General features: G+C 40.7%; 2 protein-coding genes and 1 non-coding gene across 3 annotated transcripts; 1 reads left to right on the top strand and 2 right to left on the bottom strand.

Moving 5' to 3' along the window:
* The first annotated feature begins 59,943 nt into the window (after positions 1 to 59,943).
* Positions 59,944 to 60,051, top strand: LOC127098897 (small nucleolar RNA R71). Its single transcript, XR_007793581.1, has one exon. It is a non-coding gene; the product is annotated as a small nucleolar RNA R71 (small nucleolar RNA).
* A 1,389-nt stretch (positions 60,052 to 61,440) lies between these two features.
* On the bottom strand, positions 61,441 to 63,911 carry LOC127094990 (probable galactinol--sucrose galactosyltransferase 2). Its single transcript, XM_051033744.1, has 9 exons — positions 63,868 to 63,911; positions 63,632 to 63,790; positions 63,414 to 63,524; positions 62,721 to 63,273; positions 62,574 to 62,641; positions 62,343 to 62,477; positions 61,964 to 62,181; positions 61,777 to 61,865; positions 61,441 to 61,677 (listed from the first exon to the last, which is right to left on the bottom strand). The coding sequence occupies exons 1-9, from the start codon at positions 63,909 to 63,911 to the stop codon at positions 61,441 to 61,443; spliced, it is 1,614 nt and encodes a 537-aa protein (XP_050889701.1).
* On the bottom strand, positions 63,843 to 64,870 carry LOC127097765 (sm-like protein LSM8). The gene is made up of 5 exons (XM_051036253.1): positions 64,834 to 64,870; positions 64,558 to 64,598; positions 64,378 to 64,452; positions 64,157 to 64,209; positions 63,843 to 64,059 (listed from the first exon to the last, which is right to left on the bottom strand). Exons 1-5 carry the CDS (start codon positions 64,868 to 64,870, stop codon positions 63,969 to 63,971), a joined length of 297 nt encoding a protein of 98 aa, XP_050892210.1. The 3' UTR covers positions 63,843 to 63,968.
* Positions 64,871 to 72,089: the final 7,219 nt, after the last annotated feature.

The following is a 72,089-nucleotide window of genomic DNA, read 5'->3' as shown; positions in this document are numbered from 1 at the left end:
GCATCAATTGCAATCCGGTTCTTTCTCTTCGCCAGTTAGGGTTTGTGATGAATGGAAGATCACTTGATGCTGAGATAGCCGAGAGTGTGTATTTTGAGAAGCGGAGTGACCCTGTTAGATTGGAGAAGGTAGGAAGAGCTTGGAAGACCATTGGTGTCAAGGATGGAGCTGTTCTAGGGAAGAAGTTTGTTGTTGCTATGCCTGACTACATTGAGTGGGTCAAGAAGAGAGTTGAGACTTTGCTGTTGCCCTATGATAGGCTGGAGCCTTTGCAAGAGCAACCACCTTTGATCCTTGCTGAGAATGTTCCTGCTGAGCAGTACAAGCAAGCCTTGATGGAGAATCGTCGGTTGAAAGAGAAGTAAGACCCCAATTTTGTCCCTAAGATCCCTCATGGCATCATATCATATCATATCATGGCCTCAAGGATCATTGTGCACCTTGCCTCCTTCCCAGTGGGTGGGTTATCTTTTTTTAGAGTGGTTCTTGATCACCAAGCATGTTTTGCATTTGTATATCATTTCTTTTTCTTTTATCACTAACCAAAAGTACAAAAATATGTCATCTAATCCTTGTCTTGCAGATGAAGCAATCAACAGTCAAAGCAGTCAAAAGGCATTCATTGAGCAATAGATGGTGGCCATTCTTGAGAATTTGGACACCACAGTCATTCACAAGAGCTTACATGAGCTATGATATCATTCTTAATCAAAATCCCAAGTGGTAGAGGCTTGAACTTCATCAGAACATTGCCAGATCAATTGGAGGCCTAGAAAGTCAACAGCCAAGTCAACTGTGGATTTGGAGATGGGAAGTGATTGGAAATACTTCATTCATGTTCAAACAAGTCTCATTTGACATTTCAAACATCAACATTGAAGAAAATAAAGTCAGGTCAAAACTTTCCAAAAATAGAAAGTGACCTATAATTCAAAATTGCCAAAAATGGAAAGGTTTTAACCTAACTTCAACTTCAAATTACATCACCAAAAAAGCTTCAAATGAAATTTAGTTGAACATGAAAGTTGTAGATCTTTCTCTCCCATTTCCAAAAAGTCCAAGATCATCAATTTCTCATGTGTGGTCAAGGAGATATGACCAAAACATGGCAAGGTGTACATGAAGATTCAAATGGCTCCAATTCAAGTGGCTCTTTTTTCTACATTCTTCTCTTGACCTATACTTACCAAATCATGCATTGCATTTCATGAATTATGATCACATGAACATTTGGTATTTCACTTGATTTTTGGAGGGAAATCTTGAAATTTAAAATTGGTGAATTATTTGAGCATTTTGCCATTTCCAATGATTTTAAAAATTCATTTTAAGTGAAATTAACTTGAACTCGTGTACTGTTCACATGCCATTTCCATGCATAAGGGTGAAAACCAAAATTTGTCAAAGCACCTCCAAACTTAATCCATTTTCATTAGCATTGGTTAATATTGATTAGAGCATGATTAGGAGGGAGTATATAACATAAAACCCTAACAGAATTTCATAACAACATTCATAATTTTCAGATCTAGAAATTTCTCAAACTTTTTCTCTCACTTTTTTCTTTCAAATTCTTCAAACACATTGCACTTTTCTGGACCAATTCATCATCTGGAAGCATATTTGAGCAAGGTTGAAGAAAGATCCATAGCAATTCGTGCAAGGTTGAGGCATTCTTGAAGTTTCGAATCATCCGTGGCAGATCCAAATTCTGGAGGATTCGTGCACAATTAAACTTCCAGCTCTCATCCAATCAACTTCATAAGCACTGTGGAAGATCTGTTGAGCATTGCAAAGCCTTGGATCCACAAAATTCCAGTTCTGCACTTCAGTAAGGTTCCAAATCGACCTCTTTAATTCTTGAAATTATTATGTTGATGTTATAGATCTGGCTACACTGAGTATTATGAGCTTTGAATCAATGAATTTCGTGCAAAATTGAGTGAGAACTGGTTGTTTAAAGTTTTGATAATGAATCTTCCTTGCTTCGATCCATGCGTGTTGTGATGTTTTTTGATGAAATGCGTGTTGATTCTTGTTGTATGATGTAAGATCTTTACAATGATGTGCTTGATTTGCAATTCTGGAATGTTGAAATTTTCGGGAAATTCGAGGATGAAGATCTTCAAGATCTTCATCATGTTCATAGTCACCTGCACTTTTCCTACGAATTTTGCTATGACCTTCATATGCTTACCTGCGAAATTAGTTTCCAGTCATATGATTTCCTGCGGATTTCAAATCCCAGCGCCTTGCATGTATTATCCTAGGGTTTGAATGCTGTTGGTCCACGTTGTTGCTTGCTCATCACATTCATTGGCTCTGAAGCGCTTGGCTAGGCCACGCCAGCATTGACCATGCCAGGTCAATTAATGAAACGAGGCGTTTCATCAGTTGGCGCGCTTCAGTTTGAAAATCGCCTGGCTTCGATTCCGGCTTGTGACATTATTTCAAAAATGCTCCATGATTATTTGTTTTCCCTCCATTCATTCATATGCTATGCTTTATCATTTTTTTTTATTTTTTCTCCATCTTCCAAAATTCATAAATAATTGAGTAATGATCCAAAAAATATGAGGTTTTTTGCATGATGTCACATTTTGTATCTACTATTTTATGGTTATTTTTCCGTAATTTGTGCTTGGTTGGAAAATCTTTTGCCCTAGGGTTTGTGAACATGTATGCTATTTGTACCTTGCTTTGTTTCTCCATTTGTGAAATGCTGAGTTTTTATCCAATGGATCTGAAAATTTGCATGATGAAACTAGACTCTTGGCTTGACATTTTGGTGTTGATTTGGTATTTTTACCATTTGTGGTTGCTGTTTTATGATCATGTGAATGTAGGTGTGACAATTTGTGTCACACCTTTGCTTGTTCATCTTATGTGATATGATTACCCTATCAAATGATCTCCAATTGTTCTGGATTTCTGTGTGATGCTTGATATGAATGTTGTGAATAAACGTGAATTTTCTTGGAATTATTTGAATCATTTCTGATTTAATTGAGATTTTTTCATTCTGGTTGGTCACATTTGAGCTTTAAAAGAGTCTTGAACTTCAATTGATCATGAAATGGATTTGGTTAATGATATTGATGTGAGACCTTTTGGATTGTTTCAAGATTTGTTTGAAGTTGATTCATGTTAAATTTCAGCTTCTGTTTTGAATTTTTTCTCCATCTTTGACCCTAGGATTTGACCTAGTGGTTTGCCTCTCATGTTTGAGCTTTGATTTCAGGTTGAACATCCAAGTTGTATGGTTCATGATGCTCCATCATTTGAGCATTTGATGTTTGCCTTTGACTACTAACATTGTGTGTTTTGTAGGGTTGTTAATTCATTTGAGCTTGACTTGTGGCTTATGCCTTTGCTTATTGGGTTTGACTGTTGATATTAACTGTTGGTTGTTTGTCTGTATAGTTGTACTGATTTGTTTGATGTTTCCACAGGTACATTAGTTGCTTAAGTTCACTTTGAACTTGCTTCTGCTTGGTTGCTTAACCACTTAGGTATAACCTCTCTTATTCATGTAGTTTGGAAGACCTGTCCTGTTATGGGGGCAGGCATCTGTCTGAAGTCCTCCTTAAGAGGCAATGCTTGTGATTGTTTACTCTTTGTGCCAAGCAGGAAAAGTCCTCTTATGAGGCAATTGGTAGATAAAAGAGATGTGTAGTCCATCTCCTACTATTCAGTGCGTCATCCCTTTGCTCACATAACATATTGATGCATTGTGGATATTAACCCAAGATCTTATAGAGTCAAATCACTTGTGGAGAAGAGTTCCAACTTTCTGAACTCCCACACTTTCTATTATTCAAAGCTCTCCTTGACCAAGGATAAGAGCCATGAGGCACACCCCTCATCTCCTTTTCATCTGCTTCACCTTAACTCTCAATGTTAAGGTTAAGAGCACAACATACCCTATTCCAGTTGACTTTAAAGTCTAACCCTGTTTGAGCCTAATTGTTTGTATATAGTGTGTGCTAATTGACTTGATTGTCTGCTTACTTGATTCATCTGTGCATATCTGCTTGAGTGTGCCTTAGTGCATTTATCATCATCATTTGTATATCATTTCATAAACTTTGCTTTATAGTATTTTGCTTTGTCCATGGAGGAGACAAGCATAAGTCCATTACTTGGCAGTTGTTCCAATGATATGGTGTGAGACTAGTATAAGTCCATTGATTGGCAGCTGGTATCCTTGTTTTGTTTTAGGAGATTGGTGTAAATCCATTGATTGGTATCCGGTATCCATCTTTGTTTGTGAGACTAGTATAAGTCCATTGATTGGCATCCGGTATCCATGTTTGTTTTGTGAGACTAGTATAAGTCCATTGATTGGCAGCTGGTATCCTTGTTTTGTTTTAGGAGATTGGTGTAAGTCCATTGATTGGCATCCGGTATCCATTTGCTTTGTTTATTTGTTATTGCTCATTGCCTATTCCAAAGGAATCGCTTGAATCATCTACATATGATCTCAAGAGGTGAACATCTAAGAAGTTTTACACTCCCTCACCCTCCCACCTTTTGTTTCTTTAAACCTCCATTTGCATGTTAATCCAAACAAGAAAACTATTGTGCCAACATTTTCATTTGTTTTCAAATTAGAAACCTAGGCTTTAGGCCTTTGATTTTCCAAACTCCATTTCATAATACTTCTTTGAATTGAATTCTAATCATACTTTGACTATCTTTTGTGAATAAATCCTAATTGGTTAATCCAACTCATTCAATTGTTTTGTGGCTTAGTCCATTCTTGATAAGTTTTCATACATTAGCCATAGGTTTGATTTATCCTAGTTGGTTGATGTTAACCTCACCTTGGTCCTTAGTGATCGAATTGTAAGACTTCCTTGCTTATTATAGGGTTAACCCCTCACTAGCAAGTTGAAGCTTTTCTCATATGGTGGACTTGTTGTTTGTATAAGGTTGAGTTTTCTCCCGTGGATAATGAAAGACCTTAGGGCTTTTGTTTTAAATGAACCCACTCATATTTTGGAAACCTTTTAGCCGAACTACGGCGTTTTGATCCTTACCTTTCATGGAAGGTACGTAGGCAACGGGTTCATCCGTTCAAACACAAAAGTAATAACCTGTACATTCTTTTCTCATCCCTTCAATCCATGTTTGCACAATAAATATTTCATAAACAAATAACATTTCGTACAACAAGTGTGAAAAGGGCTCCCTAGGAGTACCTAGGACGTTTTGGGTGCCTAACACCTTCCCATTGCGTAATTTACCCCTTACCCCGATCTCTGATCTTTTCATTAGTTTTCTATGTGTAAAACTTCTTAGGCTTTTGTTCGCTTTTTAGACATTCCTTAGGATAAATAAAAGTGCGGTGGCGACTCGATTCTTTGTATGCTTTGGTTTTGGTTTAATCAATAAATCATAAAGTGACGAATACACCGCTACAGAAAAGTGGCGACTCTGCTGGGGACAATGTCCTTGGTGGTATTGCCTACTTTTCACCCTTGTTGTATGATATTGTTATGTGTTATATGACATATTTTTATACAATTTGGGATAACTGTATTGATTGTAATGTTTGAATGCTTGATATACAATTGCTGTTTGCTTGGTGATCTCTGTGAGATGAGTTCTATACCCGAACTCGAGTGCACCTTAGGATAGGAGAATGGCGTAGTCTTGTCGACTTGTGTGGAGTATTCCTTAACAAGTTGACTTGCGAGTCCATTCACTTGGTGGAGGTCATGTTGGATTAATAATGTCACACAAGTTATTTGTGGTTAGGCATTATTCTTTCAATCATGGGCCTTAGAAGCCAAGGACCTTAGTTTACCAAGCCCATCTTGGCCTATTTTTAGGATGTAGTGCGGAGGTCGCTCAGATGTCAGATCTGATGCGATTGTTACACGATACTACACTCATAAGAGTCTCTCTTGAGAATATTTTTGGAATACGAGTATTCGTTCCTCCGATAATATTCGAAAGATGGGATGATGACTATGGGAACCTCTCGTAGAACATGCTCGGCAGGTTTAAACCCTAGTACACTCCCTTTGGGTAGTTCTTAACCGAGACTCCATGCTCGTGACTCTCAACAACCCGTGATTCATGGTTGAGTCGTTCAGACATCCCTAATATCAATGGAACCTGGGTGTTGATAAGGTGAAAACCATAATCCACCAAAATGGATGATTGATATTAAGGATGATTGAGCCGGTTCATGTATTGTTAATATCAATGGAACTTGGGTGTTGATAAGGTGAAAACCATAATCCACCAAAATGGATGATTGATATTAAGGATACTATGAGCTTTCCCATGACCTTTGTCTGGTGTGATTTGCTTGATCCTTGAGTGTGATTGCTACATTCATGCATTCATCTGCATTCATGTCATCAGAAAAATCAGAAAATTTTCAAGGAACTTAAAGGGTTTATTTGCTAAATTTTCAGACATGGAAAGACCGAAAAGGCATACAAAGAAGTACAGCTTTAGACAACCCGATGTGAAAGAGTTAAGGAATCTGACATCCTATGTATTAGATCCCTTGGGTTTCAAAGCTCGTTATGGAAAGCTTCTGCCTCTGTTGACTACTCAGGTTGATGAAGGGTTGATGAGTACTTTGGCTCAGTTCTATGATCCTCTGTATCACTGCTTCTCCTTTCCAGACTTCCAGCTGTTGCCTACATTAGAGGAGTATGCTCATCTTGTGGGTATTCCTATTCTGGATCAGGTGTCGTTCAGTGGCTTAGAGAGTATTCCGACTTCTCGAGAGATTGCAGACTTGTTGCACATAGATGAATCTTTGATTAAAGCTAATATGACTACCAAAGGTGGAATTCAGGGTCTTCCTTCTGATTTCCTCATTGCTCAAGCTACCGTTTATGGGAAGGCCATGAGTGAGGATGCCTTTGAAGTCATATTTGTGCTGCTCATCTATGGTTTGGTTTTGTTCCCCAACATCGACAAATTTGTGGATGTGAACGCCATTAGGATCTTCTCTGTTCTTAATCCCGTTCCGACTCTGTTGGGTGATGCCTATTTCTCTTTGCATCTGAGGAATGCAAAGGGTGGAGGAGTTATTGTGTGCTGTTTGCCTCTATTGTATAAGTGGTTTATTTCTCACTTACCGCAGACGGTTGCTTTCAAGGAGAATAAGGGATGTCTACGGTGGTCTACGAGACGTATGTCTCTCACTAATGATGATATCTCTTGGTATGATCGCGTGTATGATACTGTTCAGATCATTGATTATTATGGTGAATTCCCTAATGTGCCTCTTCTTGGTACATGTGGTGGGATCAGCTACAATCCTATCTTAGCACGTCGTCAGCTTGGGTTCCCCCTAAAGGATAAACCTCATAACATTCTGTTAGAAGGTGTATTCTTTCAGGAGGGTAAAGATCCCCAAGGCCTGAAAGCCAGGATGGTCCGCGCTTGGCGCAAGATTCATAAGAAGGGTAGAAACGAGTTGGGTCCGAAGAATTGCATTGCTTTGGAGCCATATACTTCTTGGGTCAGACAGAGAGCTTCTGAATATCTGATGCCATATGATTATCTGAGACCTACACCGTTGGTTGTGGCTGGGCCTTCAACCCTCCCTAACCAAGGCGTAGAGAAGTTGAGAGACGAAGACCTTTCACGTGCCTGGATCCGTGAAAGAGAAGAGTTGCTTCAACAAATCAAGGAGAAGGACGCTCTGATCGAGTTTCTCGAGCATCAGGTCATAGATGTTCCGAATGATACCTGGGCTTCTCTGCTTCCTCAGTCTTCCAAGTTCTGGAAGAGGAAGTATGATCGACTTGCTAAGGAGAAAGCAGATATGGAAGCAGCCTATGAGAGAGAGATCAAGAAGCTTTTTTTATCTCGTCTTCCAGCATCTCGAGCTTCTAGGGATCCATAGGATGTTTATTTTCCTTTTCCCTTGTAATAATAAAAAATGATGTACTTCTTTGTCTCGAATATATTTGATGAGATATTTTCCATATGCTATTAAATGCTTTAAAATATTCAAAATTGCAAATAGAACCCTAAAAGTTCCTTGAAATAAAAACAAAGCATATGCACAAGCATTGCATGCATCATTTTGCATAAGCAGGTTGTTCTGGTCTTCTTGTCTGTGGCCTAACTCTGTGTTCTTCATTTATTTTGAAGACAAGCTGACTCACCGGTACTATACCAGAGCCAATTCTGCTAGAGTGATGGATCAACTTGAACAAGAGAACAGAGAGCTGAAAGAAGAGGTCGCCAGATTGGGTGCTCTGATGGAGCAATTGTTGGTTGCTCAGCATCAACCTTCTCCACCTCCTGCAACTCCTCTCTAGAGGACTGTTATATCAGAGGTTGCTTCTTCAACTGTGCCTGCTGCTAGTGCTCATTTCATGCCGAATGCCATGCCAGCCAGGTTTCCGTGGGGTATGCCTCCTGGTTTCATGCCAGATATTCCAGCTCCAACTTTTGCTTCCATGCCGGCATCTAGCCCGGTCCTTGCAATGCCTCCTCCTGTCATGCATACCATTCCTAGGGTAGACGACACCATCTATCATTCTGAGCCGTCTGAGGGCCCAGATGTTAATGAGAAGATGAAAGCAAGGAATGACCAATTCCTCGAGCTCCGTAAGGAATTGAAGACCCTCCGAGGTAAAGATTTGTTCGGCAAGTCTGCTGCTGAACTTTGCCTGGTTCCCGGTGTGAAGATTCCGGTCAAGTTCAAAGTTCCTGACTTTGAAAAATATAAGGGGAACATCTGCCCTCTCGCTCACCTGGTTATGTACGCCAGGAAAATGTCGACTCAGACTGATAATGATCAACTATTGATTCATTACTTTCAGGATAGTTTGTCCGGTGCAGCTCTTCGTTGGTATATGAGCCTTAATAGCGCAAACATCCGATCCTTCAACGATCTTGGCGAAGCCTTCGTCAAGCAGTACAAATATAATGTTGATATGGCGCCTGACCGTGATCAACTCAGGGCCATGTCCCAGAAGGATAAAGAGACATTTAAGGAGTACGCCCAGAGGTGGCGAGAGCTGGCAGCTCAGATTACTCCTCCGCTGGAAGAGAAGGAGATGACTAAGATCTTCCTGAAGACTCTTAGTTCATTTTATTACGAGCGGATGGTTGCGAGTGCTCCCTCTGATTTCACCGAAATGGTGAACATGGGGATGCGTCTGGAGGAAGGTGTCCGTGAAGGACGATTGGCTAAAGATGAGAGCTCTTCTAAATGGTATGGGGCGTTTAAGAAGAAAGATGGGGAGGCACATGCTGTGCAATCCCATGCTAAACCAAGAAGACCCTTTGTTAAGAGGAAGCCTGTGCGTCACGCCAGCAACCAGCACCAGGTGGCTCATATAACACCTGTTTTCAGAGATAATTCTCAGCAGTATCTGTCGCATCCGCGAAAATCAACCGGCGGGCTAAAACAAAACAAACAGAGCCGCCACCGTGCGTTATTTATCCCAAAAGAGGGAAAGGAAACGCTCGAGGTAAACCTGGAAAAGACATGGTCTCGTGACCAAAGATAGATGGGATCGGGAGTCGGTTATGCGAAGGGAAGGTATTAGCACCCCTACACATCCGTCGTACTCGACGGGATCCACGCTCAAAAGGAAAGAAAAAGGTTGCTAAAACTGCTCACAAACAAACATCACACACACAACACAGGTGGGAGAAGAGTGGAAAGGGCTCGCTAGGATATCGCATCCTATGCCTACGTATCTCATCTGGAATGAGAATCAGAGCTATCGTAGTTCGGCTCACGCACGCCGAAACAAAACACACACAAACAGACAAACTTGGAAACCGAATGCCAATCGCGGAACTTACATCAGACTCCGAACCAAACAAACCCACACTGGAAACCAAATGCCAATTGTTGGGCTTATATCGGACTCCACGCACACAACGATAGGATACAGAATGCCAATCGCTGGGCTTACATCCATCTCCTAACACACAAGAAGGATAACACACAAACAAGTTACTAAGGAGTCTGGCACTCGAGCCTAGTAACTGTCAAGCAAACACACACAAAAGGAAAAAGGGTGAACACACAGACTAACAGGGAGTCGGGAACTCGAGCCTGATAGCTGTCAAGCACAACACACTCAAAAAGAAAAAGGGTGAACACACAGACTAATAGGGAGTCGGGAACTCGAGCCTGATAGCTGTCAAGCACAACACACTCAAAAAAAGAAAAGGGTGCCCGGAGAGATCTCGTACGATCTCCTGCCTACGTACCTCATCTGGTATGAGGATCAGGGCAACGTAGTTCCCCTGAACAGGGGAGAAACTTTCTCCTAACCAGAGACTGGGAAATGACAAACTAGAAGGGAGATTGACTCGAGCCTAATAGTTATCATGTATTCCACAATGGTCCTAGGTTGAGTTTTCTATCTAACTTACACAGGAAGCAAGCTATCCTAAACAGGCAAAGCAAAACATACAAGCAAAACAAAGCAAACATACACACAATCAGCACACACTATATACAAGCAAAGTGGGCTCACACAAGGTTAGGCTGTGAAACACAAACCAACTGGAATCGGGTGATGTTAGCTCTTAACCCTAACATTGAGAGTTAGGGTGAAGCAGATGAAATGGGAAGTGAGGGTAAGACCTCACAGCTCTTATCCCTGGCCTGGGAGAGCTTCAGACAAATGAAAGTGTGGGTTCAGAAAGTGGGAACCCTTCTACACTTATGACTGACTCAACAGAGATCTTGGGTTAATATCCACAATGCATCAACACCAGTTGTGTGAGCAAAGGGATGACTCAACTGAATAGCGGGAGATGGATTGCACATCTCTTGTATCTGCCAATTGCCTTATCAAAGGTCTTTTCCTGCTTGGCACAAACATAAACAAACACAAGCATTGCCTCTTAAGGAGGACTTCAGACAGGTGCCTGGCCAAGTAACAGGCCAGGTCTTCCAGACTACATGGAGTCAGTGGGTTATACCTCAATTGGTTAAGCAACCAAGCAACAGCAAAAGCAAGTTCAAAAGAACTATAGCAACTAATGTACCTGAAAACAATCTAACTCAGTCAGTACATAACTCAAAAAGTCAAACAGACAGTTAATAGTCAACGGCTGTACACAGTCAAACAACAATGCAAGTCACAAGCCAATGTGCTCAACACAAATGACTTGGCATTAACCTACAAAACACACTCAAGATTAGTTCAACATTGACCAAATAGTCAACTCAAGCAATGTGAATCAATTCCCTCATGGCCATATGCTTCTTAACCTGCAAACCAAGCTCAAACATGAGAAGCAAACCACTAGGACAAGGCCTAGGGTCAAAGAGGGAGAAATAATTCAAAACAGAACATGAAAATTGACATAAATCAAGTTCAATCAAATTAGAACATCATCCAATTGGTCCCATGTCAATATCATCAACCAAAATCATTTCACAAAGCATCTAAGGCAAAACATGCAAGTTGAAAGCTCATTGAAGCAAACAGAATGAACCAATCCACATCAACTCAAACATAATTCAATAAATCCCAAGAAAAATCATGGCTAAACAGAAGACATCACATGATCAACACACCAAAATTCAAGGCATTTGGACAAGTTTAAGCATGGAAAATAAATTCCATAAGGCAAGGCAAGGCAAAACAAGCTCAATTAGGGCACAATTTCATACATCAACTTCACCCAAGCCTAAAACAAAATTGACACATGATAAATGTCTCAAACCAAATCCACAATAAACTTCAATGTGTCTAGAATCAATGTGCAAAATTTCAAGTTCATATGATAAACATCCAGCATTTCACAAATCATCTAAGTTCATGACTATCCAAAAGTCCACAAATGACCAATCAGCAAAGAAAATCTCAAACATATTGGAAATGCACTCAAAAATTTCACAAAAATTCAAAATCAAACTTAACATCCAGAAGTAGCATCATGCAAAAATTCACATCAATTGGCATTTAATTGGCATGGTAAATAAAATCAACAAGTTGGACAAGAAATGGTGTGACACACATTGTCACACCTACATTAATCATATCATATCTCATCAACCAGAAATGGGAAAAATGCAAACTCTATACCAAAATGTTCATTAGGATGTCTATTTTAAGCATGCAAAATTTCACAATCATTGGATCAAAATCCATCATTTCATGAAGCTTTTGGAAAACAAGGTCAAGAAAGCACATACATACACAAACCCTAGGTCCATTTTAATTCCAGCCAGGCACAAATTGTGGAAAAAATCTCATAAAATTCTAGAGATCATGAGGATCATCATGCAAAAAATCCCAGTCAATTTGGATCAATAATCATGGAGATATGATTTTCCTAAGTGAATGAAAAAATAAAAATCACATGGAAGCATGGTATATGAATGGCATGGCATAATGAACCAAAATACAAAGGCAAATATGGAATGTCCCTCAGCTGGAATCGAAGGGAGTATATATTTAAACCTGGCGCGTGCTACAGTGTGAAACTCACCGTTTCACTAAAGGACCAGGACACGTTGTCCAATACATGCAGACTAACACCAAAAAACATGCAAAACGCGCGCTCATGGATTAAACGAATTCTGGAATTGGAAAACCCTAAGTTCATGCAATCTTCATACGTGTTCATCATCATCAAGATCCAACATGCACAGAAATTAGCAAAACCTATACCATTGGAATCATCTTTCAACAAGCAACACAGATCAAGACTTGGTTTATGCTAATTCTTCCTAGGTTCAAAGTTTCAAATGGAATAAGCTTTGCACATCAAACTTCTAATCACTATAAATTTTTCATTTTAGCATGAAATTCGATGAAACAAAGTGCAGATTAATCACCACTGGAAGATCTACAACCTACATCCATCAATTTCACAAATCATGAAAGTCGAATCCTAACCTTGTTGGAATTGCAGAAGTGAAATACGTGGATTCAAGCTTTGCAAGGCACAAACAGAAGTTCCTTAACTCTCCTATGATGATTTGGATGAAGGCTTGAGTGTTAATTGTGCACGATCTAGCTGGAAAATCAAATTGCCATTGATGAACACATGCTTCAACAGTCCTCGAATCTTGAAGAAATCCCTTGGATCTTGCTTCAAACAACTCCAATTATGCTAGTAGATGATGATTGGATCAAGAACCAAACAAAGTCTATGCAAACAATTGGAGAAAAGTGAGAGAGAAAAAATGAAGAGTTTTTGGATCTAGATCTAGATTTCAGAATTCTGTTATGCTAATGAAGAAAACAGTTATGATTTGCCTTTTATATGTTCTATTAATGATATTGCTAATCACAATTAGCCAAAATGCAAAAGATTAAGCAAAAACCAAGTTTTATGACCAATTTTGCATTTCACCCTCATGTGCATATACCAATGGAACAGTGCAAGTTTTATGCTTCAATTCACTTCAAAATGCTGTGCAGAAGCCAAGGCAAGTGTTAGGAAGTGAATTCAATGAATAATTTTTGAACTTGACTTTTCCCTCCAAATTTCAAATGAAAAGTCCAAATTTTTCGTGATCAAAATTCATGATATGTGATGCTTGAATTGGATAGAGCATGTCAAAACAAGAATGTGGCAAAAAATCCCACTCCATTTGGCCTTTTGGTTCAAAAGTTATGCACTTTTGAAGTTCAAATTTGCTTGACCAAGATTGATCCATATCTTGCCAACCATACATGCGAAATTCATGTTCTTTGACTTTTTGGAAATGTGAGAGCAAGATCTACAACTTTCATGTTGGACAAAATTTCATTTGAAGCATTTTTGGACATGTAACCTTAAGGAGAAAAGCTTTCCATTTTGGCAATTTTGAATTACAAGTCACTTTCTATTTTTTGAAAGTTTTCATCTGACTTTATTTCCTTCAATGTTGATGTTTGAAATGTCAAATGAAACTTGTTTGGACATGAATGAAGTGTTTCTAACCCTCTCTCACCTCCAAATCCATCAGTTGACTTTTGGTTGACTTTGTTTGACTTTTGTTGACTGATAGATGAATTTCAGCTTGACTGTTGAGCTTGAGCCTCAACCTCCTGATGACATGGCTCCAAAATGAAACCCTAGCTTCCACAAGATCAATAAAACCATATGATGATCCCCCATCTCCATGAAAGACCTCATCTCCTTGACAAGCCCTGATTGGCACAATGCAGCTGATTAGGGTTGACCAGAGGTCAAAACCCTAATCTCAAGGAACATGATCAAGCACAATGAATCTCTTGGTGATGATAAGACCATGATGATGATGATGTACCATTCCAACCAAGATAATGATCAATCTCCTTGAGGAGCCAAGAAAACCCTAATTGAAGCACCAACCCTCAGATGATTAGTGATCAATTCATGAGACCCTTAGGCTTGAATCTTTTAACCTCTTTATCTTCTGAACAAGACTTGGGAGGATGACTTGCTTAAGGTCTCCACATGATATGCAAATATGCAATGCCTAATAACCTAAAAAATGAAATGCAATATGCTAAGCTAGTCCCAAGAGAGGAGGGCACATTTTGAGGTGTTATAGTATCAGCAACATCATCAGCATAATCAACAACAACCTCAGTATCAACAACAACATCGACCACAGCAACAGGCTTACCAGCCTCGTGGCAGCACCAGTAATCAGGCCAATCTGAATTATGATAGGAAGAAGATCAGTTTCGATCCTATTCCTATGTCATATGCTGAATTATATCCCTCCTTGTTGGAGCGAAAACTGGTTACTCCGAGAGAGCCTCCGGCTGTGCCTGCTAACCCGCAGTGGTGGTACAAGCCCGATCAACATTGTGTGTATCATTCCGGTGCTCCGGGATACAATATTGAGAATTGCTATCCGTTGAAAACCAAGGTGCAAGACCTTATGCGATGCGGCACACTGAGCTTTGAGGACTCAGGCCCGAATGTTACGAAGAACCCATTGCCCGAGCATGGGAAATCAGTGAACATGGTCCAGGGTTGCCCTGGCAAGTATAAAGTCAAATATGTGAGCCATATTCGACAGTCATTGGTCGAGTTGCATCGTCTGCTGTGTCAGTACAGTCATATGGAGCACGACCATGACAAATGCCGTATCTGTTCTGTTAATAGACTGGGTTGCCGCCAAGTGCGAAGAGAGCTTCAAGAGCTGTTGGATGAGGGTACCATTGAGATTCTACAGAATCGAAATGTGGATGAAGACGAACCAGAGGTGAATGTTATTTCTCCTGTGTTCAAATTGCCCGAGCCTGTTGTCATCTGTTACGATGGTAGCAAGCCGAAGGTTTCTCCTTCATTAGTAATCAAGCCTGCAGGCCCTGTGCCTTATTCTTCAGACAAAGCTATTCCTTTCAGATATAATCCCGTTGCTGTGGAGGATGGGAAAGAAGTGCCGTTGCCTTCAACTTCCGTCGTTAATATTGCTGATGTGAGCGGATTGACCCGGAGTGGTCGCATGTTTTCAGCACCTAAGCCTTAGGATAGAGCCGTTGTTTCTGATTCTGTTGAGCGTCCGGTTGGGACTGCGGTGAATGTTCAGAATCCGGCACATGTTGCTAAACCCTCCTCTGTACAAAAGACTCCTACTTCTTCTGTTGGCCCGAGTGGCACTGTGAATGAAGAATGTGATGAGATGCTGAGGCTCATCAAGAAGAGTGAGTACAATGTTGTAGACCAACTTCTACAAACACCGTCCAAGATCTTCGTGCTATCTTTACTACTGAATTCAGAACCCCATAGGGAGGCTCTGCAGAAAGTTTTGGACCTGGCTTATGTTGATCATGATGTCACTATTGAACAGTTTGATAGTATTGTTGCAAACATCACTGCTTGCAACACTTTGAGTTTCTGTGACGCTGATCTCCCTGAGGAGGGAAGAGACCACAACATGGCTTTACATATTTCCATGAACTGCAAGACTGATGCCATGTCCAACGTGCTGGTGGACACTGGGTCATCCCTAAATGTATTGCCGAAGACCACTCTTTCGAGATTGTCATATCAGGGGCCTCCCATGAGGCAGAGTGGTGTTGTTGTGAAGGCTTTTGATGGGTCGCGTAAGACCGTGATTGGGGAAGTTGACCTCCCAATCAAGATTGGACCAAGTGATTTCCAGGTTACCTTTCAGGTTATGGATATCCACCCATCTTATAGTTGTCTCCTTGGTAGACCATGGATTCACGAGGCTGGCGCCGTGACATCCATCCTACACCAGAAGCTGAAATTCGTCAAGAATAAGAAACTGGTTGTGGTAGGGGGAGAAAAGGCTCTCCTGGTTAGCCACTTGTCTTCTTTCTCATATATTGATGTTGGGGATGAAGTTGGAACGCCATTCCAAGCTTTGTCTGTTGCTGAGCCGATTGAGAAGAAGTCTCCTTCATTTGCTTCCTATCGTGATGCGAAACTGGCCATTGAATGTGGTGCAGTTGCTGGTTTGGGGAAGATGATTGAGCTTGAAGACAATAAATCCCGGGCTGGCATTGGCTATTCTTCTGGGGCATTCAACGAGCAAGGTTTGTTCAAGAGTGGAGGTTTCATCCATGCTGATCAAGCTGAGGAAGATGCTGCTATCTTGGAAGAGGATGCAGAGGATTTGAGCAACTTCATCATACCTGGTGGTGTCTGCCACAATTGGGTCGCTGTAGATGTTCCTACAGTCATCCATAGATCAGAGTAATTTGTTCACTTTGTGCAAAACCCTTCTCCCATGCCAAAAGGAGAAGTGATGGCATTGTTGGCAACATTTATGCAATGATATTTCATTCAATTAATGCATTGTTAAACATTTGTTTTTCCATTTGTTTTCACTTTTTGCTTTTTGCATGAAATCAGTGATCACAAAAAACCATAAAAACAAGAATAAAAGCAATTTTTTTTCATCTGCATAATGGTTTGCTTGTTTAAATTCTAAAGTCTTTATTAACCAAAATCATTATGCAGGTTGATTCTAAAACCCATTGAACATAATGATCCAACGCCATCTCCCAGTTTTGAATTCCCTGTATTCGAGGCAGAGGAAGATGATGTTGAAGGGATTCCTGATGAAATTTCCCGTCTCCTTGAGCATGAGAAGAAGATCATTCAGCCGCACCTTGAAGATTTGGAAACAGTCAACTTGGGGTCTGAGGATTGTGTTCGTATGGTGAAGATTGGGGCACTTCTTGAAGAGTCTGTCAAGAAGGGGTTGATCAGTTTGCTACGAGAATATTCCAATATCTTTGCTTGGTCATATGTAGACATGCCAGGTCTAGATACAGATATTGTGCAACATTTCTTGCCTTTGAAGCCTGAGTGTGTGCCTGTGAAGCAGAAGCTCAGAAGAACTCATCCAGATATGGCAGTGAGGATCAAAGAGGAAGTTCAGAAGAAAATTGATGCGGAGTTTCTGGTGACTTCTACATATCCTCAATGGGTGGCCAACATTGTGCCTGTGCCTAAGAAGGACGGAAAAGTCCGTATGTGTGTTGACTACAGAGATTTGAATAAGGCTAGTCCTAAAGATGATTTTCCACTACCACACATTGATATGTTGGTAGACAATACAGCTAAATTCAAAGTCTTTTCCTTTATGGACGGATTTTCCGGTTATAATCAAATCAAGATGGCACCCGAGGATATGGAGAAGACAACATTCATCACACCTTAGGGAACATTCTGTTATCGAGTGATGCCCTTCGGTTTGAAGAACGCGGAGCCACGTATCAACGAGCTATGACTACCTTGTTTCATGATATGATGCACAAGGAGATAGAGGTCTATGTTGATGATATGATTGCTAAGTCCCGAACGGAAGTTGAACATGTTGAGCATTTGTTGAAGCTTTTTCAGCGTCTGAGGAAGTTTAGACTTCGTCTCAATCCGAACAAATGTACATTTGGAGTCCGTTCCGGCAAGTTGTTGGGGTTTGTTGTCAGCGAGAGAGGTATTGAAGTTGATCCTGCAAAAGTCAAAGCAATACAAGAGATGCCTGCATCCAAAACTGAAAAGCAAGTCCGAGGTTTTCTTGGCCGCTTGAACTATATTTCCAGATTTATATCCCACATGACTGCCACATGTGCGCCGATATTCAAGCTCCTCCGAAAAGATCAATCCCATGATTGGACCGAGGATTTCCAGAAAGCTTTCGACAGTATCAAAGAGTATCTGTCTGAACCTCCGATCTTGTCTCCGCCTGTAGAAGGAAGACCTCTGATCATGTATTTGACTGTTCTTGAAGACTCGATGGGTTATGTACTTGGTCAACAAGATGAATCGGGAAAGAAAGAATCTGCTATCTACTACCTCAGTAAGAAGTTTACTGATTGTGAGTCTCGATACTCAATGCTTGAGAAGACGTGCTGTGCTTTGGCTTAGGCTGCTAAGCGTTTTGCGCCAGTACATGATAAATCATACAACTTGGTTGATATCCGTGCTGTGCTTTGGCTTAGGCTGCTAAGCGTTTTGCGCCAGTACATGATAAATCATACAACTTGGTTGATATCCAGAATGGATCCAATTAAGTATATTTTCGAGAAGCCTGCTTTAACCGGGAGGATTGCCCGTTGGCAGATGTTGTTGTCTGAGTATGATATCGAGTATCGAGCTCAGAAAGCTATCAAAGGTAGTATCTTGACTGACCATTTAGCGCATCAGCCGATTGAAGATCATCAGTCTGTTCAGTACGACTTCCCAGATGAAGAGATTCTGTATTTGAAAATGAAAGATTGTGATGAGCCTACACTTGATGAAGGTCCGAAACCTGGTTCCAGATGGACGATGGTGTTTGATGGCGCTGTGAATCAGTACGGAAATGGAATTGGGGCAGTAATCATTACTCCTCATGGCACGCATATTCCGTTTACAGCAAGGCTAACTTTCAAATGCACGAATAATATGGCTGAGTATGAGGCCTGTATTATGGGACTAGAAGAATGTATTGATTTGAGAATCAAACATCTTGATGTGTATGGTGATTCGGCCCTAGTTGTCAATCAGATCAAGGGTGAATGGGAGACGAATCAGCCTGGTCTCATTCCGTATAGAGATTATGCGAGGAGGATTTCAACGTTCTTTACAGAAGTTGACTTTCATCATATTCCTCGAGAGGATAATCGGATGGTAGATGCTCTTGCTACGCTTGCTTCAATGATTGTGGTCAAGTATTGGAATGAAGTTCCCAATATCACCGTGATGCGCTTAGATAGACCAGCTCACGTGTTTGCAGTGGAAGAAGTGAATGATGACAAGCCTTGGTATTTTGATATAAAGAATTTCCTCCAGAACCAGGTTTACCCGCCTGGGGCATCTGTGAAAGATAGGAAAACTTTGAGAAGGTTGTCAGGCAGTTTCTACCTCAGTGGTGAAGTGCTATATAAGAGAAATTTTGACATGGTTTTGCTCAGATGCGTGGATAGACACGAAGCAAACCTGTTAATGACTGAGATCCATGAGGGTTCATTTGGTACTCATTCCAATGGACATGCCATGGCAAGAAAGATGTTGAGAGCAGGCTACTATTGGCTGACAATGGAGTCTGACTGCTGCAAATATGTGAAGAAATGCCACAAGTGTCAGATTTACGCGGATAAGATTCATATTCCTCCGACACTTCTGAATGTGATTTCATCACCATGGCCTTTCTCTATGCGGGGAATCGACATGATAGGCATGATTGAACCGAAAGCGTCCAACGGACACAGGTTTATTCTCGTAGCAATTGACTACTTCACCAAATGGGTTGAGGCCGCTTCGTATGCGAATGTGACTAGGCAGGTGGTTGTGAAGTTTATCAAGAACCAGCTGATTTTCCGTTATGGTGTACCAGATAAGATCATTACTGATAATGGATCTAATCTGAATAATAAGATGATGGATGAGTTGCGCGCTGAGTTCAAGATTGCACACCATAATTCCTCTCCTTACAGACCTAAGATGAATGGGGCTGTTGAAGCTGCTAATAAGAATATCAAGAAGATTATCCAGAAGATGACAGTTACGTACAAAGATTGGCATGAGATGTTGCCATTTGCTTTACATGGTTATCGTACATTTGTCCGCACTTCAACAGGGGCAACCCCTTTCTCTCTTGTTTACGGATTGGAGGCTGTTCTCCTAGTAGAGGTGGAGATCCCATCAATGAGAGTCTTTATGGAAGCCAAGTTGACTGATGCTGAATGGATTCAGAGTCGTTATGACCAACTGAATTTGATTGAAGAGAAGCGATTGACTGCCATGTGCCATGGTCAGTTATATCAGCAGAGAATGAAGAAGGCATTCGATAAGAAGGTCAAGCCTCGTGTGTTCCGAGAAGGTGACCTTGTGCTCAAGAAAGTCTTGTCTTTCGCGCCCGATTCCAGGGGCAAGTGGACTCCAAACTACGAGGATCCATATGTTGTCAAGAGAGCCTTTTCAGGCGGAGCTTTGATGCTTACAACAATGGATGGGGAGGATTTCACTCGTCCTGTGAATTCAGATGCAGTCAAGAAATACTTTGCCTAAAAAAAAGTATGCAAAAGAAAAACAGAATAGCTCGCTAAGTTGAAAACCTGAAAGGGCGGCTTAGGCAAAAATGAGCGTCTCGGTGGATAACCCGAAAGGGTGATCCAGGCAAAAATTAGAGACATGAAAAAAAGAATTTGCATCCCGCTAGATTGAGTACCTCACCCTAGGGCAATCTAGGCAAAAATTAGGGATTTGGAAAGTAACTGCATCCTGACAAGACTTTCTGTTCCGCAAAAATTAGGGATTTGGAAAGGATCATTATGTTCAATGTAGCCCTCTTCCAATATACATCACTGATTTCAAATTTGTACAGATCTATGGAGTCTTGCCATTTGCAGGCTACCATTCCATCAAATCAATTTGAGCTTTCTATCCAATTATTTGCACTCTTATTTGTTTCAATTCAACAAATGTTTTGCATGTTTTAATTGATAAAATGTCATTGTTTTAAACAAATAAATTTTTCAAACTATTGTTTTAAACAAAGTGAACATTCACAATGATGAAAGGATACTTAAAGATTTCTCAGTGCTTTCCCAAGGGTGGCATGATTTCCAACAGGTAAGACATTTGTTCATATTCCTGGCATGGTTGTATCCTCTTTCTCCAGATTGTTATTGGGGTTGTTCCCCAAGCAGAGCCTCTGGTGAGATCTTGTTCCCCAAGCAGAGTGCTTGTTGAAGACTTCGTTTTCTTCTCCAACAGTTTTTTTCTCCCCAGCATGGGTGCGTTCCTTTGGAAGATTCGGTAGTAGGTGGTTTGAGACCCCGGTACCCCATTACTCTCCCCAGTGCAGTCGCCAGCGGAGTTGTCGCTTCTCTCCTCAGCACTGTCGCCAGGATTGTTGATATGATATACTGCATTTGATGCTATATCTCCCCATCAGAGTGCTTGTTGAGGTTTTACCTCTTATCCCTTCAGCAGAGCAGTGTTTATGTTCCTCCTCGGCAGTTGTGGGTTTATTCTTGGAAGGTTCAACATTTGGTGGTTGATCCCCAGCTCTCCTCCTCATCCCCGATGAATTCCCCAGTAGATTCCCCAGTGAAGCCATCAATAGATTTGTGGTATGGTGGATTGTAGCTGTGATTCCCCAGAGTCCCCGCCAGAGTTGGTTTTCTCAACAGATTTGTGGCAGTTTTTGCCTGTTGAAATCTCTGTTTCCCCAGTCGGATCGGTTGGTGATCTATCATCCATAGATTTGGGTGATTCCCTGATGCTTTTGATCCCTAGTAGAGTGGCTTTTTGCAGAAACTACTTGTGTGATCTATTTTTTTCCTCAGTGGGTGTATCCCCGATGGAGTGGCTGACATTGTTCCCAGTAGAGTTTTTCTTGCAGTTAGATTCTACATGGATAATTTGTTCTCCCTTTGTGGGTTGTTCCCCAGCGGAGTTATTTGGAGTTGCTTTCGTGGCAGTTCTCGCCTGTGCAGTGAACTCTTGTTTTCCAATTGATACTGAGAATCTCCCTGCAGATATCTTGGGTTTTCTTCATTTCCCCAACAGATTTGTCTTTGTGGCCGTTGTTGCCTGTTGTGACTTTCTGTTCGCCAGTTGGGTTGATTGTCAATCCATCACTCAGAGATTTTATGATTGCCTGATATCTCTAATCTTTTGCCTACCCGCAGATCTTTGCTTGCCAGCATGTAGATCTCCAGCAGATTGGCTTTCCAGTTGGTTTTTCCTCTGGAAGTGTAGTACCGGGTGTTTGATTCCTGGGCCTGTTTGTGTTAGATATGTCTGTTTTGTCAGCATTCATCAAAACATAAATTACGCATATTCATGCATACCTTTCAACATTCAGATATTCATGTTGCATTTTTTGCCATATATCTCTTGTTTGTTGTCTCCTGCTATGGGTGATATAGATCTCTTTATAGATCTCCCCAAGCAGATGTCGGGTGTTTAATCTCTCCATATATAGTCAGCCCCATAAGCAGAAAGTGTCTGTCGTTCCTTCTGCAGTTCCCCGCTGAGATATATCCTCGTGGATGACGGTTTCTTCCGTTTCCTCCCAGCACATATATTGGGATGGATTTTCCTATTGAGTTATATCCTCATAGGACGAGTCTTAATTCAGTCTGTCTTTTCGGATCAATCCCGAATTGGCTATTTGTCAACTGTTTCTCGTGCTTCCCTGTGGAATAAATGAATGAATTGCCCAATAACCGGCAATAACTCTTTTTCTCCCCAACGGAGTTTGGGCCTCTACCCTCATACCGGTAGTTGTAAGTCCTATGTTCCCTCTTCTTGGCGGAATTTGTGGTTATATACCTTTTATTCCTCAGCGGATGTTGTGGTTTTCTACCCCGTATTCGGTAGATGTAAACCCTATCTTTTATCCTCATCATGAGTTGTTGGCTACTACCCCGTATTTGGTAGTTGTAAGTCCCATCTCTTTTCCCCTAGCAGAGGTAACCTTTGTGGTTCGTTCTGGTTGATGGTGGATTTTGTGGTCTTCTACCCAGTATTCGGTAGTTGTAAATCCTTTGTTGTTGTGGTTTTATTCCCAACGGAGTCTGTGCTTTTTGTGGATAGTTGCCGGATGCTAGCAACCCTATCCCCAACCAGAGTTTTGGTATTCTACCCCGTATTCGGTAGATGTAAACCCTAATTTTCTCCCTTTTGCATAGTTAACCTTGTTGTTCATCCTAACCGATGATGGTTACTCTTTGTGGTTATCTTCACTCAATACTTGATGTTGATATTCCCTCCTTGCTTCTGGGTGATTGCCGGTTGCTAGCAATTGTATCCCCAGTAAGTCCTTGTGGATAATTGTTGTTTATGCAATTTACCCTTTTGCTTGGTAATGATTGTTGCTCCCTTTGATTGGTCATCATTATATACCTAGTTTGGTATCCCGATGCCTTTCTTTTCGGTTGATTTATCCTTTATTAACCCAGTAACCGATTATGGATAATCTTCCATGCGAGTATGTTATCCACGTTTTGACGGTATTGGATAATATATCTCATGCACTCTTCAATCGAAGCCTGTTGTGTTTCCTCAATCGAGTAAGATTCGTATTCTTTTGTGGAATCGAATATTTGTTGTTCTCTTGGATAATTGCCGGATGCTTGCAATTTATCCCCTGTGAGTTATCTTTCGTTTACCCTGTTGTTGTGGTATCGATTGTCTCTTTTTTCGGTTGGCCACCTATTATATACCCAGTAACCGGTATCTCTGGTGTCTCTTCCTTTCCGAGTATATTATTCACGTTCTGACGGTAATGAATGATATATCTCTTTCGCTCTTTGGTTGGAATCCTTTGTTGAGTTTCCCCCAGCGGAGTAAGATTCGTATTCTTTGTAGGATCGAATATCCATCCTTTAACAAGTTTGTGTTTTGGATGATGAGTGTTTTGGCATATATACCAATTCACGTTTTCGGTAGGTCACCTATTATATACCCGGTAGCCGGTATCCTTGGTGTTTCCTTCCATGCGAGTATATTGTCTACGTTCTGACGGTAATAGATAATATATCTCATGCGAGTGTTATATCCACGTTCTGACGGTAATGGATATTATATCTCATGCGCTCTTTGGGTTTGTGTCCCCAGTTGAGTAAGATTCGTTTTCCTGTTGTGGATTCGAATGTCCATCCTGTAAGTCGATTTGCTTTTTCAAGCCCTCCTTTCGGATGATGAGTGTTTTGGCATATATACCAATTCACGCTTCGGTCGGTCACCTATTATATACCCAGTAACCGGTATCCCTGGTGTTCCTTCCTTTCTGCTCCCTATTATGACCTTGGTCCCCTGTGGAGTCAGATTTTCCTGAGTTGATGTACCTTTTTTAGGTCTTTCTCAGATGTTTGGTTGATGGATATCTCTCACCCTTATACCGGTCTTAGATATTCATTCTTCCTGAGTTTGTTACCCTTATACCGGTAACACCTCATTCTTTGTTGCTTCTCCAGGAGAGTCTTTTTGTTAGACTTTCTCTAGTGGAGTTTCCTGTTGTGATTTTACCTTTTTGCTGTATTGGCGTTTTCCCCAATATATGCAATTTTCCCCGACGGGGAGGTTCTCTGTGAATCGTTTCCCAGTCCGAGTCCGGATTTTTTTATCCGAAGTATCCTTTGTGGATAGTTTGAGTCAGCTTGTGTCTTTCCAATGGATGTGTCTTCCTTTGGAATTCTTCTTTTCCGAGTTTGAGTCCTCCATTCCCAGTGAGGTCTCCAGTCCAGTCGTGTCTTGTTCACGCAGTGTCTAGTTGTTGTTTTCCCTATTTCAGAGTCGTGTCCTGCTCACGCATTCTTTTCTTTTTTATTATCCCCATAAGAGTCCCGTTTGAGTCTCCGTTCCTGGTGAGTGTATTACTCCGATGGATCGTCTTTTCTTCTGTGTGGATCATTATTCCCCACAGAGTTTGTTTCTTTTTGCATGCATACATCTGCATCATGAGGTCTCTTATGGACCAACGTTTGTCTCATTATTGTTATTTAAGCCCATTCTACCACGTCGAGATGAAGATTTCTAAACTTCACTTCTCCGGCTAGAATGACCTTAAATAGGGGCATCTGTAAGACCCCAATTTTGCCCCTAAGATCCCTCATGGCATCATATCATATCATATCATGGCCTCAAGGATCATTGTGCACCTTGCCTCCTTCCCAGTGGGTGGGTTATCTTTTTTGAGAGTGGTTCTTGATCACCAAGCATGTTTTGCATTTGTATATCATTGCTTTTTCTTTTATCACTAACCAAAAGTACAAAAATATGTCATCTAATCCTTGTCTTGCAGATGAAGCAATCAACAGTCAAAGCAGTCAAAAGGCATTCATTGAGCAATAGATGGTGGCCATTCTTGAGAATTTGGACACCACAGTCATTCACAAGAGCTTACATGAGCTATGATATCATTCTTAATCAAAATCCCAAGTGGTAGAGGCTTGAACTTCATCAGAACATTGCCAGATCAATTGGAGGCCTAGAAAGTCAACAGCCAAGTCAACTGTGGATTTGGAGGTGGGAAGTGATTGGAAATACTTCATTCATGTTCAAACAAGTCTCATTTGATATTTCAAACATCAACATTGAAGAAAATAAAGTCAGGTCAAAACTTTCCAAAAATAGAAAGTGACCTATAATTCAAAATTGCCAAAAATGGAAAGGTTTTAACCTAACTTCAACTTCAAATTACATCAACAAAAAAGCTTCAAATGAAATTTTGTTGAACATGAAAGTTGTAGATCTTTCTCTCCCATTTCCAAAAAGTCCAAGATCATCAATTTCTCATGTGTGGCAAGGAGATATGACCAAAACATGGCAAGGTGTACATGAAGATTCAAATGGTCATAACTTCTCAACCATAGCTCCAATTCAAGTGGCTCTTTTTTCTACATTCTTCTCTTGACCTATACTTACCAAATCATGCATTGCATTTCATGAATTATGATCACATGAACATTTGGTATTTCACTTGATTTTTGGAGGGAAATCTTGAAATTTAAAATTGGTGAATTATTTGAGCATTTTGCCATTTCCAATGATTTTAAAAATTCATTTTAAGTGAAATTAACTTGAACTCGTGTACTGTTCACATGCCATTTCCATGCATAAGGGTGAAAACCAAAATTTGTCAAAGCACCTCTAAACTTAATCCATTTTCATTAGCATTGGTTAATATTGATTAGAGCAAGATTAGGAGGGAGTATATAACATAAAACCCTAACAGAATTTCATAACAACATTCATAATTTTCAGATCTAGAAATTTCTCAAACTTTTTCTCTCACTTTTTTCTTTCAAATTCTTCAAACACATTGCACTTTTCTGGACCAATTCATCATCTGGAAGCATATTTGAGCAAGGTTGAAGGAAGATCCATAGCAATTCGTGCAAGGTTGAGGCACTCTTGAAGTTTTGAATCATCCATGGCAGATCCAAATTCTGGAGGATTCGTGCACAATTAAACTTCCAGCTCTCATCCAATCAACTTCATAAGCACTGTGGAAGATCTGTTGAGCATTGTAATGCCTTGGATCCACAAAATTCCAGTTTTGCACTTCAGCAAGGTTCCAAATCGACCTCTTTAATTCTTGAAATTATTATGTTGATGTTATAGATCTGGCTACACTGAGTATTATGAGCTTTGAATCAATGAATTTCGTGCAAAATTGAGTGAGAACTGGTTGTTTAAAGTTTTGATAATGAATCTTCCTTGCTTCGATCCATGCGTGTTGTGATGTTTTTTGATGAAATGCGTGTTGATTCTTGTTGTATGATGTAAGATCTTTACAATGATGTGCTTGATTTGCAATTTTGGACATGTTGAAATTTTCGGGAAATTCGAGGATGAAGATCTTCAAGATCTTCATCATGTTCATAGTCACCTGCACTTTTCCTGCGAATTTTGCTATGACCTTCATATGCTTACCTGCGAAATTAGTTGCCAGTCATATGATTTCCTGCGGATTTCAAATCCCAGCGCCTTGCATGTATTATCCTAGGGTTTGAATGTTGTTGGTCCACGTTGTTGCTTGCTCATCACATTCATTGGCTCTGAAGCGCTTGACTAGGCCACGCCAGCATTGACCATGCCAGGTCAATTAATGAAACGAGGCGTTTCATCAGTTGGCGCGCTTCAGTTTGAAAATCTCCTGGCTTCGATTCCGGCTTGTGACATTATTTCAAAAATGCTTCATGATTATTTGTTTTCCCTCCATTCATTCATATGCTATCCTTTATCATTTTTTTTATTTTTTCTCCATCTTCCAAAATTCATAAATAATTGAGTAATGATCCAAAAAATATGAGGTTTTTTGCATGATGTCACATTTTCTATCTACTATTTTATGGTTATTTTTCCATAATTTGTGCTTGGTTGGAAAATCTTTTGCCCTAGGGTTTGTGAACATGTATGCTATTTGTACCTTGCTTTGTTTCTCCATTTGAGAAATGCTGAGTTTTTATCCAATGGATCTGAAAATTTGCATGATGAAACTAGACTCTTGGCTTGACATTTTGGTGTTGATTTGGTATTTTTACCATTTGTGGTTGCTATTTTATGATCATGTGAATGTAGGTGTGACAATTTGTGTCACACCTTTGCTTGTTCATCTTATGTGATGTGATTACCCTATCAAATGATCTCCAATTGTTCTGATTTTCTGTGTGATTCTTGATATGAATGTTGTGAATGAACGTGAATTTTCTTGGAATTATTTGAATCATTTCTGATTTAATTGAGATTTTTTCATTCTGGTTGGTCACATTTGAGCTTTAAAATAGTCTTGAACTTCAATTGATCATGAAATGGATTTGGTTAATGATATTGATGTGAGACCTTTTGGATTGTTTCAAGATTTGTTTGAAGTTGATTCATGTTAAATTTCAGCTTCTGTTTTGAATTTTTTCTTCATCTTTGACCCTAGGCTTTGACCTAGTGGTTTGCCTCTCATGTTTGAGCTTTGATTTCAGGTTGAACATCCAAGTTGTATGGTTCATGATGCTCCATCATTTGAGCATTTGATGTTTGCCTTTGACTACTAACATTGTTTGTTTTGTAGGGTTGTTAATTCATTTGAGCTTGACTTGTGGCGTATGCCTTTGCTTATTGGGTTTGACTGTTGATATTAACTGTTGGTTGTTTGTCTGTATAGTTGTACTGATTTGTTTGATGTTTCCACAGGTACATTAGTTGCTTAAGTTCACTTTGAACTTGATTTTGCTTGGTTGCTTAACCACTTAGGTATAACCTCTCTTCTTCATGTAGTCTGGAAGACCTGTCCTGTTATGGGGACAAGCACCTGTCTGAAGTCCTCCTTAAGAGGCAATGCTTGTGATTGTTTACTCTTTGTGCCAAGCAGGAAAAGTCCTCTTATGAGGCAATTGGTAGATAAAAGAGATGTGTAGTCCATCTCCTACTATTCAGTGTGTCATCCCTTTGCTCACATAACATGTTGATGCATTGTGGATATTAACCCAAGATCTTATAGAGTCAAATCACTTGCGGAGAAGAGTTCCAACTTTCTGAACTCCCACACTTTCTATTATTCAAAGCTCTCCTTGACCAAGGATAAGAGCCATGAGGCACACCCCTCATCTCCTTTTCATCTGCTTCACCTTAACTCTCAATGTTAAGGTTAAGAGCACAACATACCCTATTCCAGTTGACTTTAAAGTCTAACCCTGTTTGAGCCTAATTGTTTGTATATAGTGTGTGCTAATTGACTTGATTGTCTGCTTACTTGATTCATTTGTGCATATCTGCTTGAGTGTGCCTTAGTGCATTTATCATCATCATTTGTATATCATTTCATAAACTTTGCTTTATAGTATTTTGCTTTGTCCATGGAGGAGACAAGCATAAGTCCATTACTTGGTAGTTGTTCCAATGATATGGTGTGAGACTAGTATAAGTCCATTGATTGGCAACTGGTATCCTTGTTTTGTTTTAGGAGATTGGTGTAAATCCATTGATTGGTATCCGGTATCCATCTTTGTTTATGAGACTAGTATAAGTCCATTGATTGGCATCCGGTATCCATGTTTGTTTTGTGAGACTAGTATAAGTCCATTGATTGGTAGCTGGTATCCTTGTTTTGTTTTAGGAGATTGGTGTAATTCCATTGATTGGCATCCGGTATCCATTTGCTTTGTTTATTTGTTATTGCTCATTGCCTATTCCAAAGGAATCGCTTGAATCATCTACATATGATCTCAAGAGGTGAACATCTAAGAAGTTTTACACTCCCTCACCCTCCCACCTTTTGTTTCTTTAAACCTCCATTTGCATGTTAATCCAAACAAGAAAACTATTGTGCAAACATTTTCATTTGTTTTCAAATTAGAAACCTAGGCTTTAGGCCTTTGATTTTCCAAACTCCATTTCATAATACTTCTTTGAATTGAATTCTAATCATACTTTGACTATCTTTTGTGAATAAATCCTAATTGGTTAATCCAACTCATTCAATTGTTTTGTGGCTTAGTCCATTCTTGATAAGTTTTCATACATTAGCCATAGGTTTGATTTATCCTAGTTGGTTGATGTTAACCTCACCTTGGTCCTTAGTGATCGAATTGTAAGACTTCCTTGCTTATTATAGGGTTAACCCCTCACTAGCAAGTTGAAGCTTTTCTCATATGATGGACTTGTTGTTTGTATAAGGTTGAGTTTTCTCCCGTGGATAACGAAAGACCTTAGGGCTTTTTTTTTTAAATGAACCCACTCATATTTTGGAAACCTTTTAGCCGAACTACGGCGTTTTGATCCTTACCTTTCATGGAAGGTACGTAGGCAACGGGTTCATCCGTTCAAACACAAAAATAATAACCTGTACATTCTTTTCTCATCCCTTCAATCCATGTTTGCACAATAAATATTTCATAAACAAATAACATTTCGTACAACAAGTGTGAAAAGGGCTCCCTAGGAGTACCTAGGACGTTTTGGGTGCCTAACACCTTCCCATTGCGTAATTTACCCCTTACCCCGATCTCTGATCTTTTCATTAGTTTTCTATGTGTAAAACTTCTTAGGCTTTTGTTCGCTTTTTAGCCATTCCTTAGGATAAATAAAAGTGCGGTGGCGACTTGATTCTTTGTATGCTTTGCTTTTGGTTTAATCAATAAATCATAAAGTGACGAATACACCGCTACAGGAACAAGATACCCAGATGGAGCTTTACAAAGCCAAAGCTGATAAGTTGAACTTGGCTCATCAACTCAAAGGCATGCATGGTGAAGATGTTGCTAGAGTGAAGAGCAAGAAGAGGTCCTATGAGGAGATGGAGGCACTGTTGAACGCAGAACACCGGGAGTGCTTGAGGTTGCAGAGAACTGAAGGCAGTTACCAGAAGAAGATAAGGGACCTGGAAAAACAACTTAGAGACAAAGACATCCAGTTGAAGAAGGAAGTAGATTTGAGACATGCATCAGAGAGCCAGCTTGGAGGAGAAGTTGTGGAGCTCAGAAGACAACTGAAGGAGAAGCACACTCCCTTGCCAGAGTGTTCAGAATGTGACCTGTTGATAAACCAGTGCCATTATCTAAAGACTCTCATTCCTAGAGGACATCTGTCTTAGCTTGTATCTGTTGTTTATGTTGAGAATCACCTCCAGGCTTATTGGATGGGATTCATTGTTGTACTCTGATCATTTGAACCTTTGTTGTATGATCCTTGTTGCTCATGTCTATAGATGAGATTGTTGATGTTTCACCTTGTGCTCATTATCTTGTGTGTGTTGCTGCTTGGTTGTTCATTGCAGGTTGCCATTTCTTGAGAGATGAATTAGGCTCTTGAATGCCTGAGAAATGAACATATCATGTGCATCATACGCATCATTAGCATCATACACATATCATTTTGCATTACAGGTGTTCTTGATCGAGACTTCTCACTCTGGTTCTTGTGTCAGGCAGGATAGCTGATCAACGTCCGCACCGCTACTCAACGAGGTTGAATCAACAGAGAAACATGGACCAAGTGCAGGCAGAGTTGGCTGAGATGAGGGCTAACATGGCCCAATTCATGACAATGATGCAAGGGGTCATTCAAGGGCAAGAGGAGCTATGTGCCTTAGCCCAGAGACAAGAAGCTGTACTCCCACCTCCTAGTCGTGCTTCGCCAGTGGGTGTTCTTGTGAATGATGGTGTTGCTGCTGCTGCTCCCGCCAATGATTACGCCGTGGGTGATGAATTGAGGGGTATTCGGATTAATGGACAACCTCTTGCTGCAGAGACTGTTAACGCCAGAGCTACCCGGGCTCCAGTTCGCCATCCTGCTCCGCTGGTTGACAGGCAGGAAGACATGTTCACACTGCTCAGTGAAGATGATGAAGTTGTGGGAAGAACTGACGAAAGAGATCGGAAATTTGATGCCCTAGCTGAGAAGATCAGAGCCATGGAATGTCAGAACTCCCTGGGGTTTGATGTGACTAATTTGGGGTTGGTGGAAGGGTTGAGAATTCCCTACAAGTTCAAAGCATCCTTATTTGACAAATACAATGGTACTTCTTGTTCTCGCACCCATGTGCAGGCTTACTACAGAAAGATCTCTGCCTACACAAACGATGAGAAGATGTGGATGTACTTCTTCCAGGATAGCTTGTCTGGAGCTTCCTTGGATTGGTACATGGAGCTAAAAAGAGAATCCATTCGAAGTTGGAGAGATCTGGGTGAGGCCTTCTTGAGGCAGTATAAACATAATATGGACATGGCGCCTAGCCGGACTCAGTTGCAGAGTCTATGTAGAAATCTGGTGAGAGTTTCAAGGAGTACGCCCAGAGATGGCGTGAGTTGGCTGCAAGAGTGCAACCCCCTATGCTGGAAAGGGAATTGACCGATATGTTTATCGGAACTTTACAAGGTGTATTCATGGACCGGATGGGGAGCTGCCCGTTCGGTAGTTTTTCAGATGTTGTAATTTATGGGGAGAGGACAGAGAGCCTTATCAAAGTTGGGAAGATTCAGGATGCTGGTTCCTCATCTTCAAGGAAGCCATTTGCTGGAGCACCTCGCAGAAGGGAGGGTGAGACCAATGCTGTGCAACATAGAAGAAATGTGAACAGAGGGCAATATCGCCAGGTTGCTGCTGTAACCATTCCGGCACCTCAACCACGTCAACCTCAGCAATAACAGAGAGTTCAACAACCGCCACAAGAACAACAACAACAACAACGCCCGTTTCAGCAGAGACGGAGAATGTCGGATCGATGTTTCGACCCGTTGCCAATGACCTACGCTGAATTGCTGACCGAATTGCTCAGATTGGGGTTTGTTGAGTTGCACACTATGGCTCCGTTGACAAAGATACCACCTGGGTATGATGCCAACGTGCGTTGTGATTTCCACTCTGGTGCACCGGGGCACCATATTGAGAACTGCAGGGCTTTTCATCATAAGGTCCAGGACTTAATTGACGCCAAAACTATCAATTTTGCTCTTGTGCCTAATGTTGTGAACAATCCTATGCCTCAACATGGTGTGCATAGGGTAAACAATGTGGAAGACGGAGAAGCTGTTGACTTGATAGTTGATGTTCAAGATGTTCAGACTTCATTGCTGGTTGTGAAGGATCGTTTGTTGAATGGGGGCGTATTCCCGGGCTGTGATCAGGACTGTGCAGATTGTGTTCATTCAGAGAATGGTTGTGTACAGTTGAGGGCTGGTATCCAGGGATTGATGGATGAGGGCTGTCTACAGTTTGCTCGGGCTGTTAAAGATCGTGGGGTGGTGTCAACTGTCACCATTTATTTCAAACCGTCCGAGGGACGTGGTCAGAGAACTGTTAATACACCAGTGACTGTTGGTACTCCTGTTACCATTTCTGCGCCAGTAATTGTCAGTGCTCCAACTACTATTGTTGTGACCGGTAGAAGACTTGTTGAGAACAGTAAAGCAGTGTCGTGGAAGTATGACAATGCTTACCGCAACAATCGAAGGGCTGAAAGTCAGATCAGGCCAGTTAATCAAGCTCTTGTAACTATTGGAATGCCAGCTAGAACTCCAGTGACTGTGAGTCCAGTTGTGGACAATGTTAGGGGACCAGGAGGTTTCACAAGGAGTGGTCGTCTGTTCGCACCGCAGCCTTTGAGAGACAATAATGCCGAGGCTCTCGCCAAGGCTAGAGGTAAACAAGCTGTGGTTGATGAAGAACTTGTTCAGAAAGAAGCACCTGAGGGGTCGTTTGAGAAGGACGTGGAGGAGTTCATGAAGATTATAAAGAAGAGTGACTACAAGATTGTAGATCAGCTGAATCAGACTCCATCCAAGATTTCTATACTCTCATTGCTTCTGTGCTCTGAGGCACACCGTAATGCCTTGTTGAAAATGCTGAATCTGGCTTACGTGCCTCAAGAGATCTCTGTCAACCAGTTAGAAGGCGTGATTGCTAATGTGAGAACCGGGCACGGTTTGGGGTTTACAGATTTGGATCTAACGCCTGAAGGTCGCAATCATAATAAGGCCCTGCATATCACTATGGAGTGCAAAGGCTCAATATTATCACATGTGTTGGTGGATACTGGCTCATCTTTGAATGTGTTGCCCAAGAAGACTTTGCGCAAGATTGATGTTGAAGGGGTTGTCCTTACTCCGAGCGACCTGATTGTTCGTGCTTTTGATGGATCCAAACGGTCTGTTTTTGGTGAAGTCACGTTGCCAGTGAAGATTGGCCCGGAGGTGTTCAGTATTGTCTTCTATGTGATGGATATTCAGCCAGCATATAGTTGCTTGTTGGGACGTCCCTGGATTCACGCAGCTGGGGCAGTTTCGTCAACTCTCCATTAGAAGTTGAAGTACGTCTGGAATGGTCAGATTGTGACTGTGTGCGGTGAAGAGGACATTCTGGTGAGTCACCTATCCTCTTTTAAGTATGTAGAGGTGGATGGCGAGATCCATGAAACTTTATGCCAGGCATTCGAGACTGTTGCTCTTGAGAAGGTGGCTTTTGCTGAGCAGAAGAAGCCAAGTGCCTCAATTGCATCTTACAAGCAAGCAGTGGAGGTTGTCAACTCTGGTAAGTCAGAAGGCTGGGGCAAGATGGTGGATTTGCCTATTAAAGAAGACAAGTTCGGAATTCGTTATCAACCTTTGCAGGCGGAGCAGGGTGTGCAGACAGGTCCGAGTACCTTTACCAGCACTAAGCTGATGAATCATGGCGATGTCTTTGCAACCGGTGGTGAAGACTGTGACAGTGATTGTGATCTGGACAACTGGGTTCGCCCGTGTGCACCAGGGGAGTCGATCAACAACTGGACAATAGAGGAAGTGGTCCAAGTTACTCTTCAAACAGAGTAATTTTCTTTTGTTTTTCATTTTGCACAAAACCCTACGTTCTGCCCAAGACGTAATGGTTCATTGTAGGGCCTCATCATGTTTTTTTCAATGATATCATTAATAAAGGACGTTTTGCAAACAATTTTGTGATCCCTGTCTTTCTGTTTTTATTTTTCATTTTTCAAAAATAAAAATGGCAATGTTGTTGTTTTTTTTTTACTTTCTTCAACTCTTTTTTCTAAAATAAAGCATTAAACATGCAGAATCGATCTTACGGATCCCACTATGAACAGTTCTATTATGGCTCAGTATGATTTCAATAATCCCATCTACCAAGCTAAAGAGGAGAGTGAGGAAGACTGTGAACTCCCCAAAGAGCTGGTCAGATTATTGAAGCAGGAGGAAAGGGTCATCCAACCTCATCAGGAGGAGTTGGAGATTATTAATCTTGGTACTGAGGACGCCAGAAAAGAGATCAAGATCACGGCTGCTTTGAAGGAAGATGTCAAGAGAAGGTTGGTTGAGATGCTGAGAGAGTATGTGGAGATATTCGCCTGGTCGTATCAAGATATGCCTGGGTTGGATACCGATATTGTGGTGCATAGGCTACCTCTCAGAGAAGATTGCCCTTCGGTCAAGCAGAAGCTTCGGAGAACGAGTCCTGATATGGCTGTCAAGATCAAAGAAGAAGTTCAGAAGCAGTTGGATGCGGGTTTTCTGTCAGTTACGACTTATCCCCCGTGGGTGGCCAACATCGTTCCCGTGCCGAAGAAGGATGGCAAAGTCAGGATGTGTGTCGATTACCGGGATTTGAATAGAGCGAGTCCGAAAGATGATTTCCCATTACCCCACATTGATGTATTGGTTGATAATACTGCTCAATCCTCGGTTTTCTCTTTCATGGATGGTTTCTCTGGTTATAATCAGATTAAGATGGCGCCAGAGGACATGGAAAAGACGACATTCATTACACCTTGGGGCACGTTCTGCTATAAGGTGATGCCATTTGGGCTGAAGAATGCTGGTGCTACCTATCAGAGGGATATGACGACTCTCTTTCATGACATGATGCACAAAGAGATTGAAGTGTACGTGGATGATATGATTGCGAAGTCGCAGAAAGAAGAGGAGCACCTGGTCAATTTGCAGAAGTTGTTTGAAAGGTTGAGAAAATTCAAACTGAGGCTGAATCCAAACAAGTGTACATTTGGTGTGAGATCCGGGAAGCTGTTAGGCTTCATTATCAATGAGAAAGGGATTGAGGTTGATCCAGCAAAAGTAAAAGCTATACAAGAGATGCCTGAACCGAAAACTGAAAAGCAGGTTCGTGGGTTTTTAGGGAGATTGAACTACATTGAACGGTTTGTATCTCACCTAACTGCCACGTGTGAACCGATATTCAAATTGCTAAGAAAGAATCAAGCAATCAGGTGGAATGATGTCTGTCAGAAAGCTTTTGACAAGATAAAAGAGTATTTGCAGAAACCTCCAATCCTGATACCTCCAGTTCCTGGGAGACCTCTGATAATGTACCTGTCAGTGACTGAGAACTCGATGGGGTGTGTATTGGGACAGCATGACGAGTCTGGTCGAAAAGAGCATGCCATATACTACCTTAGCAAAAAGTTTACCGACTGTGAAATCAAATATTCACAGCTTGAGAAAACTTGCTGTGCTTTGGCCTGGGCTGCTCGCCGACTGAGGCAGTATATGTTGAACCATACTACCTTATTAATTTCTAAGATGGATCCAATGAAGTACATCTTTGAGAAGCCGGCTCTCACCGGACGTGTTGCCCGTTGGCAGATGATCCTAACTGAGTATGATATCCAGTACACGTCGCAGAAGGCCATCAAAGGTAGTATTCTGTCAGACTACCTCGCCAAGCAACCTATCGATGATTATCAGCCAATGATGTTTGAATTCCCCGATAAAGACATCATGTATCTGAAGATGAAAGACTGTGAAGAGCCTCTTGTCGAGGAAGGACCGGATCCTGATGACAAGTGGACACTGATGTTTGATGGGGCTGTGAATATGAACGGTAACGGTGTTGGGGCTGTGCTTATCAATCCTAAAGGTGCTCATATACCTTTTTCTGCCAGGTTGACTTTTGATGTAACCAACAATGAGGCTGAGTATGAGGCTTGTATCATGGGTATAGAAGAAGCCATTGAGTTAAGGATCAAAACTCTCGACATTTATGGAGATTCCGCTCTAGTGATTAACCAGGTCAATGGAGATTGGAATACCAATCAGCCACATTTGATTCCTTACAGAGATTACACCAGAAGAATACTGCGTTCTTCAAGAAGGTGAAACTGTATCACGTCCCCCGGGATGAGAATCAGATGGCTGATGCCTTGGCTACTTTGTCTTCTATGATCAAAGTTCATTGGTGGAATCATGTGCCACATGTTGCGGTGAATCGACTCGAGAGGCCTGCGTATGTTTTTGCAGCTGAGTCTGTGGTGAATGAGAAACCGTGGTACTATGATATCAAGAACTTCCTCAAGAGCTAGGAGTATTCTGAAGGAGTGTCGAAGAATGACAAGAAAACCCTGAGAAGGCTAGCTGGAAGCTTTTATTTGAATCAGGACGATGTGTTGTACAAGAGGAACTTTGACATGGTTCTGCTCAGATGCGTGGATAGACACGAGGCAGACATGTTGATGCAAGAAGTGCATGAAGGATCTTTTGGTACCCATGCTGGTGGTCATGCAATGTCCAAGAAATTGTTGAGAGCCGGTTATTACTGGATGACTATGGAATCCGATTGTTTCAAGTACGTTCGGAAGTGCCATAAATGCCAAATCTATGCTGATAAGGTGCATGTACCACCAAGCCCTCTGAATGTCATGAATTCGCCTTGGCCGTTCGCGATGTGGGGTATTGATATGATTGGGAAGATTGAGCCCACTGCTTCCAACGGACATCGCTTCATCCTGGTTGTGATTGATTACTTCACCAAGTGGGTGGAAGCAACTTCCTATGCTAATGTTACCAAACAAGTGGTTTCCCGGTTCATTAAGAAGGAAATCATCTGTCGTTATGGAGTTCCTGAGAGAATCATCACTGATAATGGTTCGAATCTCAATAACAAGATGATGAAGGAGCTTTGTAAAGATTTCAAGATTGAACATCACAATTCTTCTCCTTACAGACCGAAGATGAATGGTGCTGTAGAGGCGGCAAACAAGAATATTAAGAAGATTGTGCAGAAGATGGTCGTGACGTACAAGGATTGGCATGAGATGCTGCCTTTCGCTTTGCATGGGTACCGTACTTCAGTACGTACGTCGACCGGGGCAACCCCTTACTCCCTTATGTATGGTATGGAAGTTGTCCTACCTGTTGAAGTGGAGATTCCTTCTCTGAGAGTCTTATTGGATGTTAAGCTGGACGAAGCTGAGTGGATTCGAACAAGGTTTAACGAGTTGAGCCTTATCGAAGAGAGATGGCTAACAGCTGTGTGCCATGGGCAGTTGTATCAGAGAAGAATGAAGAGAGCCTTTGATCAGAAAGTGCGTCCTCGAAGCTATCAGACTGGTGATCTAGTTTTGAAGAGGATCCTTCCTCCCGGTACAGATAACAGGGGCAAGTGGACTCCTAATTATGAAGGTCCATATGTTGTTAAGAAGGTTTTCTCCGGTGGAGCCTTGATGCTTACAACTATGGATGGTGAAGATTTTCCGTCCCCTGTTAACTCAGACGTAGTCAAAAAATACTTCGCATAAATTGACCCGCTGGACAAAAATAACAAAAGAGTCCAAGCAAAAAAGGGCATCTCGGCGAACCAAAAAAAAAGAAGAAAAGGTTCGGGCAAAAGTTAGGGATAAAAATGAAAATAATTTGTACACCCGACAAGTCGAAAACCCGCAAGGGCGGCTTAGGCAAAAATGGGTATCCCGGTGGATTGAAAATCCGAAAGGGAGATCCAGGCAAAAGAGGGATTAAAGCGAAGACTACAGTCTGAGTTATCTGTACTTCATCGCGCTTTATCGTCTACCATCTCGAAGGGTATGATCGGTCTAGTCGTTCTTCTCAGAAAGCAAGGATTGGGAGAAAATTGATGATCTGTGAGTCATAACAGAATTGGGAAATAGTGGATGCCGTATTCACATTGCCATTAGGATAGTTTATTTTCCTTTTGTCCGCAATTACCTCTTTCTTGGAATTGCTTCCCGATGTATTCGCCTTTTCAGGCCCGTTTTCAATCAATAAAAGTCGTTATTCAGATAAATTGCTCTCTTGTTTTTATTTTTACTGTTTTGTTTGCAAAAACGTCCGAGTTTTTGATAAACATTGCATATAAAAACATGAAGGCTAGACAATAACGTGCAGAAAGATAAAACATTTGAAAATCATTTTGAATGTTGAGTACACTTGGGTGTATCTTGTCCATGCAATCCCCTGGGGCATGTTTATCGTGCTGTGTTGCAGGTTATCATCTTCGGTTCCTGGCGGAAGCAGATAAGCCGCGGTTTGTTCAGAGATGTTGTCAGCACTATCCAGTAGTGTAAGAGGTTGGGGATCTTCCCCAGCGGTTGAAGCAAGTTCAGGACTTGTCACCCTGGCATAGTCGAGATCAGGAATTTCTCAGCAGGAGTGAGGCTGTTTCCCCAAGCTAGTCTGAAGGCTATCAGAACTATTTTCCCCTGCAGAGGCGTCTGTGAATAGTGGGTCCCTCAGTAGCAAGGTCAAAGGCTATTCTATCCCCGACAGGTCTAAAGTTTTTAATTCCCTAGTTGGCTTGAAGATTGTTAATCCCCACCGAGTAGGAAGGATGTTGTATCCCCAGCAGTCTGGTTTGAAGTACTGCTATCCCCAGCTTGATCTGGTCTATTATTTCCCCAACAGGGTTATGCCTTTTCCCATCAGGGTTATGGATGTTTTTCCCTAGCAGAGGGTTTGTGATGATGGTTTTCCCCAGCAGGTTCCCCGAGTGGATCAGGTTCGACGAAAATTATCTCCAGCAGAGTTTATCCTACCTGTGGATTGGCAGCTCTCCCCAGTAAAGTCGCCATTGGTTGTTTCCCTAGCGGAGTCCCCGAGTGGATTGGATCCGGTGAAGGTCGTCCCCGGTGGGATCTGTTATTTCTCCAGCAGCAGCGCTATTCCCCAGCACGAGTGAGAAGTCGGTGCTTTTCCCCACAGAGCATATTCCTCAGACAGAGTCTCCCCACAGGGTTGGAGAATCCATCATGTTTGTGTGCTCAGCAGAGCAATCCTCTTGCTCCTCAGCAGAAGTTTTCTATCATTTGCATTTTGCATGTAGTGATCATTGCATCCTCAAAACGCGTAGCATTTCCATTCAATATGGAGCATTACGCCATAGAAAAATTCAAACATATGCATTCATGTATAGCACGTTTGCTACAGTTGCTCCTGACAGCATTCGGGATTGATAATCCCCCAGAGAGGTTTATTTCCTCGTCCGTGAAAGGAAAGCTTGATTCTCCCCAGTGAGATCCCCAACAAGTGTTTTGCCTTGACGTATTGAAGACGTCATTCTTGTGATACTGGTAAATGTCATGTTTGCACCCGTGTGTGTTCTTTTTTGGTGTCGGTAAACACCATTGTTTCGGTGTCGGTAAACATCGAGTCCCATTCCAGTCATCGGTAAATGTCTGGTCGTTTTTTGTTGGTGTCGGTAAACACCATTGTTTCGGTGTCGGTAAACATCGAGTCTCATTCCAGTCATCGGTAAATGTCTGGTCGTCTTTTGTTGATGTCGGTAAACATCATCTTTCGATGTCGGTAAACATCGAGTCTCATCCTAGTCATCGGTAAATGTCTGGTCGTCTTTTGTTGGTGTCGGTAAACATCATCTTTCGATGTCGGTAAACATCGAGTCTCATCCCAGTCATCGATAAATGTCTGGTCGTCTTTTGTTTGTGTCGGTAAACATCATCTTTCAATGTCGGTAAACATCGAGTCTCATCCCAGTCATCGGTAAATGTCTGGTCGTCTTTTGTTGGTGTCGGTAAACATCATCTTTCGATGACGGTAAACATCGAGTCTCATCCCAGTCATCGGTAAATGTCTGGTTGTGCCCCAGTCAGGGATCCCCAGTAGAGTCGTCGGTAAACATCTTGTCTGGTTACTGTTGCAAATATCCTGTTCATTTCCCGCAGGGTGCAAATTTCTACGGTTCTTTGATATTCAATCCCTGTTTACCCTGAAGGTCTGACAGCTGTTGCTCGCATCCGTTAAGGTTCCCAGTTGATTGAATAGGGGCAGCTGTAGCACCTCAAATTTTCACCTCCCATTTGTATATACATTTCATATTTAGGTCATTAACATTGCATTGTCATTGTATAGTCCATTACATCTCATCAGGCAAGACTGGTCAGGAGATTCAACTGTGCAAGGCAACAAGAGCATCTTCCATGAGATCAAAGCCCTAGGGTTGGTGCAATGAGTTCACAAGATTCAAGGATCTATTTGAAGTGGTTTGGCCAAGTGTTGAAGGCTCAGAACTCACCAGTCCATGTGCAAATCATCCGAGGCCCACAAAAGTCAACAGAAGTCAACTGCAAAGTCCACTGTGGATTTGAAGATGGGAAGTGGTTAGAGAGGCTTCATTCATGTTCAAACAAGTCTCATTTGACATTTCAAACATCAACATTGAAGAATTTGAAGTCAGATCAAGACTTTCCAAAAATAGCAGGTGACCTGTAATGTGAACTTTCCAAAAATGGAATGGTTTTGGACCAACTTCAACTCAAGATTACATCATCAAGAAAGCTTCAAATGAAGTTTTGTCCAACATGAAAGTTGAAGATCTTTCTCTCCCATTTCCAAAAAGTCCAAGATCATGAGTTTCTCATGTGTGGTTGAGGAGATATGGTCCAATCATGGCAAAGTGTGTTTCAAAGTTCAAATGAGCATAACTTTCAAACCAAAACTCCAAAATGAGTGGTTCTTTTTGCATTTTGATCCTTATAACATGTATTTTCCAAGAATACCATTATTTGACATGAATTTAATTAGCATGGCCTTTGGTTTATTCATGAATTTTTTGGAAGAAAATTGCATAAAGTCATTTTAATTGATCATGAGCATACCAAACCAATTCCAATATATGCATGGACTCATTTTAAGGCATTTTGGGCCAGAAACATGTACTGTTCACGTGCATGGCATGAGTGTGAGGTGAAAAAGCATTTTTGCACATACACCACAAAATGGATTAGTCACAATGGCATTTGGCCTAAGCAAGTTTTAAACAGGTTTAGCATGGAGTATAAAGACTTAATCCTAACTGTTTTTGGTCATTAACACATTTCAGATCTAGATTCAAAAAAATCACAAAATTTTGCTCTCAAACTTTTTTCCAAATTTCTTCATACATGAACACTTTTCATTGATCAATTCATGTTCATGAGGTATTTCTGAGCACATTTGGACGTGGAATCAAGAGAAATCGTGGCACTTTTGTTCAGATTCAAAGCTTGGAGGTTTCATGGTGATACCAAAATCTGCTGGATTCAGTTGTGTTTGAGCTTCAATTTCATCATCATTCACCTCACCAAGCATAGGGGAGAAGGATTGAAGCATTGCCAGGCCTTGAAGCAAGCTGAATCAACTTCTGTTCTTCAACAGGTCAGAATTCGACCTCTTCTATTTTGCAAATGGTTGTGATATTCTTGTAGTTCATTGATTGGTGATAATGCTGATGAAAATTTGGAGTGATTTGGTGTTGTTTTGAGCAAGATATGTTCAATTGAAGTTTTGATGCCATTGTTTATTTTCTTCGATTTGGAATTGTGTTGTTGTTTTTGCATGATTCATGGCTTGATCCGTGCTTACTATAAGAAAACCTGTTGAATGATGTTCTTGTTTATGATTTCTGGACATATTTTTGTTTTCTGGAAATTTCCAGATGAAGATCTTCATGATCTTCATCGTTCATGCATGGTGTTCTTCATTTCCAGTATTAGCTACGAACGTACTAGGATTTAGCTACGAATTCTTTGATTTAGATACTAAAATCTGGTAGCGCCTGGCTTAGGGTTTTCATTGTCGATACGCAGTCGTTTTTGGCTTTGGCGCGCTGGGAAGTTTAAAAATGTGCCAGGTTCGATTCCTGGCTGGGGCGAGTTTTCAAATTGCCTTGCCAATTATTCCATGTTCCTTCATATTTCCATGCTTTGGTTCATTTCATTTTTTCAATTTTTCTATCAACTTCAAAAAACCATATAAAATTGAAAAATGCACCAAATGATCTCTAATTTTTTTCATCATGATCCTCATTCTGTCTACTTTTTTATGATCATTGAATTGCAAGTTGTGCTTGGCTGGAAAATTGATTTGTCCTAGGGAGATTGAACATGTGTCCATTTGTGCTATTGCCTTATTCATTTGATCATAAAATGCTTGTTTCTTATCCAATGCTTCTGAAATTTTGCATGATATTTTTAGACATGTTGAGTGATGTTTTGGCTTTGGTTTGAGATTTTTACCATGATTCATCTCTGTTTTATGCTTATGCTAACTTGGTGTGACAATTTGTGTCACACATGTGCTTGTCTTGATTGATCAAAGTGATTGCCATGCCTAATGATGTCCAATGCCTATGACTTTTTGTGTGATGATCATGTTGTATGTCCTGTTTACCCATGAATTTTGCCAAGATTATTTGAGTCATTTTTGATTTGATGTGCATTTGTTTCTTCTGATGTCTCAATGTGATCACCATTTGCATGCCTTGCCATGTTTTGCTCATGAAATGAATATGATTAATGGTTTTGATGTGAGACTTTTTGAGATGTGTTCTTGATTGAATGAAGATGATTCATGTTAAATTTCATGTTCTGTTTTGGATTTTTGATTCATCTTTGACCCTAGGCTTTGACCTAGTGGTTTGTGGCTTACATGTGGGCTTTGATTTCAGGTTTAAACATCCAAGTCCATAGTTGATGATGCTTCCTCATTTGAGCATTGATGTTTGCTCTTGATTACTAACACTTGTGTGTTTTGTAGGTTGATGCTAACTCATTTGAGTTTGCCTTGTGGCTTGCACATTGTGAACATTGTGTGTCTGTTTGTTATTGCTTGTTGATTGTTTGTCTGTACAGTTGAACTGATTAGTTTAGATTTTTCACAGGTACCTAAGTTGCTTTGAGTTCTTTTGAACTTGCTTTTGCTTTGCTTGGTTGCTTAACCACTGAGGTATAATTCCTTTGACTTTATGTAGTCTGGAAGACCTGTCCTGTTATGTGGGCAGGCACCTGTCTGAAGCCCTCCTTAAGAGGCAATGCTTGTGAATGTTTATCTTTGTGCCAAGCAGGTAAAGACCTCTTAGGAGGCAATTGGCAGATAAAAGGGATGTGCAATCCATCCCCTGCTATTCAGTTGTGTCATTCACCTTGCTCACACCATTGTGTTGATGCATTGTGCATAATAACCCAAGATCTCAGGTGTGTCAGTCATGTGGAGAAGAGTTCCTACATTCTGAACTCCCACACTTTCATTTGTCTGAAGCTCTCCCAGGCCAGGGATAAGAGCTGTGAGGTCTTACCCTCACTTCCTATTTCATCTGCTTCACCCTAACTCTCAATGTTAGGGTTAAGAGCTAACTACACCCGATTCCAGTTGGCTTGTTTTTACAGCCTAACCTTGTATGAGCCCAATTGTTTGCATATAGTGTGTGTGCTTGCTTTTTGTGCTTGTATGTGCTTGCTTGTGCTGTTTAGGATAGCTTGCTCCCTGTGCAAGTTAGATAGAAACCTTAACATAGGGATCGTATGCATGACAACTTCTAGGCTCGAGTCGTAGTCTCCCTAATAGTTTGTATCTCCCTTTGTCTCTGGTTAGGTTAGAAGTTCTTTCCCTGTTTAGGGGAACTACGTCGCCCTGATCCTCATACCAGATGAGGTACGTAGGCAGGAGATGAGCTGATCTCTCCGGGCGCCTTTTTCTTTTGCAACCCCTTTGTGTGTGTTTGGAGTCTGACGTAAGTCCAGTGATTGGCAGTTGGTTTACTGTGTGTGTTTGTTGGTTTGGAGTCTGATGTAAGTCCAGCGATTGGCATTCGGTTTTCATGTTTGCCTGCTTGTGTGGAGTCTGACGTAAGTCCAACGATTGGCAGTCGGTTTCCTGTGTGGTTTTGTTTGGCGTGCGTTAGCCGAGCTACGAGTGCTCTGATTCTTCTCCGGTCAGAGAAGATACGTATGCATAGGATGCGACATTCTAACGAGCACGTTTCCCCTGTCCCGAACTACGTCGACTCTGATGTTTGTGCCTGACAGACTACGTAGGCCCAGGATGCGATATCCTGCCGAGTTAGTTTCTCTTGTCTTTCTGTGTTTCCTTCCAGCCTTGTGTGATGTTTGAGCAGTTTTTAGCAACCTTATCCTTTCTTTTTGTGCGTGGATCCTGTCGAGTACGACGGATGTGTAGGGGTGCTAATACCTTCCCTTCGCATAACCGACTCCCGTACCCATCCATCTCTGGTCGCGAGACCATGTCTTTTCCAGGTTTACTTCGAGCGTTTCCTTTCCCTCTTTTGGGATAAATAACGCACCGTGGCGGCTCTGTTGTTTCGTTTTCCCGCCAGTTTTTCGCATAATGCGACACATGGTATTTGATGGTGCTGTAAATCAATATGGAAATGGTATTGGGGCAGTGATTATTACTCCTCAGGGCACACATTTTCCTTTTACAGCAAGGCTAACTTTCAAATGCACGAATAATATGGTTGAGTATGAAGCTTGTATTATGGGATTGGAGGAGTGCATTCATCTTAGAATAAAACACCTCGATGTGTATGGTGATTCAGCCCTCGTTGTTAATCAGATTAAGAGTGAATGGGAAACGAATCAGCCTGGCCTCATTCCATATAGGGATTATGCGAGGAGGATTTCAACATTCTTTACTAAGGTTGACTTCCATCATATTCCTCGAGATGAGAATCGGATGGCAGATGCGCTTGCTTCACTTGCTTCAATGATTGTGGTAAGACTTTGGAATGAAGTTCCCAATATCACTGTGATGCGCTTGGACAGACCAGCTCATGTGTTTACAGTTGAAGAAGTAAAAGATGATAAGCCATGGTACTATGACATCAAGTGTTTCCTTCAGAGCCAGATTTACCGGCTTGGGGCATCTGTGAAAGATAGGAAGACTCTGAGGAGATTATCAGGAAGTTTCTACCTCAATGGTGATGTGCTTTATAAGAGAAATTTCGACATGGTGCTGCTCAGATGCGTGGATAGACACGAAGCAGACCTGTTGATGACTGAGGTCCATGAGGGTTCATTTGGTACTCATTCTAATGGACATGCCATGGCTAGAAAGATGTTGAGAGCAGACTACTATTGGCTGACAATGGAGTCTGACTGCTGCAAGTATGTGAAGAAATTCCATAAGTGTCAAATTTATGTGGATAAGATTCATATTCCTCCGACACTTCTGAATGTGATTTCGTCACCGTGGCCTTTCTCTATGTGGGGAATCAACATGATTGGCATGATAGAGCCAAAAGCGTCTAATGGTCACATATTTGTTCTAGTAGCAATTGATTACTTCACCAAATGGGTTGAAGCGGCATCACATGCAAACGTGACCAGGCAGGTGGTTGTGAAGTTTATCAAGAATCAGCTCATATGCCGTTATGGTGTGCCGGATAAGATCATTACTGATAATGGATCTAACTTGAACAACAAGATGATGAAAGAGCTATGTAGCGAGTTCAAGATTGCACATCATAATTCTTCTCCTTATAGACCCAAGATGAATGGGGTTGTTGAAACCGCTAATAAGAATATCAAGAAGATTATACAGAAGATGGTTGCCACGTACAAGGATTGGCACGAGATGCTGCCATTTGCTTTGCATGGGTATCGTACGTCCGTCCGCACTTCAACAGGGGCAACCCCTTTCTCTCTTGTTTACGACATGGAGGTTGTGCTCCCAGTAGAGGTGGAGATCCCATCAATGAGAGTCTTGATGGGAGCCAAGTTGACTGATGTTGAATGGGTTCAGAGTCGTTACGACCAGTTGAATCTGATTGAAGAGAAGAGATTGACCGCCATGTGCCATGGTCAGTTATATCAGCAAAGAATGAAGAAAGCCTTTGATAAAAAGGTCAAGCCTCGTGTGTTCCGAGAGGGTGACCTTGTGCTCAAGAAAGTCTTGTATTTCGCGCCCGATTCCAGGGGCAAGTGAACTCCGAAATATGAGGGTCCATATGTTGTTAAGAGAGCCTTTTTAGGCGGTGCTTTGATACTTACAACTATGGATGGGGAGGATTTCACTCGTCCTGTGAATTCAGATGCAGTCAAGAAATACTTCGCCTAAAATAAAAACAGAATAGCTCGCTAAGTTGAAAACCCGAAAGGGCGGCTTAGGCAAAAATGAACTCTCAATGGATTGAAAACCCGAAAGGGCGATCCAGGCAAAAATTAGAGACATAAAAAGAGTAAATATATGTATCCCGCTAGATTGAGTACCCCACCCTGGGGCAATCTAGGCAAAAAAATAGGGATTTGGCAAGTAACTGCATCCTGACAAGACTTTGTTCTACAACTGTTAGCCGTCAGAGATTCTCGCTCATTCATGATCAACCAAAGCTTCAAATACATCGGATTCAGAATTGGTGGAGAAATGGTCATTATGTTCAATGTAGCCCTTTTCCAATATATATCACCAATTTCAAATTTGTAAAGATCTATGAAGTCTTGCCATTCGCAGACTACCATTCCATCAAATCAATTTGAGCCTTTACCCAATTATTTGCACTCTTATTTGCTTCTATTCAACAGATGTTTTGCATGTTTTAATTGAAAAATATCATTGTTTTAATCAAATCTTTCATAATTTGTTTTTAAAACAAAGTGAACATTCACAATGATGAGGGGATACTGAGGATGTCTTCAGTGCTCTCCCAAGGATGGTAAGATTCTTGACAGGGTTTTAGTGGTTTTTCTCCCAAGAAGAGAATTGGGAAAGTTCATTCATCCCTCTTTCTTTCAGCAGAATAGTGATTCTTCCTCCTCAGCAGATGTGATCTCATTATTTGGGACAGTGTTTGATGATCCTTAGAAATTTATGATTTGGTGGTTGTTCCGCACAGAATTCCCTGATCCCCTCTGATAATTTCCCCAGTAGAGTGCTTCCCTGACTGATGCTCATTCCCCTGCAGAGATCTTCGTGATCCTGGCTTTCTCTCTTGAGATGTAGTACCAGATGTTTGTGTACTTGTCCGTTGGACTTGTTTGTGTTAGAAATGTTTGTTTGTCAGCATTCATCATACATAAACCATACATATGTGCATATTGATAACATTCATGTCGCATTTGTTTGACATATATCTTTGTTTGTTATCTCTTGTTTGAGGGTATTATGTTCCCCAAGCGGATGTTGGTGGTTGATCTCTCCATATAGGATCATCCCCATAAGAAAAAAGTGTTCATCTTTCCTTCCATATTCCCCACTGAGTTATACCCTCGTGGATGATGGTTGCTTCTGTTTCCTCCCCAACACATATATTGGGATGGAGTTCCCCATTGAGTTATATCCTCATAGGGACAAGTTTCGTTTCAGCGTGCCTATCTAGTTTGATCCTAGATTGGCCTCTTTTGGTTGCTTCTTGCGCTCCCCTGTGGTGTAATTGAACAATTGCTCAGTAACCAGTAATTGTTCACCTTATCCCCGGCGGAGCCTGTGGCCTTCAACCCTAATACCGGTAGTTGTAAACCCTATTTCATCCCCTTGCAGAGTTAACCTTTTGTTCATCCTAACCAATGACGGTTACTTATCTCCGTGGTTTTCTACCCAGTATCCGGTAGATGTAATCCCCTTCTTGACGGTTATCTTTATCCAATATTCGGTGTTGATATTCCCTCATATTTTGGATAATTGCTCTGATCAAGCAATTTATCCCTAACAAGTCATCTCTCGTCTACCCTTTGTTGTTGGTGACGATTGGTTCTCCCCTGGATTGGTCATCATTATATACCCAGTATTCGGTAACCCGATGTCCTTTCTTTTCGGTCGATTTATCCTCTATTTACCTAGTAGCCGGTTGTGGATAATCTTCCATGCGAGTATCCTATCTATGTTCTGACGGTAATAGACGACATATCTCATGCACTCTTTGGTCGAAGCCTTTTGTTCGTCCCCAGTCGAGTAAGATTCGTATCCCTTTCTTGGAATCGAATGTCCATCCTATAATCGAGTTTGCTTTTAGCCCTCTTTTGGATGATGAGTGTCTTGGGAATATTCCCCAATTCACGCTTTGGTTGGTCACCTATTATATGCCCAGTAACCAGTATCCCTGGTGTTCCTTCCACCCTGCTCCCTGTTATGACTTGTTGTCCCTTTGCGGAGTCAGATTTTCCTGAGCTGAAGTATACCTTTTTAGATCTTCCTCAGATGATTTCGGATGTTTGATATCTCTCACCTTTATACCGGTCTTAGATATTCATTCTTCCCGAGCATGTTGTTCTCTCACCCTTATATCGATGTTCAGATCATATGTCTCTTTGAGCTTATTACCCAGTAACCGATAATACCTCATCTTGTTGCTTCCTGATGTGGTGTTTCGCAAGTATACGAACGCGTCAGAGTAATATAAAAAATTGTCGAATCCACAGAGACCAAGTGTCAATCTATCGTTATCTATTGTTATGGTGTTTATCAAAGGCAATCGAAATAGGTGTTTTTTGGAGTGTGCAATGAAAAGTAAATTATTGAAATAAAATATAATTAATAAAGACAGGGTCGAATGTAATTCATGTAATCAATTGATAATCCAAGTACTTGCTAATAGAGCTACTTATGGGCAGTGTTTCCTACTTTGAATAGAACTAATTTAACAGGAACTGTCGCTTTCGCGTATTCAGAACCGAGTTGTACTCCCTAATCAAACCCTCTTATTGTCACTTATAAAAAGGCGCGCATTGCGTTAGAGTAGTAAACCTATTTTTAAGAAATATAGTATCTTGACTAAGTTGAAAAGTATTATAACTTGGATTTCTTAACCAAAAGAGGTTCTTACGAACCAGACTCTAAACATATAAACGCGTCTGAAAATAGTTTTAAAATCTCTTTTCTTCTTAATGTTAAAATCTCCTAATGAACTAAACAAAGCGCTTTCGCTGTTTTTGAAATAGTTAAAAACAATTAAGTTTAAAAAGACGTTGGACGACTTTCGATCTTACCCAACGGAATTGAAGTGCGGGAAAACCTAAGTTGAAAGTTAAAATAGCCCTTAAGTGATTCTACGAACAATTGTACGGATTATCGGTTCAATTACGATTCTTACATTCTAACCTTATAGATTTAGTTAGACATGGTAAAGTAAAAGTGCATTAAAATAAATAAGAATAGTGCGAGTGCGGAAAATAAATAAAAGTAGTGCGAGTGCGGAAAGTAAATAATTTAAAGCTAGTGCGAGGAAATAAATAATTTAAAGCGAGTGCGAGAAAATAAATAAAGTAAAGCGAGTGCAAGGAAATAAATAAAGTAAAGTGAGTGCGAGGAAATAAATAAAGTAAAGCGAGTGCGAGGAAATAAATAAAGTAAAGCGAGTGTGAGGAAATAAATAAAAGTAAAGCGAGTGCGAGGAAATAAATAAAGTAAAGCGAGCGCGAGGAAATAAATAAAGTAAAGAGAGTGCGGAAAAATAAATAAGATAAAGACAAGTAATAAAAACCTGCTCCAATCGGAGGGTTGAATAAATTGCAAAGCGGAAATGAAAATGGCGACAGGATTAACTTCCTTCCAAAGTGCTCCAAACTCGATTACAGACTCTATCACAGACTTGATTACACAATTGTGGTAACACTCCAATGCGAAGCGATTACCACTTTAAAATACTGAATATATGCCTATGTGAAACAAAGTTGCTATGAGTTTGCCTCTGCTCTAAGTTTGGATGATTGTAAAAGTGATTTCGAGTTTCTATTTATAAGCAAGTAAAAAGATGGAAATGACAAGGATGCCCTTCAACTTGAAAATTGGAGGGAAAAACTTTCCTCTTGTGGCGCCCGCCACAAGGCCATGGTGCCCGCCACAAGGCCAATCTGAGGCGCCTTAGTGGAGGTAGTGGGAAACGTGGGAGCTGAGGGAAGTTGAGCTTGGACACGTCATTGCAGGGTCTATGGCGCCAGCCATGGGGTAGGCCACAAGTACAAAATGCTGATTTTTAGGGTTTTTGGCTCTTTTTCGCTCCTTTTCTCGATCGGGGCTCCGATTAAATTAAAAACCTGAAAACAAAGGAAAACATAGCAATAACACAACAAAATGATAATAAAACAACTAGAATGCATGTGAAATCGGAGTAAAAAATACGGTAAATTTTAGTGTTATCAAACTCTCCCACACTTAAACCTTTGCTTGTCCTCAAGCAAAACATTAAAAAGCTTATAAAAGAAAATTTGTGTAAACGAGTGCTTCAGGTAAAAATTCTAAGTTTAAGTCGGGATGTAGTGATAGGTACTAATTGAGTGAACTAAGGGTATCATGATGACACTAATCCACAAATACGAACATAAACTTCATTCATATATTAACCCACCCATATTATCCCACAATACCTAGGCCTGCCTCTTCATCTCTTTTTGTGTCCTTTTCATTCAGGCGCAATCACATTAAGCCCGTTATCCGTACATGCTTCATAGTAGAGTGGCCTGTTAGTGATTATGATCTGAGCATTGGGTTTCTGGCACATAATTATGTGTAAACCCTTTTATTGGACCCAACTATAGTTGTGGGGGATCGAATCGTAATCCGCCCTACCGAGTTCAGTGCCAGATACCTCTGAACCAACCAACAGTGGGTGAGTTTCTTTCTTTTTCTTTTTCTAGCAATTTTTTACAATCCTTTGGTTTAAATGACTTTGTGAGGGTCACCTATATCGGAGTTGCCTTTTTGCTTTTTTTTGTTTTGTTTTTCTGTTTTTCTGGATCATTCACTTATTTGCACCGGTCCCCTACGTAGAGGATGCGTAGGCCGGAGCTGACTGCTGAGATAAACTACTGAGGACTTATACGGAAATGATGATTAAGGCCATGGTATATGGGGTTTCGGGAATGATTCCTATATTTACGAAGCTTATGGTGCTAAAACAGATACTGATGTTTCGCAAAGTTCTCCCAAGTCACCGCATCCTTACTCAAAACATTTCTTTAAAACCTGAAAACTTTCAGAATAACACTATTTTCTTTTTCAATTTTTTTTTCTGTGGGGCTAAAGGTATGGGGAGGTAGGATTCTACTAAAGATCTATTATATTTGGTGACTCGTCAAACTCATGCATTATACTAAAAAGCAAAATAAACAACTAAAAGGAAATAACAATAAATAAACTATCTAAAAACAGTAAAGAAAAAGCGATAAAAGCGATAAAGAAAAGACGAGAAAAACCATAAAGAAAAGACGATAGAGTCTCCTCCCACACTTAAATTGAACATTGTCCCCAATGTTTCGAAATAAGATAAGGGAAGAGTTACCTAACAAGCTATTGCTGACCACTAGTGCCCTCGCCATCCTGAGGTGGACGACGGGATCGGGTACGACGACGGTCTCTCTGATCCATCCTCGTCTGCAGGGCATCCTGAGCGGTCCTCACATCTCGAAGGTTACCTATAATGGAACCTTGAGTGGCTTCAATTAGTGCCATGTGTCTCTGGTGGTAGTTTTGTTGATGGGCTTGTGTATCTGTGATCGTTTGCACGGACTGTAGAACAGTGTCATAGGACCTGTCTGTCCTCCGCTGCGACTCTCGCATGAAGTTCATGTTATCCGTCATTTGTTGCTGGATGGTAAAGAGTAGGTCGTCACGCCTTTACTCTCTAGCCATGTGGTCACGCCACATCTCCTCTGTAATATAGAAGCCATGAGTGGTACCTGCAGAAGAAGAAGATGGTGCGGTGTGTGGTGATGAAGGATGATGGGGGGACACATGGGGTACGGGAGATCTCTCTCTCCGATCATATTCATCATCAGTGTCATGTCCCGCCTCATCAAAAATGTTAGGAGGAAGAGGACCTAAAACAGGTGGAGCATCTAAAGCATAGGTCCAATTCCTTTCATCTCGTACATCTGTACATCTAGTGCATGGTAAAACAACAGACGGGATGGCTACACCATGAACCATAAGCATATAGCCTCCTTCTCTCCTTGAGCGACACAATTTCATGTCTCTCAAAAAATTTAGGTTAATTGTGCGAGGAGGTAAGGGGTCTAGGGTAGCCATCTCATCGTTCAAGTTATGCGCCCGAGCAATAGATGTAATCAATCCACCAAAAGAAATCGGTCCCGCTTTATTCAAAGTTAAAGTCATATGAGCAAGCATGAACGGGACCGAATTAATACGTCTATTTGTGAGGCTTCCTTGTAAAAATAGAAGCTCTCTAGCGTTAACCTTATTTGGATTCTCCCGGTCAAAAATAGTGCATGCCAACAGATATCTAAACACTCTGATGGTCGGGTTATGGATAGTTGAGGCAAGAACTCCTTCAAAAGAGTTTATGGAAGTGTTTGATAAATGCTCCCAGAAGGAAAATACCTCAACAGACCATTCGGAATCCAAAGGGGCCTCACAAATAGCACCGACCCCATGAGGGATTCCTAACAAGCTGGCTAGTTCGTCGGTACTGAATTGGTATTCAACAACAAACATTCTAAATTTGACAGTACCAACTGTGCTAGCAATGTTAGGATTGACAATATAAATTAAGGAACTCAAAAATTCAATTGTCAACCGCTCATAGGTAGGTTCTTTATTGGAAAAGAAATTATGCAAACCTAAATTATCTAATAAATGAAATATGCTATGATAGATACCTAAAGTGTAGAGACAGTTTTCGTCAACATACCTTGTCGGGAGGATTTCCCGATTTTGCAACCATTCAATAATTTTTCTTTGTCTATCCCCCGGTTTCCCTCCTCGAAGAATGAATCCGTTAAACTCCATTTGAAAAGCTCTTGAAAAGTGATGAAGAAGTTGAAGTGGTTTGTGAAAAGGTTGGATTTTTACAAAATCCGACGGATGAAATCGAAAATGGAAATTGGAATAATGATTTATACGGTGTGGTGGTTAGAAAAGTATGAGCTTTTTGTGGGTTCAAGGATGTTTTTCCAATGTGAAAAAATGGGTTTGGAAGGTTGTAAGTTACAAAAATGGTGAAGAAAGGGGTTCTGCCCCGACCTTTTACAGACGCTGTGGCGGGCGGCACAGGGTCTATGGCGGGCGCCACAAGGCAAAATCTGGCTTGGCCGGATTTTGGTCCTTTGGCTTGGGCTTCTCTTGTCTTTTTGGATTTGAGGGGTCCGGATAGCATTTGTCTTGTGATTTTCCTAGTATCTTTGACTTGCATAATTTTATAAAGGTAAAAACAAAAAATAAAAATGAAACTGAAACAAAAACAAAAATTAAATATAAATAAATAAATAACTGAAAAATTAAAATACAAATAAAATAAACATAAAACATATATAGATAAAAATAGAAATACTAATGTGTAGATTTTATATAATATTCCAAATGCGATAATATAAGATGAGTTATGTAAATACGAGAAATATAAAAAGGAGATAAAATAAGATTAAATGGTGAGATCATATAGTGGGGATGTCATCTTCCTGAGAGGAACCACGGAGCATGGCTACTTCTTGCTTGAGCTCTGCGATCTCCTGATATAGACAGTCGGCTTCAGTAGCATGGGTGAGATCAGACACTCCCATCTGTAAAGTGAGGTCAGCCACCTCCTGTCTAAGCGCTGCGATCTCTCTACAACACTCAGCAATCTGAGTGCGGATGTCGGGTGTCTGCAATGAAAGATTATTAGAGAAAACAGTGATTTTGGGAGATGATGGTGTAGGCGTGTATTCAACAATGGATGGTGATCTCGGTTCCTCGACGGTCTCTCCCTGGCCCTCCAAAGCATAACTTCAATTCGCTGGATCATGCACACTGGTCATCATAGGATCTGGCAGTGTGAAATAGTGAATAGCCTCACTGTCGACTAGCAATCGGAACTGACATGGGTGGAAAGAGGCTCTCCTCATCAATCCTCTGGTCAAACAGAAGTCAATATCCATGGTAGTGTACCCGCAGTAGGTCCGAAGATGTAACATCTTGCGAGACAGACCTAAAGCGACAACAATCTGCGTGATGATTCCGCCAACATGGATGACTCCTTCGGTAGATCTGGAGATACCGCTGAGACTGTATAACAAGAAGTTCCCACATGCGACTGGGCGAGACTGGGATGCACAAAATAACAGGAAGATCTCCTCTTCACTCAGTAGTGTCTCTGCATCCGGCCTTCCCAGGAAGGAATGTGCTAATATCATCTAAAAGTATCTGAAGGCGGGGTTATGTATGACATGAGACAGCTGCATAGATGGATCCTGGCTTCTGCCACCCGATATATCACTCCAAAACATCTCAACCTCCTTACTCAGGAAATATCCCATAGGTGTCTCCGGGATAGCATCAGGAGTAGTCTGGAAGCCCAATAAGTCGCCGAACTCTTTCTGGCTGAAGGAGTACTTAACTCCGAAAAGCCTGAAAGCAGCATACCCATCTGGTCCAGAGTATGGGTCGTAGTCGAATGAACTCAGGAACTCCAAAGTCAGGTTCCTATATGTGTTACTCAAGTCATCAGCAAACTCATCCCAGTGAAGCTGGTGGCTAAGGAATCAGATACTCGGCTCGATACCCAGTGTCTCCATACAGTGCTGATCAGGATAACGTGTGGGTGCCATAGGGCGCTGATACAAAGCAATGTAGCGCTCCCTCTGAGCATTATCTCTATAGGCCACATGCATGTCATCGAAATCCTGCATCCTGTAAAAGTTAAGAAAGTGATCCTGAAAATACAAACCATTCAAATCTTAGTCTCAATGCAAAATATGATAAAATAAAATAAAATTAAAATTAAATAAATGCGAAAAATTAAAATGAAAGCAAAACCATGGGTTGCCTCCCACGCAGCGCTTGTTTAACGTCAGTAGCTTGACGATTAGAATCTATACACCTGTAGTAGTAGGAATTGGTGGATCAATTAGGGTATGGCTTGAGTAGTATGCTGGAATGTCTCCTCCTTCGTAGAGCTTCAGTCTTGTCCATTTACAATGAATGGACTACAGGTTTCGTTCTTGATTTCTACGGCTCTAGATCTCAAAATCTTGGATACTTCGAAAGGACCAGTCCATCTTGAACGTAGCTTTCCAGGGAAGAGTCGTAACCTAGAGTTAAAAAGGAGAACAGGATTGCCTATATTGAAATTTTTCTTTACTATTCTTTTGTCGTGATAGGCTTTTGTCCTCTCTTTATATATTTTTGCATTCTCGTAGGCAGATTGCCTAAGTTCTTCTAATTTATGAATGTCTAGGGTACGCTTTTCTCCAGCGGCTAGGTAGTCTAAATTCAAAGTTTTAATAGCACAATAGGCATTATGCTCTAATTCGAAAGGTAAGTGACAGGATTTTCCATAAACTAGTTGATAAGGAGTAGTTCCTATAGGGGTTTTGAAAGCGGTTCTATAGGCCCATAATGCTTCTTGAAGCTTCTGAGACTAGTCTCTCCTAGAAATAGAAACAGTTTTCTCTAGGATTTGTTTTATCTCCCTATTAGATACTTCTACATGGCCACTAGTCTGTGGGTGGTATGGTGTTGCTACTCTATGCCTAACTCCATATTTTCTTAAAAGTTTGTCAAATATTCTCGATATAAAGTGTGATCCTCCATCGCTTATGACTAAACGTGGTGTTCCAAATCTAGGGAATGTATAGTTTTTAAATAGTTTGATTACTACCCTAGTGTCGTTTATGGGTGCAGCTATAGCTTCAATCCACTTACACACATAGTCTACAGCTACTAAGATATACCTGTTTCCTAAGGATGGTGGAAAAGGTCCCATGAAATCTATACCCCATATGTCAAAGAGTTCTACTTCCTGAATGTTTATTAGAGGCATTTCATCACGCCTTGAAATGTTTCCAGTGCGTTGGCATCTATCACACTTGACAATGCAAGCATAGACATCACGCCACATGGTAGGCCAGAATAGGCCAGCTTGAAGAATCTTGGCGTATGTCTTAGAGGTGCTCGCATGTCCACCATAAGGTGCAGAATGACAATGCTTGATAATATTATTTACCTCTTTTTCTGGAACGCAACGGTGAAAAATGCCATCTTTTCCCCTTTTGAAAAGGAGCGGTTCGTCCCAATAGAAGTTTCTCACATCGTGGAAGAATTTCTTCTTGCGGTGGTAATCAAGATCAGGGGGTACTATATCAGCAGCTAGGTAATTAACGAAATCTGCATACCAGGGTACGTTACTTATTGCTAAGGAATTTTGAGGGTGCTCATAAGGATCTAGGTTATTATCTTCAATGGTTTCTACTTTAGCTATCAGTCTATCATAGGCGAAATCATCATTTATGGGTACTAGTTCAGGTTTTAGATGTTCTAGCCTAGAAAGGTGATCGGCTACTACATTTTCAGTGCCTTTTTTTATCTCTTATGTCTAAATCAAACTCTTGCAGTAATAGAATCCATCGGAGTAATCTAGGCTTTCCATCTTTTTTACTTAATAGGTAACGAATGGCAGCATGATCGGTGTAAACTATAATTTTTTCTCCTACTAGATAAGATCTAAATTTGTCTATAACGAAAACTACAGTGAGTAATTCTTTTTCAGTTGTTGCGTAGTTAAGTTGGGCAGTATCTAGGGTTCTACTTGCATAATAAATGGCATGTAATTTTTTATCTTTCCTTTGTCCTAGAACGGCTCCAACTGCATAATCACTAGCATCGCACATTATCTCAAACGGTTCTGACCAATCAGGTGGTTTCATAATGGGTGCAGATACTAATGCTTGCTTTAAAAGATTAAATGCGTCATTACATTTTTCATCGAAAATGAATTCAACATCTTTCATTAAAAGTCTGGTTAAAGGTTTAGTTATTTTGGAGAAGTCCTTAATAAAACGCCGGTAGAATCCAGCGTGTCCAAGAAAGCTTCGGGCTTCTCTGATGGTTTTTGGGGATTTTAGGTTTTCTATAACTTCTATTTTAGCTTTATCTACCTCTATACCTTTTTCAGAAACTATATGTCCTAAAACTATTCCTTCGGTTACCATGAAATGACATTTTTCCCAGTTTAGCACGAGGTTCACCTCCACGCATCTCTCCAGGATTTTCTCAAGGTTAGCAAGGCAATTGTGGAAATAAAATCCGCAAACCGAGAAATCGTCCATAAACACTTCCATGATACCATCTAGGTAATCTGCAAAGATTGACATCATGCAGCGTTGGAAAGTAGCTTGGGCATTACAGAGGCCGAATGGCATTCGTCTATAGGCAAAAGTTCCATAAGGGCATGTAAAGGTAGTTTTTTCTTGATCTTCGGGGTGGATAGGTATTTGAAAGAATCCAGAGTATCCATCTAGATAGCAGAAGTAAGAGTGTCTGGCTAGACGCTCCAACATCTGGTCTATAAATGGTAAAGGGAAATGATCATTCCTAGTTGCTTTATTTAATTTTCTATAATCTATACACATCCGCCATCCTCCTTCTAAATGTTCTGCTACATGTTCGCCTTTATCGTTTTGCACGACTGTGATGCCTCCCTTTTTAGGTACTACATGCACAGGGCTCACCCACTTACTATCTGAGATCTGGTAGATGATACCTGCCTCAAGTAACTTAAGAACTTCCTCTTTAACAACATCACTCATTATAGGGTTTATTCTTCTCTGATGTTCCCTAGAGGGTTTTGAATCTTCTTCGAGCGAAATCCGATGCATGCATACGGATGGGCTTATACCTTTCAGGTCAGAGATATTATATCCTAAGGCTGAGGGATATCTTCGTAAAACGTCTAAAAGTTGGTTCGTTTCCTTTTGGCTCAAGGTAGCACTAACTATAACTGGACGGTTCATCTTTTCATCGAGGAACTCATATCTCAGATTCTTAGGCAGTTCCTTAAGTTCTAAGGTTGGTTTCTTAGGGCATGGCATAGGATCTGGGGTAAGGGATAAACATTCATAAAGGTTATCATCGATGTAGGGTTTCTTAAAGTCATCATCTTCCCTTATGAGAGTTGATGGTAACTTAATTGTTTTTATAATTTCTTTTTGTTCTAATTCTCTAACACATTCATCAATGATATCTAAGGCATAACACGAATCTCCCATCATAGGTGCCATAAGAAATTTCGAAAGTATAAATTCTATTTTCTCGTCACCTACCTCAAATGTTAACTTTCCTTTCTTGACATCTATTATGGCTCCTGCAGTCGATAAGAATGGTCTACCTAGAAGGATTGGTATATCATTGTCCTCTTTGATGTCCATGACAACAAAATCAGTAGGGATAAATAACTGACCTATCCTAACAAGAACATCTTCTAAAATGCCTATCGGATATTTAACAGATCTATCGGCTAACTAAAATGACATCTTAGTGGGCTGTAATTCTCCTAAGTTTAACCTCTCACAAACTGCTAAAGGCATTAAGCTCACACTAGCTCCTAAGTCTAGAAAAGCTTTTCCGATGACATGATTACCCAAAAGGAAAGGAATGGAGAAATTTCCAGGATCTTTATCTTTCTTTGCTAATTTGTCCTCCGAAATAGCATTACATTCCAAAGGCTTCGGATCGTCAAGTCTACGTTTGTTGGTAAGGATTTCTTTGAGAAACTTTGCATAAGAAGGTATCTGGGTGATGGCTTCTGTGAAAGGGATTTCTACATGATGTTTTTCTATAACTTTAATAAATTTTTGATACTGTTTATTGATCTGGGTTTGTTTGATCTTTGCGGATATGGTATAGGTGGTTTATATGGTGGGGGTGGTACGTAAGTTTTGTCTTTAGGTTCTTCTCCTTTATCTCGACATTCCTGGTTTTCAGATTCCTCTGGTTCCTTTACTTCGTCCGCGAGTTTGGTACATTCCTTAGAAGTTTTGGGTTCACTCAATCTAGGGTTTGGTGGCTCATCATAAGCGTTCCCACTTCATAGGGTAATGGCATTGGCTTGTCCTCTCGGATTTTGTTGAGGTTGTCCAGGGAATTGTCCTCCAGGAGTAGTCTGAGGGGCTTGGTTTAAAGCTACCTGAGAGATCTGGGTTTCAAGCATCTTAGTATGAGTAACTATTTGGTCAACCATGGTTCCTAACTGAGTAATCAATTCGTTAACATGAATGTGTTTTGGTTCATGAACTCCTTGTTTTGTTGGGTTTGAGCGGTGATAAAATTTTCCATAATTTTCTCAAGTCTCGGCTTTGGTGGCACAGGTTGCATAGGTTGATTTGATCTAGGGGCTTGATAACTAGGTCTCGGAGGTGCATTATTTTGAATAGGGTTATTGTTTTTATAGGAGAAGTTCGGATGATTCCTCCATCCAGGGTTATAGGTATTCGAATATGGGTTCCCTTGGGTGTAGTTCACTTGCTCAGAGTGGGTTTCGTTTAATAGACTGCATTCTGCAGATTGGTGTCTTTTGGTTCCACATATCTCACAATCCGACGAAACTGCGGCTACAATATTCGGGTTTATGCATATATGCTCGACTTTAAGGGCTAATGCGTCCATTTTAGCTTGCATCATGTCTATAGAGCTTAGTTCATGCACTCCTCCTTGGGCTTCCTTCTTCTCAACTGTCGCTCGTTCGACTCCCCATGATTGATGGTTTTGAGCCATATCTTCGATGAGGGCACTAGCTTCAGGATAAGGTTTGTTCATCAGAGCATCGCCTGCGGCAGCGTCGAGGGTCATCTTTGTGTTGTAATGAAGTCCATTATAGAAGGTTTGAATGATTAACCAATTTTCTAAGCCATGATGTGGGCATGCTCGTAACAATTCTTTATATCTCTCCCAAGCTTCGAACAACGATTCTCCTTGGTTTTGGGTAAATCTAGTTATATGTGTAGCGGGGTATTCGTTACCATTAGAGATATTGACTAAATCCAAGGTAAATCATACAAGTCGAGTCACCACCGCACTTCTATTTATCCAAAGGAATGGTTAGAAAGCGAACAAAAACCTAAAAGTTTTATCGAATCAAAAACTAGTAAAAATGTCAGAGATCTGGGTAAGGGGGTTGGTTATGCAATGGGAAGGTGTTAGGCACCCAAAGCATCCTAGGTACTCCTAGGGAGCCCTTTTCACATTTGTTGTAAGGTTGTTGTTTTTTTGTGAAAATTTATTTGTGCAAACATGATTGAAGGGATGAGAAAAGAATATACAAATTTATTTACATTTTGTGTTTGAATGGATGAACCCATTGCCTACGTACCATCTTAAAAAAGATTAGGATCAAAACCCCGTAGTTCGGGGTAAAAAAATTCAAAAAAAAGTTGGTGAATTGATTGGTCCAAAAACCTTAAGGTCTTTTCACTACAACAAACAAGACCTTAGACAGCGCTTTTTTTAGCCTTAAACAGCGCTTTAAAGCGCTGTCTAAACCTCCGCTGCTAAAGGTTTAGACAGCGCTTTTTTAAATCTTAAAAGCGCTGTCTAAGCCCCCCCCTTAGACAGCGCTTTGGCCAAAAGCGCTTTATAAGACCCTCTTATTTTAAATTTTTTAGGTATACCTTAGACAGCGCTTTTGAAAAGCGCTGTCTAAGCCCCACCCCCTTAGACAGCGCTTTGGCCAAAAGCGCTTTCTAAGACCCTCCTATTTTAATTTTTTTAGGTATACCTTAGACAGCGCTTTTTAAAAAGCGCTGTCTAAGCCCCCCCTTAGACAGCGCTTTTCAAAAAGCGCTGTCTAAGCCCCCCCCTTAGACAGCGCTTTTGCCTAAAGCGCTTTCTAATCCCCCCCTTAGACAGCGCTTTTTACAAAAGCGCTGTCTAAGGTATACGAAAATTTTTGAAGCTTTTGTTTTAAACCACATTTTTTCCAGGTTTATAAACCAGAATTTCTACCTGTTTTCAACCAGATTTTGACAGACAATTATCACATTTTATATATGCCATTTTGGCCTTTTTTTCTACCAATTTTTGGCTAACAAATATATATATATACCAATTCAAACCAATTTTGCCTTAAATGTATCAAAATATATACAAATTTATGTACACATTTACAAGTCATTACATATACTACAAATACTACAAATGTACACATTAATTACACAAATTTATGAACAAACATTGAGGATCCGAAGAACGTACTCCGTCACGGTATAAAAGATGAATTTAGGCAAATGTTAGATTCACTTAGAAAGTTCAATTATAAAGTTCAATTCATTTTAAACTTCAAAAACCTATACATAACCAATGTTAATATAAACTTCAATAACGTATCCGGATTAGTCGATTTCACTTAGAAAGTTGTCAACCCAGTCTCTGACTCATACTTGAACTCATTTTCATTATCACCCACCACACACTTCACTGGCCTCTGGGAACAGTAAACCCCAAATCTTCCACTTCCTCTCACTTTTAGGCTAACTGATGCAGCTACTCCTTTTTGATGGATTTCAAACTGTTCCACAGCTCCTCCAGTGTTGAACATATCCAATAGCCCTATTGGTGCAAACCAAATACCTTGCGCGATTTCCTGTCAAAAAGCATCAATTCATTCGGCATATCATGTTCATCGGTACCAAACAAACAATTCTTCCCAATATCTTGTATAACAAACTTGCTTAAGCCTTACCTTGATTGGATAGAAATGGAAAAGCTCGTATTCTAGAACTTTTAATGTCACTGGCATTGAAGCACCCTTTGGTAAAAGAGCTATGTTGCCTGAAATGTGGATGCTAGTCAATATTTTAATAAAGTTGAATTTCACAGTAGCAACTTCACTTCTTGAAATTCAAAGATTTTAAGCTCAATGAAATTACCTGATCTATAAGAAAAGACAACAGCATCTCCATTCCAATCAGCACCAGCTACTTGAGCAATAAGATCAACATCAGAGGTACAGACAGAGCCAGTAAGTGTCTCAGGGGTTTCGCAATGAATACGGTTTTTCTTCTCTATCTTGCACCACCCGGCACCTTGACAATTAAATACACCAACAACTCCACAACATTTGTTCAAATTCCGTATCTTGAGCAAGCTGAAAATGAATTTTAATACACAAGATTCAAGCATACCAACTAGTGACTACTAAAGAAAAACTCCTATCAATGACTGTCTCTGATAGGAGCTGAACTCCGTCTCTTGAAGTTACAAGGTCAAACTCTTAACACTGAATATCAGATAGAATATTTAACAAACCTTTTCCCATCTCTTGCTGGATCAACAAAGAGAGAGTCAACAGTGGGTCGGGCGGGTAACTGAGCACGGAGAACCGAGCCATAAGGAAGAACCAATTTCTTTAGAAGATCAAAATTATGCCTTCCTGGTTTATCACTATATACGCAACAAAAGCAACATGATGATATTAATACATATAGTCATGTATAACCAAATGTTGAACAAGAACTGCAATGAATGTCAATATACTACCTGACATAAATTGGGCCTCCACTGATCGCACGAGCTGCAGCATGATACTCGGCTGCCGGGTGTAAACTCTGAAATTACCAATATACTTTTGTTAACAAGAATATAGCTATTAAAAGGTACTCAAAATACAGATTCACTTCTACTTACATGAAACATGTCCCAGTCAGGTTGCATGAACTCTCCAAGGAAAATTGAGTTATACGTAACCGATGAAACATGAATGGTATGAGAAGCAGGATCATGTGGGTAAAAGTCATCAGAGGCTCTCACAACAGCAGTCTGCTTGGCACTATAGAGGCCATCAGTATTGTGACACATGCAAGAAATGCATCCGTTGTCGCAAAAATTTCGAGCAATAGAAGCCTCGAGAGCTTGATGATAGCTACGTGTGATTGAGACTCTTCCGCCATGTCCTGAACCAAGGGTCTCGATAATGTTTTGCACATCAACTTTCACTCCATCTACTCCGCACGAAGCTAAGTAAGCATGGAGCTCATTGTAGAAATCAAAGACCTTTTTCGGATGAACCAGACCTAACCCATGGACAGTCAAGCTGTCCATGACGGCGTCTGGTTGATTTCCTAGAACGCCCGGGGAGTGTATGGGGTATGCTACAACAGTGTTGAAGTGCTCCATTCCAATTGTTGTTGGCTTCACTCCACCCCAATAACCAGCTAGAGCATGCCAAACATATACATACCTGCCATAGAAAACCAAAAATTCAGAAACATAAAATAAACAATTAAGTCATGATAATTCTTCTGTCACATAACTCAACAACTCGAAGAATACGAATCATTTTGAAATGAATTTATAGGATTTCAGGATGCTAGACCATACTTCATATTGTGTAGTTGCTTTGTTTGATCTACAACATGCTCCAAGCCATTCCCCCCACCATTCTTTTGAAACTTAGTGTTTTCTTTAATACCAGTCAACCGTGTCGCAAACCTGCAAGAATCATATCTCCGAGGATCAGTTATACATTTCTAAATTAGGACTTTTTCTATGCAATGTGCATGAAAAATGCTAAATTAAGAAACAAGATAAAATCTTACTGTGCTCCTTCTTGTACAACAGAATCGGCATCTTTTGGTTTACTCTCAATCTGTTGCCAACCATCATCGATGATGAAATCTGTGATAATAAAATCATGGCTTTCACATATAATAAGAGATGCGATTTTTTCCCACCCATGCAAGCAGTGACATACACTTCTATTTTATATTTGACCAGTGAATCTGTGAGTCTAAAATTACTATTACATCTTACAAAAATGGATCCAAGCACATACTTAAATAACATGCTACCCTGCAATCCCAGCTTCTCAAAGCTCATGAGTTCAGTTCCATACAAAAGCAACTCCTAAGCCCTAACAACTAAGATAAGTTTGCTTCAGTGGATGACAGGTTTTAAGGGATGAGCTCTAAGCTTGGACAAATCTAAATTGGAATCTAGATCCTCATCCAGTTCACCAACAACACTTCTGCAAAATCCAAAACAAAAGGGTTAGGGTTCTAAAACGCGGATATCCAGAGTCTAAAACAGATAAAGTTGAAAATATATTGGAGAAACCGGCATACATGTTGTCACCCCTAATGATGTATAAACCTAGAACAAGCTGCTGGACACCTTCCTGTCATTAGAAACAAGAATGAGACAACGAAAAGAAGACAGGTAAAACGAGCAACGCCAAATATAACTCGCAGGAAAGAATCTGATTAAATGTGCAAACATTATGTCACCAAAGTCATGCATAATCAAATTTTAAACAAATGCAGAGTATCATTCATTTCGTTCATACCTTGGTAGAATAAACTCGTTCATGTGACTCGTCAAGAATTATATTTGTTTCCTGGTCAAAGCCTTTTAGGACACCCTTAATAGAAAAAACATCATAATTAGAAACTAAAACAGTGTCTGGCATTTAAAAATTACATGCAATCAAGAGTTAATTTTTTCATGCAGAGTACACAAGGCTTACCACTATATTGCGTCCGTCATTTGTAATGACTGATATTGTCTCTGCCAAAATAATAAAAGCTTTAGTGAAAGTAATCATTGATAACCATCACTTAAACACATTATAATGAAGTAAGATTTGATGAAATACTGGTTTTATTGGTTTCATTACCTTTAAATGTCAGGCAAATGCTAATGGATTACCTAAGAGCAATGTCTAGCAAGTCTAGAAAAGTATGTTTTTGTAAAAGTTGTGTACTCAATACATTGAGAAGGGAATATGTTACATATTACTTACGATCTACGAGGGATTCCAGTCCAGGTCCAGCCGACATCTTGCAGAGATAGTTACTGGCTTAGTTGGTTGTCAAATTTTGATCACAACTGCAAAAGGGTTCAATATCAAATCCAAACATTATCATGACTAAATGCAAATAGATGTCAAACAAAGTAAATGTCAGCAAATAATATGATTTACAAAATCAATCAAGGATTAAACTTGGTTAGTAGAGGTTTTGCAAGTTCACAACAGTATAGTCACTGTACCACCACTAGTGGCGGCCACTCAGGCTACTTGAGAACTTAAAGTATTCATATTTAGCAGCAACGATGGTATATCACGATGCAAATTAAAAAGTATAGTAAAGGTATAGAAACGAAACGGAAATAAATAAAAGGAACTGAGGAGAAGAAACGGAGAGAAAATAACATTGAAGGATCGAGAAAGAATGAGAAGAAATATGTACCTATGCTTGTGGAGAAGAGCGTCACAGAAGACACGAGAAGGAGGTGGGGGATTTTGGCTTTGATTTGGGGAAAATGAAATTTGAAGTGGCCTCTAGTATAGTGCGCATAACACATATCCATATCGGTAACTTTTAGGGCACTTTGTATAATGGCCCAGGGTGTTCTTTTCAAGTTACATAGTCAAATCCTCCACATCAACCTTATTCGTCTTCCTCATCTCCTTCAAGCACGCACCCATAACTTCAACAATAGCCTTCTGAATCCCCATCATGTACTTACTCATCGAAACCCTAATATCGACAACATCCGGCGGGTCCTGCTCAAGCTCCTGCGAAACATAAACCTGAAATCTCGGCCAAAGATGCAGCTTACGAATATGCAAACACTTCATAGTTCTCTCCGCCTTCGCAAAACCCGAAACCATCGCTTGTGGCCTATCGGAGAAAACACGAACAAACGCACTTCGATTGAGAGAACGAAAAATCCTAACAATAAAAGCTTCAGTGGAAGTCTCCGAAACGGAATGAGCGTTGAGGATGATGAGTCCGGAGATAATTGAGGCAGGTAGTTTATTAGTGAGAAGATCAACGATGAGGATTCTAGGGGTAATGAAACAGACGGAGCCGGAAGAGTAGAGGGAGTGGCGGTGGTTAACGGGGAGGTCGGCGGTGATTTCGACGGGGACTTGGTAGAATTGGGGGTTTAAGGGTTTTGAGATGGAAATTGATTTTGGATTTGAGAGTGGCGGAGGAAGGAGATAGAATGAGAAGTGTTCCCTGAGAAGTGGAGTGAAGAAGGAGAAGAGATGAAATGAGTTTCGATAGAGAGTGACCTGAAGAGAGAATGACGAGACCGCCATTAGTGTCTTCGAGAAGCTCTGTGATTATGTGTTCGTGGAATTGAAGACTTCCAAAAGCGCTTTCTAAAAGCGCTTTCCAAAAGCGCTTAGACAGCGCTTTCCAAAAGCGCTTTCTAAACCCCCCCTTAGACAGCGCTTTTGGTTTTAATTTTTTTTTTAATTTAAAGACTTTAGACAGCGCTTTATCAAAAGCGCTGACTAAGGTCTATATTTAAAAGCGCTTTCTAAAAGCGCTGTCTAAGGGGGGGTCTTAGACAGCGCTTTTAGAAAGCGCTGTCTAAGACCCCCCCTTAGACAGCGCTTTCATTATTTTTTTGGAATATTTTCCGTGTTTTATTTTAATTTTAACCTTAGACAGCGCTTTCTTTTAAAAGCGCTGTCTAAGATGCGCTGTTAAAAGTCATTTTTGGCGTAGTGTTTGTTATCAAAGCGAGAAAAATCAACCTAAAACCACAAATCCACCATGTGAGGATAGCTTCAACATGCTAGTGAGGGGTTAACCCTATAATAAGCATGGAAGACTCATTGTCCATCACTAAGGATAAAGGTGAGTATTATATCTACCTCAAGGATAACTCAAACCTAATAGCTAATGGTTATAAAAAAAGGGTTTGATTAAGAAGGTGGCCATTGAAACCACAAAAAGTATTTGAATGGGTTATATTTATCAATTAAAAGTATTTACAAAAGTATGGTTAAAGTGGATTAAAAGGTTCAATTCAGAATAAGTGTTATGAAAAATAAGTTTTGAAAATCAAAAGCATAAGGCTTAGGTTTTTAATGTTGAAAACAAAAGTTATTGTTTGCACAAAAAGTTTCGGCTTGGGTTAGAATGGGGAGAAAAAAAAAGGTTAAATTCCTAAACATACAAGAGATAAGGGAAAAGAAAATAAAACCACATTAGGAGTTCCCCTCTTGAGATCATATTGATGATCCAAGTAGCTCCCATCCTTTGGAATAAGCAGTCACAAACAAATATCTCAAGCCATTAAGCACATGTAATCGGAATAAACCTCCAGGGGTATCCCACAAATAAAGTGGAACACCAGGCCATCTCTGCAAGAGTCATGTGAGCCCTCACAAAAAAAACTCAACAAACAGGTTAGAGAATCAAGATAGGGTAATCAAGAGTTGCCCCCAAATCAAAATGTAACCACCTGAATCATGCCATTAAAATTCACAAAAAAACTCACAAAAAGCAACCAAGGGCAGGAGGCCTAAACCTCTTGTCAAACACATACATTAAAAGGGTATCAAAAAATTTCAGGTTGAAAGTATAAAGTAGTGGAAATAGGGCATACCTGATTGGGGAGGATCGATTGAAATTGAGTTGCACCCGTGAGGTTTGCAGAGCAATCTGAGGGTTTACCTCTGGAGGTTGCTCTGAACTCTGTCAGCTCTTCTCTCACTTTCTTTTTCCTGCCAGGGTAATAGGAATGGCCTCCTTTTGTTTCACTGAAACTCTGAATTTATAACCTGATTTTTGTGGATCTGTGGGCTCAAATGAGAGAGGCCCAAGCCCAAATTTATTTATTTATTTATTTATTTCTTTCTTTATTTCTTTTTTTCTTTTTTCTTTTTTCTTTTTTTCTTTTTTTTTCTTTTTTCTTTTTTTTATTTTTTTTTTATTTTTTAGTAAACAAAAGTAAGAGAAACAATGATGTATAATTCAAGCATGCTTGGTGATCTCAAACCAATCACAAGGAGTCCCACCCAAAGGCAAAGGGAACCAAGATGCTCATGATCCTTGAGGCTATGCAAATGCAATGTTATGATGCCATGAGGGATCTTAGGGTCAAAATTGGGATCTTACAGATGCCCCTATTTAAGGTCATTCTAGCCGGAGAAGTGAAGGTTAAAACCTTCGTCTCGCCGAGGTAGAATGGGCTTCAATAATAATAAAGAGGCAAATTTTGGTCCCTAAGAGACCTCATGATGCATATGTATGTATGCAAATAGTATGAACTCTGTGGGGATATGTGTCCACAAAGAAGAAAAGACATCCGGAGAAACTGACAATCCATATGAGAAATACACTCAATGGGACAGAGACTTTGGGGACTCTTATGGGGATAGGAGAGGGAATAAAATGCGTGAGCAGGTCACGACTCAACGCTTGGGGAACATAATTCCAAAGGGAAAATATCCAATAGAAAGACCCGAGCTGACTCAAAGGTGCATGTATTAGGGAATATGCCAATACAGCAAAAACTATCCACAACGGATACTTCGGATAAAAATCCGGATGAAAACAATCCACTAAGGGACTTTGTTGGGGATGCCTAAAAGGACACTCCTGGGGAAGCAGCGGGACGAGGTATTATCGGTTACTGGGTAATAAGCTCAAGGAGACATGTGATCTGATCGCTGGTATGAGGGTGAGATACAACATTCTCGGGAAGAATGAATATCTAAGACCGATATAAGGGTGAGAGATATCAATCAACCAAATCATCTGAGGAAGACCTAAAAAGGTATATCTCAACTCAGGAAAACCTGACTCCATAGAGGACAAAAAGTCATAATAGGGAGCAGAGAGGAGGGAACACCAGGGATACCGGTTACTGGGCATATAATAGGTGACCAACCAAGGCGTGAATTGGGGAATATTCCCAAAACACTCATCATCCAAAAGAGGGCTAAAAGCAAACTCGATGATAAGATGGATATTCGACTCCGTAAAGGGGGTACGAATCTTACTCGACTGGGGAAGAACGAAAGCTTCGACCAAATAGTGCATGAGATATACTATCTATTACCGTCAGAACATAGATAATGTACTCGCATGGACGATTATCCACAACCGATTACTGGGTTAATAAAGGATAAATCGACCGAAAAGAAAAGGCATCGAGATACCGAAACTAGGTATATAATGATGACCAATCAAGGCGTGAATTAGGGAATATTCCCAAAACACTCATCATCCAAAAAGAGGGCAAACAACAAACTCGATTATGGGATGGACATTCGACTCCGAAAAGGGGGTACGAATCTTACTCAACTGGGGAAGAACAAAAGGCTTCGACCAAAGAGTGCATGAGATATACTATCTATTACCGTCAGAACGTAGATAATATACTCGCATGGACGATTATCCACAACTGGTTACTGGGTTATAAAGGATAAATCGACCGAAAAGAAAAGGCATCGGGATACCGTAACTAGGTATATAATGATGACCAATTCATGGCGTGAATTGGGGAATATTCCCAAAACACTCATCATCCAAAAAGAGGGCAAAAAGCAAACTCGATTATGGGATGGACATTCGACTCCGAAAAGGGGGTGCGAATCTTACTCAACTGGGGAAGAACAAAAGGCTTCGACCAAAGAGTGCATGAGATATACTATCTATTACCGTCAGAACATAGATAATATACTCGCATGGACGATTATCCACAACCGGTTACTGGGTTAATAAAGGATAAATCGATCGAAAAGAAAAGGCATCGGGATACCGAAACTAGGTATATAATGATGACCAATTCAGGGGAGGAACAATCGTTACTAACAATAACAAGATAGACGAGAGATGACCCGCTGGGGATAAATTGCGTAATTAGAGCAATTATCCAAGAGATATATCACCGGTTACTGGGTGGTATACTAAAAAATTAAGGAATGTCAATATCGAATTTTGTATAAAGATAACCAACAAGGAGGGAATTACATCTACCGGTATGAGGGTAGAGAACCACAAAAAAGAGTACCCGTCATCGGTTAGGATGAACAACAATCAAGGTTTAACTCTGCACGGGGACAAAATGGGATTTACAACTACCGGTTACTGGGTAGTAGACCACAGAAATATGACTTACAACTACCGGTATGAGGGTAGAGAACCACAGACTCCGCCGGGATAATAATTACTAATTATTGAGCGATTATTCATTTACCACGGGGAAACAGGAAAAAAGTCTCAAGAGACCGATCTAGGATCAAACTAGATAGGCACACCAAATCAAGACTTGTCCCGGTGAGGATATAAGTCAATGGGGAAAACCATCCCAGTATATGTGTTGGGAAGGAACAAAAACAATCAACATCCACGAGGATATAACCCGTGGGGAATATGGAATAAAGGATAGACGCTTTCTGCTTATGGAGCTGACTCTATATGGAGAGATCAAACACACACATCTGCTTGGGGAAGTATATCACCAAATAGCAGGAGACAACAAACAACGATATATGGCAAAGAATGCAACATGAATACCTGAATGTTATAATTATGCATGAATATGCGTGTTTTATGTATGATGTATGCTGACAGACAGACATATCTAACACAACCAGGTCCAGGAACTAACCACCCGGTACTACATCTCAAGAGAGAAAGCCAAGTTCACCGGAGAGTATCCAATCTGCTGGGGATCAGAGATACCAGGAAGCAAAGAACTCTGCAGGGGATGAATCATCAATCATTCCAGCTGGGGACGAGAGTTATCACAGACAAGGTCCACCACACCAACAACTCTACTGGGGAATCTATCCGAGGAGATAAAGGATTTATCGGGATCAACCACCAAATACCGCTCTTTCCCAAAGAGATCCAAGCTGCTGAGGAAGAAAGATTGTTACTCTGCTGAAGGGAAGAGAGGTGACTCTCAACAAGCAATCCACTTGGTAGGATAAACCACAAGGGGTTCTAGAGGGAGGAGATACAGTCATGCCAGGAATATGGACAAAAATCTTACCCTGTTGGGGATCGTACCACCCTTGGGAGAGCACTGAGGATCTCCTAAGTATCCTTTCGTCATGGTGAATGTTCACTTTGTTTAAAACAAGTTATGAAAAGTTTAATTATTTAAAAACAATGATATTTCTCAATTAAAACATGCAAAACATTTTTTGAATAGAAACAAAATAAGAGTGTAAATAATTGGATAAAGGCTCAAAATTATTTGATGGAATGGTGGTCTGCAAATGGCAAGACTCCATAGATCTTTTCAAATTTGAAATTGGTGATATATATTGGAAGAGGGCTACATTGAACATAATGACCATTTCTCCACCAATTCTGAATCCGATGTATTTGGAGCTTCAGTTGATAATGATTGAGCAAGAATCTCTGACGGACGACAGTTGTAGAACAAGGTCTTGTCAGGATGCAGTTACTTGCCAAATCCCTAATTTTTGCCTAGATTGCCCCAGGATGAGGTACTCAATCTAGAGGGATACATATATCATTATTACATATTTTTTGTGTCTCTAACTTTTGCCTGGACGGCCCTTTCGGGTTTTCAATCCACCGAGACGCTCATTTTTGCCTAAGCCGCCCTTTCGGGTTTTCAACTTAGTGAGCTATTCAGTTTTTTTGTTTTTTTAGGCGAAGTATTTCTTGACTGCATCTGAATTCACAGGACGAGTGAAATCCTCCCCATCCTTAGTTGTAAGTATCAAAGCACCGCCTGAAAAGGCTCTCTTAACAACAGATGGACCTTCATAGTTTGGAGTCCACTTGCCCCTGGAATCGGGCGCGAAAGACAAGACTTTCTTGAGCACAAGGTCACCTTCTCGGAACACACGAGGCTTGACCTTCTTATCAAAAGCTTTCTTCATTCTCTACTGATATAACTGACCGTGGCACATGGCAGTCAATCTCTTCTCTTCAATCAAGTTTAGCTGGTCATAACGACTCTGAACCCATTCAGCATCAGTCAACTTGGCCTCCATCAAGACTCTCATTGATGGGATCTCCTTGTGCATCATATCATTTAACAAGGTAGTCATAACTCGTTGATACGTGGCTCCGGCGTTCTTCAAACCGAAGGGCATCACTCGATAACAGAATGTTCCCCAAGGTGTGATGAATGGTGTCTTCTCCATATCCTCGGGAGCCATTTTAATCTGATTATATCCGGAAAATCCATCCATAAATGAGAAGACTTTGAATTTAGTTGTATTATCTACCAACATATCAGTATGTGGTAGAGGGAAATCAT

The sequence above is a fragment of the Lathyrus oleraceus genome, chromosome 6, assembly GCF_024323335.1.
Source record: "Lathyrus oleraceus cultivar Zhongwan6 chromosome 6, CAAS_Psat_ZW6_1.0, whole genome shotgun sequence".
Lineage (NCBI taxonomy): Eukaryota > Viridiplantae > Streptophyta > Magnoliopsida > Fabales > Fabaceae > Lathyrus > Lathyrus oleraceus.
This window is presented reverse-complemented; position numbering and strand designations above follow the sequence as displayed.

Bases quoted from the DNA above. Each gene is read 5' to 3' on its own strand.
- LOC127094990 (XM_051033744.1), bottom strand. From the start codon at position 63,911: ATGAGCTTTGAGAAGCTGGGATTGCAGGGTAGCATGTTATTTAA. The intron at 63,274-63,413 runs GTATGGTCTAGC...TTTCTATGGCAG, and splicing joins AAGCAACTACACAATATGAA to GTATGTATATGTTTGGCATG. The intron at 62,478-62,573 runs GTAGTATATTGA...TTGCGTATATAG, and splicing joins GGAGGCCCAATTTATGTCAG to TGATAAACCAGGAAGGCATA.
- LOC127097765 (XM_051036253.1), bottom strand. From the start codon at position 64,870: ATGTCGGCTGGACCTGGACTGGAATCCCTCGTAGATC. The intron at 64,453-64,557 runs GTAAGCCTTGTG...TTTTCTATTAAG, and splicing joins ATGACGGACGCAATATAGTG to GGTGTCCTAAAAGGCTTTGA. The intron at 64,060-64,156 runs GTATGCCGGTTT...TGGATTTTGCAG, and splicing joins ATCATTAGGGGTGACAACAT to AAGTGTTGTTGGTGAACTGG.